This window comes from Diabrotica undecimpunctata, chromosome 6 (assembly GCF_040954645.1).
Source record: "Diabrotica undecimpunctata isolate CICGRU chromosome 6, icDiaUnde3, whole genome shotgun sequence".
In the NCBI taxonomy this organism is placed as follows: domain Eukaryota; kingdom Metazoa; phylum Arthropoda; class Insecta; order Coleoptera; family Chrysomelidae; genus Diabrotica; species Diabrotica undecimpunctata.
Window position 1 is genome coordinate 6,449,821 of NC_092808.1, and position 72,089 is coordinate 6,521,909.

At 33.4% G+C, this 72,089-nt stretch overlaps 2 protein-coding genes across 2 annotated transcripts; one reads left to right on the plus strand and one right to left on the minus strand.

Moving 5' to 3' along the window:
• Positions 1–1,069: 1,069 nt before the first annotated feature.
• On the minus strand, positions 1,070–28,114 carry LOC140444721 (calcitonin gene-related peptide type 1 receptor-like). Its single transcript, XM_072536484.1, has 8 exons — positions 27,951–28,114; positions 22,249–22,410; positions 20,594–20,756; positions 20,421–20,543; positions 11,392–11,880; positions 8,711–8,915; positions 5,678–5,861; positions 1,070–1,292 (listed from the first exon to the last, which is right to left on the minus strand). Exons 1-8 carry the CDS (start codon positions 28,002–28,004, stop codon positions 1,164–1,166), a joined length of 1,509 nt encoding a protein of 502 aa, XP_072392585.1. The 5' UTR covers positions 28,005–28,114; the 3' UTR covers positions 1,070–1,163.
• Positions 28,115–35,972: 7,858 nt separating this feature from the next.
• Positions 35,973–61,629, plus strand: LOC140443052 (phospholipase B1, membrane-associated-like). The gene is made up of 7 exons (XM_072534098.1): positions 35,973–36,134; positions 45,659–45,887; positions 46,485–46,704; positions 48,200–48,426; positions 54,262–54,424; positions 57,714–58,022; positions 61,426–61,629. Exons 2-7 carry the CDS (start codon positions 45,684–45,686, stop codon positions 61,557–61,559), a joined length of 1,257 nt encoding a protein of 418 aa, XP_072390199.1. The 5' UTR covers positions 35,973–36,134; positions 45,659–45,683; the 3' UTR covers positions 61,560–61,629.
• The last annotated feature ends 10,460 nt before the right edge of the window (positions 61,630–72,089 follow it).

A 72,089-nucleotide genomic window follows, 5' to 3' on the forward strand; every position in this document is an offset into this window, starting at 1 on the left:
ATATTATGACCAATGAACATAAAACTCTCGAAAACGCGCCAGGTGCTTTGGTGGCACATGAGGCAAATTTCCGACAACGCGCGAGGTGCGTTGGCGGCAACGAATGTGTTAATAGTACTGTCACTGAAGGTTTCCACCTCCGATTTCGTCCATCACTTTTTATTAAACTTGGTAAGTAGTTAGAAGATACCTCAAGAAACAAAAGTGATATGGTGCCAACTTGCGTTTTTACCTTGGGGTGGATGTCACTTCTTCTCGGGGGTGGAAACTATTTTATTAAAAATAAGCCCAGAAATCGATAGAGGTACTATTTTTATTGGGAATAAGCCACAATTTAAGTTTAAAATAAGTTTATTTTTGATGTTTCAATTTTCACTTCGGAAATCGTTCTCAAAATATAAACATTAATAAATTAAACAAATTTGGTTTTTTGTTACTTGGTGAAAAATTCTTTGAATAATTCAATTATACCTGAATCTTTCATATTGACAATTTAGACGTATATTATACATTTTAAAGTAGACGACTTAAAAATGATATTGCCAATATTGCTGAGTTGTTTTCCTGGGACGACTTTATTGTGAGATAGTTCATTTGATTACATGAAATTCTTCTGTTAGTGATTCCATAGTAAATCATGAGGAAAAAACCTCATAATACTATTCCGACATGGTAAGTATTTGGCCTTACATTAAGTTTACTCTCTAGTTGTATTTTCTAGTTGTTCTAGTTGCCAATGTATCATCATTCTCTAATTTTGTTTTGATTATATTTAAAGTCTTGTAGCAAATTTGTAAATAAACTATTAATGTCAAAACTTACTAAAATATTATTTAAATTAAATTCAATATTTGATAATTTATTTAAACAATGTTGTGTATATTTTATAAATGTGTCATTTTTATTTGCAAATGGTTGTATAATATTTAATAACAAATTTGACAGTATTGTACATAAATACAAGAGGTAAAAGTAAATATTTCTTATACATTATTCATTATAATCTTCCAGTTCATACTGTTTTATAGAATTGCGTATTAAAAATTTAAAGGAAATAAAAAAAACAACATTAAACACTACAAAAGTATAATGAAGTTATTAAACAACTATTTTCAAATACAAATTTAATACAAAATAATAGAAGTTACACTTTAAACCTAATTTTAATTTCCTTGGACGTACGTAGCAGTTGTAGCTCTCCTTTTGTCATAGTTTTCACCCAAGTGCCAATCAAACCTTTGATTTAAATATATAGATAGTTTTCTGCACATATTTTTAATTTCTCCTTGAACCTAAAATTTAAACAAAATATTTATGATTAAATTATAAATCTCTTTCTGATCGATACAATGTATGTAGTAGACAAATACTTACACCTTCAATAGATACATCAAAAATAATACTACCATAAGATCGACTGTATTATAAAAACTCTTGTAACTAAAATTTATGTAAATCGTACAAGTTGTTTTCGAGATAATTGAGTGAAAATTGATCATTAATAATAATAGTCTGCTTTTATACCGCTATGGCTTTGGAATTGTAGCAGGGTAGTTGCTGTCTCTTAGATAGGGTAGAATGGTCCACAATGAGACATGGGCCACTATGAGACAGTTAAAGTATTTAAATTTATCGAGGTTTGACAGGTACTGCACTGTCTGACGAATTCTATGAATTTCATTTTTACCCATAACTCCACATTACAAATGGCTGATATCACTATACTCCAGATTCTTTCTACTGGTATTATACCTCAAGAGTGGCTGTTGTCTACATTCGTTACACTGCCAAAGAAATCCAATGCAAAAGAATGTTCAGAACATCGAACAATATCTTTAATGAGCCATCTACTAAAGATATTTCTAAAAGTCATCCACAACCGAGTTTATCAAAAGTTGGATTCAGATATTAGTGATACACAGATGGGGTTCAGAAAGAGATTAGGTACTCGAGAAGCTCTCTTCGGTTTTAATGTTCTTACACAAAGATGCCTAGACGTTAATCAGGAAGTACGTACATGTTTTATCGATTTTGAAAAAGCATTTGACAGAGTACGCCATGATAAGCTAAAAGACATTCTTGAAAGAAAGGACATATGTAGAGAATAAAGAGTTGCGAATAATTCTCAATCTATATTGGAATCAGAAAGCTAACATCAAAATAGAAAAATGAGATATCACAAGCAATAGAAATACGTAGAGGAGTACGACAGGGATGCATTTTGTCACCGCTGCTATTTAATCTTTATAGTGAAAGCATCTGCCAGGAAACCCTTTTGCAAGCAAACGAAGAAATCGTAATCAATGGAGAGGTTGTAAATAATATTCAATACGCAGACGACACTGTACTAGTTTCAAGAAGAGTAGAAGAATTACGATTACTTACAAATATAAATATTGCCTGCAACAATTATGGCATAAGTATCAATATCAAAAAAACTAAGTATATGATCTTTAGTAAGAACATGACTCAACCAACACATATTAGTATAAACGGCATTCAAATTGAAAAAGTATCAAGTTAAAAAATACTTGGGTACTTCAATAAACGAAACTGGAGACCAAAACAATGAAGATAAGTTGGGTTGAAAGAGTTACAAATTTTAAAGTAATGCGCAGGATAGGAAAAGACCCAGAAATTTTGTCAACGATCAAACGAAGAAAACTCGAATATTTGGGTCACGTGATGAGAGGACATAAATACGCATTACTTCAAAATATAATGCAAGGAAAAATAGAAGGAAAACCGAATCCAGGCCATAGAAGAATGTCATGGTTGAGAGAGTGGTTTGGCTGTACCACTAATGAACTCTTTAGGTCAGCTGTAAACAAGGTCAGGATAGACTTGATGATTTCCAATCTCCGATAGGAGTGGTACAAGAAGAAGAAGAAGAAGACAGATTCTTTGACTTTCGTAGTTTTTCGACAACAGAAGCTATTTCATCACTCTATTTCATAACAAAATATTACTCAGGTAAGCAAATGTTCTGTTACTTTTTACAACTAACACATAACACCTGTTTAAATAGCTCTATTTGATGATATTTACGTTTTCAGTTTCATGTTTAAAACCGCTTATAGTAACAAAAGAGTAAAACACTGTGCATTGCTCCACAATAAGACAGACGCATTGGGCCAGAAAGTGGAAATCGGATAAGGGGCTGATGGATACCCTCGAATTAGAAGTGGACTGTATGTTTGCTTTGCTTGAAGTATGGTGGTTTTACAGCCATTGATTAGATGAATAATGAGCCAGAAACTAGAAAACTAGAAAAACTACATGTTGACTTTAGAACGGATATTTCTAGACTGTTACCGGACGGCGCGAGCAAGCTGCGTCGACGGTTAAACCTACAGGGTGGGCCTTGCCCAAAATATAAACATAATTATATTCATTTAAAAGAATGAAACTTGAACAGGGGCAATTTTCTTCTGAAAGCATGAAGCAGGCAGTGGATGCAGTTCTAGTCGGAATTAGGGCTACACGCCTGTCTTTGGGTCAAGCGACAGAAGAATTTGGTACAAAATTTCAAACTTTACAAAGGTATGTTGCTAAATAGAAAGCTTATCCTGATAGAGATATTCGTCTGGCTCCTAACTACAGGTGTAGAAACAACAAAAGATGTTTGTGAGCTGGCATTTGAGATAGCTCAAGCCAATAATATACAAGTTCCTGAGAGCTGGACTATAAATAAAAAAGCAGACATTGGCTGGATGCAGGGTTTTGTAAAGCGCCATCCACAGTTGCGAATACATCAACCAGAAGCATGAAGTTTATTAAGGGCTAGATCTTTCAACAAACATAATATTGGTACTTTCTTCTACAACTTAAAATCTGTTTATAGCCGTTCAGACTGTTTTTTTATGAAATGCGCATCTACAATTAAGATGAGACTGCAACAACAACTGTTCATAAGCCAAAGAAAGCACTGGCACCTAAGAGTAGTAGGCAGGTAAGCAAATGTAGCAGTGGAAGAAGAGGAATGCTCGTTACCACATGCTGAAGAGTAAGCGTCTCTGGAAATAGTTTACCTACGGCAATGATTTTCCGAAGGAAAAATTTTAAAGAAATGCCCCTCCAGGGACTCTGGGATTGGTCACCAGCACTGGCTGGATGAATGAAGAGGTATTTGTTATGGAGCACTTTATAAAATACAGTGGATCCTCAAACGAGAACGCTACGTGTGTTATATTTGATAGTCATTAAAGTCATTTGACTGTTCCAACATTAAAGCTTGCCAAACAAAATAAAGTGACTATTATTACATTAGCTCCTCACTGCAGTTATAAACTTCAACCACTTGATGTGTCTGTATATCAGTCATTTACAATGCTGCTGTTGATTCATGGCCTTCACACTACAGGCACGCCATTATCAATTTACCAGGTTGCACAGAGTATTGGAGCTACTCATAAAAAAAGCGCTTACACCGGATAATATGAAATCTGGTTTTAAAAATTTTTAAATTTTCCATATGGTAGTGAAATTTTCACAGCAGATGACTTCCTTATAAGCTACGTAAGTAACAGAGATGTTACCAATAACCCACTCAGAATTATTCATGAAGAAGAAGAATGATGATTCATCAATATCCAAAGGTCCTGTTGTCAGCTGCACACATTTATCTGGCGCTGTTCAAAAAAATGCTGATAAATCGCAAATTAACACTCAACCTATTCCAAGCCCTATATGCTGCTAAACAACTCGAAAATTTGTCAGTTTCACATTTTGAAGGATTTAGCAAACACAGGCGATAGAAAAGGTGCGGGAAAAGCACATTATAAGCTTTCAAGCAGTATCATCACTGACACCCCTCAAAAAACCAAAACGGAGAAAAGACTTAAAAAACACAGTTTTTATAAAAATTGTGAGACAAAGAGACATGCCAAAGTTCTGTTCTCGAAGTGGAAAAAAGGCAGTAAGACATATAATACGTTTCAAGTGAGAGATGCGATGAATTTGAAATTTCTGCTTTCAGCAAGAGTGAAGAGGAGTTTTTAGACACTGACAATGACCAGAAAGAAAGAGTTGATCCTTCAAAATTTAAACCCTTGAAGAAGACCCAAATTATGAAGATTTTGTCCTTGTTAAGTTTAAGAATAAAGACGGGAGAGATGTTTATTACATAGGCAAAGAAATCTTAACAAAGGACACAAATGGGGATGTAGAAGTAATTTTTTTATAGATAACTGTGTTTTTTCGTAGATGTATAATAAATTGCTCATAAAACACTTTTTAGTTTTGTTACCAAGTTTCACTGTTGCTCATAAGGTGTCTTACTATGGCCCTATTTTCTGGAATTTTACATAGACCATCAATTTCATTGTAAAATGTACAGAAAACGTCAAAGTTTCTAAAATACTGTATTTGAAAGGAGTCTGTCCACTGACAATAAATAAACAATTAATAAATTGTAATAAATTAATAACGGTCCTTCCTCCCCTGTATGGTAACCAAGGAAGGTAACAGGGCCAGTGCTACGCTTCAACCGCCAATTATCCAAGGTACTCATTTTATTCAGGTTCAGTCGACCTGGGGCCTGCAGATATTGGAAAATATTTGTATGTTTTTGCCAGCGGAGATCGATTCCCGATCTTCTACATGGAAGTCAGTATTTCATTCCATACTGAAAACTCACTTTGTATATATATTTTGATGTGTAAAATATTATTCTTACCTCTTTATTAGCATAACAGAAAATAATGGATACTACGATCCCTTGAAGCCCCTCCATAGTATACCGAGCGTATTCATATAAATCTTCTGCTGTGCAGGATTTGTCGTATACGATTTTATTCGCCGTGAGAATGATATGAAGTCCAAACAGTGGAATGAGAATTATTGTGGCTCTAAAAGCTGCCCTGAAATGACAAGTTTCATATAAATTTATAGAATTATGACTTATCAATAATATGTATGAGAAGATTGTAGTACCTTTTTCATTCTTTATTTACTTATAAATCCCATACACCTATCTGGCTATTGATAGAAATATGCTGTACAGTCTCTCTTAGTAAAGATCAATTACATTTAAAAAAAAAACTTACAATGAAGCAAAAATTTCTGATTTTAATTTAATTTTAATTAGAGAATTGCCTTCATTTTATGTATCCTATATAACTTTTTATCTGTGGGTTTTGATCAAAGAATATGTCTTCCCCATTCATTGTTTTACTTACTTCCAGTTTTATTTTTCGCAGTTCTCTATTTTCTGTATTGAACCCATAATAACTCTTTGTAACATCTCCATTTAAAATATTTCAACCTCTTCATTTCTACAGTTTGTAATATATAGAAAAATAAAGAAATGTTGATATTCCTAGAGAAGTGTGAACAGCTTTATGAGAGACAGGAACAATTTGTCTTATAAGTTTATTTAATACAGTTCTTACTACAGCTCTTGCTACGCCCTTGATCAAACCTTCGAGGCGTTCGGAGAAGTGCTAGTTTGTCCAGTAAATATATTTAAAAGGTGAAATAATTAGATGTTACACATTCATCGTGTTCTAGTGTTAGGGACGTTAAATAAATTAAAATAAACATTACATTGGTGTCATCAGTTAAATATTTAAATAAATTCTGTGAAAAATAGCTACGGAATTCCGTGACTTAAAGATGACCGTTTTACGACGGGAATTAGAAGATATAGAATTAAATTCTGCCAAGAAAAAGAGTGAATTAGTAAAAGTCCTGAAAAACGCCTTAGAAGAAGAGGGTTTGATCCGGAAACGTATGTATTTGAGAGTTGTTCTCCCAAGTTGCAGCAGTTTTGGGAAAGTCCGTACCTTATTAGGGAGAATTTTAGCGATGTCATCTACCGAATAAGCAAGATTCCAAGAGGAAAACCGATGATGGTACACCACAACCGTAGCAAGTCAAAAAAAAATACATAGTATATAAAAAAGGGATATAAAACGTAACTTAAATATATTACAAACAAGAACACATATTAAACAGAAAAAAATTTATGGCAAAGTTACGGTAAGCAGTTCAGTGGATGTTCTGTAATGAATCATATAGTCCTCTGAGCAGTAAAAAAAATTTTCAGAATATATTTTTTTATAATTTTTTCGAAACTATTACAGCTTAGGTGTTTAATACTTTTTGGTAAAATATTGTAATAGTTATATATAATTAAGGCAATTTTTATCTGAGCGACGTAATCTACAGCGATTTGTTCGTAGGTAGTGACAGTTTCGCGTATTGTGAACGTGATACCAGATTGCTTTGAAACTACTTACTAGTACTTGAAATATCAACAAAGTAGGTAAACTCCGCTTATTCTGAATGTGATCAAGAAAAGTCGAGAGTGTTCTAGATAACTAACCCCTGCTAAAATCCTGATATACTCTATTCGCTTAGCTCGGGCATATTTTGACAGATTCATTGTCGGAAACCTACAACACAACAATTCCTACTTCTCAGTATTAATAGCTCAAGTATACTACTAAGTATTGCAGACTTCTTTCTTTGAAAAAAGAAGAATTATTCTAAATAGTGGAAGTGTATACTAAACGCATAACATTTTGGGTAGTATATATTTAAAAGATATATTTTAGTTGTTATAATTTAACATAACTATTTATTATATGGTGCAAATAAATAAATATTGATTGTCGGTAATTTGTAAAGTTCTATTTTATATACTATTTAGTTTGTTTACTATTAATATTGGCTATAAGTACGTGTGCTTGGTTGTATAGTAATTTCCAGCCACTTCGAGTATGTCAAAAATAACTAACCTCGCAAAAAATAATTACTAAATTCACTAGACAGTTCGGACTGGAGATAGCGAACCGAGTATAGCTTTCTTTTGCATTCTAAAAATTTGAATTGCATTTGTTGAATTGCCCCATATTATTAATCCGTAGTTTAGGTGAGAGTGGAATAAAGAAAAATATGTCATTTTTAATGTAAATTTGAGAGATGACCTTTAGATACTACCGCCTGGTGTCTGCCACATAGATAAGAAGATATAAGGGGTTCCTCTGATTCTATAGTAATTTAATTTGTGCAGCAAAATATCGTGTGAAACGCAGTCAAACGCTTTCGACAAGTCGTAAAGAGAAATTGGTATACGATTGCCTAGTTAAAGCCCCTCAATCACCTCCTCGCTCACATTATTAAATACCCGTAGTAGAACGAGCACTTCCTAATCCATATTGTGAGTTGATATAGTAATTATTTGACTCAAAATAAGAATAAAATTGTTGTTTGATAACCTTTTCTCACTTGCCCAAAAGTAGAAACAATTATGGGTCTGTAATTGTCAGATTTTGAGGAATCATCTTTGTTGTAGATAGGTAGTATTTTTGAGTATTTTCGTACTTGTGGAAATACTCCAGATGATAAAATTAAATTAATAAGATGAGTGAAATATGTTAAAATTATTTGGTAAGTTTCTTTTAAAATTTTGCTATTAATTTCATGAACGCCCCTACAATTAGAATTACTGAGAGACTTTATTATTTGAAAGACCTCTTCCTCCACAACGGGACGAAAAAAAAGGACTTTCTCGGAGAAGGATAAGTTCTCTAATTGAAGAGAACATCGACACAAAGAAGTGGAAATAAACCAATCACCTTATCTTTAAGCAGTACTACAATACTTGAAAATAAAAACTGTAATTCTAACGTTAAACGGTTAATAAATTTTTTGGTATATATTTTTAAGGATTTATAATTTTACATTGATTCAATTATATACTTACATCGTCTGTTCTGTAGTACTTCCGTGCTTTATCTTAAGCACCATCACTCTTATAATATCACCTAATAAAACAGAATTAATAAATAAAATAGCTATTCTGTAACCATCCATTATCCACTGCAGGTTGTTAGTAGACAACCAACACAATTTTGCGTTGATAGAAGCCATTGATGCTGCCCAGGCGATGCTAAATGTGAAAGTCAAAGCTGAAAATCAGACAGTGGCTATACGTTATTTTGATTAGGAAATGGTAAAAAAAAACTACATCTTTATATATAAAAATCTCGTGTCATGGTGTTTGTCCAAGCTGATATTCAACAACCACTGAACCGATTCCAATAAGATTGTGCGAAAAGTGTATCTATTGGTCAAACTTAGGAGATAGGATATTTTTTTAACTCGATGAATGACCCTTATTTTTTTAAATTGTAAATTCAAGATGTTTCATACGACTTCACCTCTACAGATTTAATTTATTTGATCCATTAGTTAAAACGTTAATATTTTATAACTACATATAAAATATCATAAAAAAACGTTTAACAAAATTTTTTTTGAAGAATATTAGTTAAACAGTTACATTATAAACTTTTACAAATTGTTGTATACGACCGTACCTCTACTACAGTGGTAGTTAATTTAAAAAGAGAGTGTTAAAACATCTAATTGAGTATATTAAATCCATCAAATTTTCCATACCTATCTTTATCGTATGTATGAAGAAAGGAAACTTCTATTTTCTATAAAAAAGTATATTTTATAAAAAAAGTTATAATTTACAGTCCCTGAGTTGCGCCAAATGTAGGAAATTCTCAGTATTAGAAATCTGTTCCATTAAAAATATACACATACCTTTGATATCGATGCAGTTTACTGGTGTGTAAAGTGAATCCTCAGCTGTATTTCAGCTGTATATACGGACCAATTTGTGTTATTCATAGTCCATCTAGATAGTGGGGACGTAATTGCGTCATTATGATAATAGTTATTAAGCGTAATAATGATTAGATAATGATCTGGATGCAGGCGATCGCCATAGGTCCTGATGGGCATTAAAATCGCCTTCTATTATGCATTCATATTTTATTTGACTAAATAAATTTATGTAGTCTCGGGATTTCACTCAAACATTGGAGGGTTTATATAGACTTACTATAGTCAGTTTATTGTTACCAAAAATGATATTGATTCCACAAACTTCAATTTTTGGATTAAAATTATGATTCAATTTACTGACCTATATGATTTCGTATATAATTTTCTGTGAAATAAAAATTTACTACTCCCCCATAATCTTTATCTCTATTAACTGCAATGACGTTAAAGTTATTAAACGTAATGTTACCAACAGGTTTATACCATGCTTCAGAAAGTATTGAAATATCAAACTGTTTCTACATAAAATTTGGTAACAATAATTTTTATTAGCTTTAAGAAATCTAGCGTCCCACTGAATAATCTTAAGATTCTGTTTAAAAGACATTAAGGTTAAGGTTGTTTTTGTTAGGTTTTAAATATATTATCAATAATGTTTTTAATTTTATTTTCAAACTCTAAATCTTTGAAATTTAAACTACTACTTAATAATAAATTATGTGAAAATTCCTGAAAAAAAAACTTAGTAATTAATTGATATTTATGTGTAGAAAAATCATTTGCCGGCTCTTTTCCAAACTGAAACACTGATCCTGCATAAAAGCTGGTAGTATATTCTCGTCCAATGAACGGGAAATTTGGAGAAGAATCACTAGTTTTTCTTTTCTTTTTTGGCAAGGGCTTAAGAAAGTTTAAGGTTGATCATCGGTTGACGTAACGGGTTTAATGGAGCTAGAAGAGTCAATAATTTTTTCTAGTTTGCTGGTTAAATTCTGGACATTCCTTATAAGGAATATTCTGCCCACAATCCCTACACCTTTTCTTTCTCCTACACGTTGAGGCGGACTGACCGTATCGGAGATATAAAAAACATTACATAACAGGACATCTGGCATCTTTATAGAAGAGCCTCCTCGTTATAGGATTTTCATCTAACCGAACTAAACCACGTTTTTCTATAAGGGGACCGGGAATATAAGCAAGTAAATATATTTTTTTTAAGAATAGATTTTCAATCCTATTTTCCAACGCTACTAATTTCCATAATATTTTCATCTTATTGGACCGGTTATATAATTTTATCAAAACATATATTGTGCAGACATAAATTCTGACCATGTACCAGTCGTAGGTAATTTCAAAGTCAGAATAACGAAGGTTAGAACTAAATCGATGAAGAAGTATGATGTTAGAAAACTGAAAGATCAACTGAAGGAATCATAGTAGTATGAGTAGAGTATTTGCCCGATTCCAAGTTTTTGTCAAATGTATCATCGGCACCAGATATTTCATGTAATTATTATTTTTATTATTTATACATGAACTCATATTAATATCTTTATGCATAATGAGATCCTTAACAAAAACATTGGCTCGAGGATCTACGTTCTAAAAATAGGCAAACCGGCAGGTGAAACGAAAAAGTATACTAGTCTACAATAGTCAATGGACAGGAAATAGAGAAATAAAAAAATAGTAATTCTTGGAGATCTTAAAACTAAGTAATAAAAGCATAAACAATGTAAAACAGGCATAAAAGAATATAAATTAATAAAATAATGCAACTTCTATTATTACTACGCTTACCTACCAATACTGTGTAGATATATTTCATTTTGACTTCTTTGGCAAACGCCCGAACAATCACTTTATGTAAATAAAAGGCGTCTAGAAGCATGCAACCATAAATACCATTAACAGCAGAGCTTTCCAGAAAAGTTAAAGCTCTACATACAACTCCGTTGTCTTCCATTATATGACAAGTTTCTTCCGTGGGCTTAAGAGCATCAAGGTATATCAGTTCCTTGGAGATAATCGTTAAGATACAGCGGATACAGATTGCTATCAGTAAGTTCCTGTGGAGTACGACTCTAATTGTTTTTCTTAGTTTTTCAAAGCTTAGAAAGATAACGATGGCCGGCAGACAAAAAACAATACAGACGCTTAAAGATATAACGTGAAAGTTATATCGTCTTCTGAAAACTGGAATTGTCGAGCAAGTTGAATAATCTGTGTCTTGAATCCATTCTGCTTTTTGAGTTGCGTTGTTCCAGATGCATGTCTTTTGACTTTCCACTGCAAAAATAACAATCAATAAATAAATAGTTTTATTTGAGTTTAGAGAATACATTATCATATTTAAAACAGATGTATATAGAGGATAACAAATGACGCTAAAACTAGAAATAACCACAAACGAAGAAATTTATAAACATGCAGAATATTTAAAAAGCACTTGCACAAATGCCAAAGGATGAAACTGTTGGGAAGTAAAAATGGCGGGACAACTAACAGCATGAATTAACTACATTGGATATGTAGTGTATACAGGGTGTCCAGAGAAACGAAGAGTGATGATTCCTTAGGAATTTTTAAAACAATTAAACCCAATTGATTTAGTCCGAAAATGCTTCCTAAGGGAAGGGAACAAGAGCTCTTTGAAGATGGCGCCTTGTAATTAGTTAATACCTCCAGAACTCTTTTATTTATAAAAATTAAATCTGGTATGATTCTTTATTTTTTAGAGTTAAATCGATTCCATTAGCTGCAAATTTCTAGTATTTTACCTGTTATAGCTCAACGGGTATTTTAACGCATACATTTTTTGTCTTTAACATTAAAGCATTTCTGATACTAGATTAATGAATTTTCAGATATTCTAGTACTAAAAGGTACTCCTACTATAAGTCTGTGATACACTGTTTTCTAGAAAACTGTTTTCTGTTTTTTAGTCATGAAAGTTAAATTTATACACAACTCATAAGACAAGTTTGGTAAAAGAAGCAAAAAATCAAATTGAAAGAAAATATTATATATAGGTTTTAAAAAAAAGTATTTATTACGATGGAACGAAACTACACAAAAGAACAAGTATCAAAGGTAGATAGTTACATTTATTTTTATTTGTTGTATGGTAATTATGTCATCGAATGCACTAGTCTGTGGACTAGTACGCATTTCGATGCGCATCGCCCCGCTTCGAATTTTCCCATTGGCTCTTGACCTGGAAATCCCTATTTATCGCTCGAACAGCGCATATAAATATTGGCGAACTTGGTGTTTTTATTTCGACGAAGAAATTGTCATGTAAGAAATATCTTGCCTTTTTCAAGGCAAGACACCGAAGATAAATATGTTCCAAGTCCATAACTCGAAAATGGACTTTTACTCTCGACGTTTACTCCGAAGCCCTCTACAGAGCACCCGGGGATATCAGAAGGTGGTTAGACCCTTATTTGTTCCTCTGAGGTGACAATCACAACACATTTAGAACAAAATTACAAACACTGCTAATGGGTATATGACAAATTTTAAATAGTTATAAACAAACATCAAGTGTATTAATATAATCAATTGACAAGTTGCAAACAGGAAGTCTTCAGAGCTACCATTGTAGGATCTTGAGGGACACTCTTCAATAATGTGGTCGATGGTTTGGTTCTCCCCACAGTCACATTGAGGAGACGGGTTCTTTCCCCATTTATGTAGCATGTATGCACATTTACCATGTCTGGTTCGGATCCTATTTAGAGTGGACCATGTTTTGCGTGAAAGATCAAAACCTGGTGGCTTGTGGGTAATGCAGGACATGTTATTTTGCCATGCGTTCCATTCTTGGGACCATGCATTCGTGACGTTGAACTCCTCATGTATCATTCTTGCCATTTTCATTAGTGGTTTTCTAGAACGGAGACGGGTATTTCGTGCATCCTCGGTATCTTGGTGGATCTGCAGGTTTATGTTGTTCATGATCTTTTTGTATTCACGTGTAAGTGTGTCAACTCGTCGTAAATGTGGAAATGGGATGTGACTTAATACTGGAAGCCATTGGGTGGGAGTTGATTTAATTGTACCAGCTATCATTCTCATAGTGCTGTGCATGTGCATAGTATGATACCTAGATATGATAACTAGATAGTTACAAAAGATGCTCGATGTGATGACCATTAGTCTCTATGCATAAATTTGCCCTTTTGTGTCCAAATGGAATAAACCAATGGTTTTCGGTATCCCCAAACACAATAATCGCAAGGATTCAAATCCGGCGACCTTGCTGGGCAAGCAACTGGACCACCTCTTTCAATCCAGTGGTCTTCGTAGCTATTATCAAGAAAGTCTCGTACATTCTTGACATGATAAGTAAAACTTATGGTTTTTATATTACAGCCATCATGTAGAAACCATAAGTTTTACCAAATATTTAAAGCCACATCATCTAACAAATCAGGTAAAACATTTTGCAGGAAATGTAAATGTAAGTATTGAGCACCATTTAAACAACTAGGCAGTTCCACAGACCCAAGTAGATAATCGTCAAATACTCCCATCTAGAGGTTTATGCTAAACCTATGCTGATGCTTAAGTTCTTGAACAACATGGAATTTTCAAAAACGTATGAATAATAATGAGCATTACCTATGTATATTAAAAATTTTATTTGTCGTAAAACAAAATGTATCTGAAAAATCTTCATTTTGATTTTTCTGATTTTGTAACGATCTAGCAAATTTTTCACAAGCAGAAAAATCTACGTGTAGCAGTGCTTGTACAGCTGGTTCCTAAAAAAACTGATACTGCTCTTAAAGCGGATTTTGTAGAAAATTGAGCAGTGTATTTTGAAGGATAAATACTTACTATTTACATACTGTCACTGCCAAGTCTTAAAATTTTTTAGATAACTTATTCTGTTCAACCTCAAAAAATGGCTCCACATGCTAGCAAAGATTGGTCACTATCAGCCGTAACAAATCATTTTAACGTAAGCAAAACAACAGTTATTAATATTATTAAAAGATGGAGACAACAAGAAATTCTCGAAAGAAAGCAACGTTCTGGAACACCCAAAATATCTACCGCTCATAAAGATCGTATACTTTTGGAGATATTAGAAGAGAATCCTTTTGAAGATGCGAAAACTGCAAGAATTATGTCACAGTTTCCGGAAAGAAAGACAACAACTTGACGCAGAATTAAAGCATCGCGTCTTAGGTACCCAACTGCAGCAAAAAACAAGCTCTTACACCACAACAGAAGCATTCAAGATTTATATTTGCTTTAAACCATCAGCTACAAAATTAAGATTTTTGGGACAGAGTAATATTAACAGATGAGAAAATTTTTCAATCTTTTAAAAAGGGCAAAATTGGGGTGTATAGACCAGATAATAATAGATTTAATCCTGTATATGTTAATAGATATCGAGCAGCTGGTCATTTTAGCGCCAATGTATGGGGATGGATTTCATCTAGAGGAATGGGAATTCGATGGCAGGTTTGTTGGGCAGACTTATCTGACTGTTCTAGAAAACATCCGTGTTTTCCAATGTAGAACAGTTATATCCAGAAAATAAATGTATCCTCTAACAAGAGAATTGTCTTGTTCACTCCTGCTTCGACTCTAAATTTCCTTCACACTGCAAATATAATAAACCAGTGGCTCCGGAATAACAACATCGAAACCTTACCATGGCCCAGCTACAGTTCAGATTTAAACCCAATTGAGAATGTGTGGGGGGTTTTTATAAAACGGTTGAATCGGCGTAATTTTATACCTTAAAATACTGAAGAGCTGTGCCACGGTATACAACAGGTTTGGGAAGAGGGGAAGGAAGAATACTCTCTGAAGAAAATAATTTCATAGTGACTTTCACACAGATATACCGAAGACTACAAGCTGTTATTAATGCTGATGGAGATATTAAAAAATATTAATTTTATTTTTACATACCTAAATTGAGTATAGTTTTGGTCTTCCAGACCCTTGCTTTCTTTCGGGATTTTCTTGTTCTCTCCATTTTTTATTAGAAAACCTGTAGTTCTGCTTTATGTTAAAATGTTTGGCTGCCTGTGATAGTGGCCAGTTATCTTTTAATTTGGTTACAATTCTTGCTTTACTATATTGTTGAGTTAAGTCGTTTGTTAAAATTTAGACCTTAATAATTATTACAATTTATGAATTAACATATGTAATCAATTGTTTTTTGTTTGTTTGTTTATTTTATTATTTTTCTGTCATAATAAATATACAGTGGAACCTCGATTAACCGTCTCTCTATTAACCGTCACCTCTGTTAACCGTCAGGGTCCATACATAAGAAAAATTTAGTCATCAATTCATTTTGTTTGAGCATTGCGATAAGCCAAACGAAATTCGTTGAAATGTAAACGTGTAATTATGCCACCACCGCATTTTTTTATGTACCTAAATAATTTTTGTTCTTATTCAGGGCTCTGGATTAAATTTCAATTTAAATAGGTAATGATAAATGATACCCTGCTTTTAGAGTTCTATTTTTAGAATCGAAAGCCGAAAATAAAAACGCACAGCACAAGAATTATTACAGTCGTGTGTTACCATAATTCAGTTTGATTCAAATTTGAACATTGATTGTGTCACTTAGTCGTTTGATCAATTAAGTTTTGAAAAAAGGAACCTTTCGCATCTGGAGTATCAAAAAGAAAACGTGTTATTTTGTCAGGCCACAAAAAAGCCACCAATGAATCACTCGACACGGCTCTGTATTTGTGATTCGTTCAAAAAAGAAACGAAGGTGTTCTTTTGTCTGGAAAAATTGTTGTCGAAAAAGCGTTGTTTTTCAACATGTACTTGAATGGCGATCCTTCATTTAAAGGAATCAGCGGTTGGTTGGAAAAGTTCAAAAATCGCCACGGTATACGGCAACTGAAAATCGAAGGTGAAAAATTGAGCGCCGCAAGTATTGAAGTCGTTGACGAATATAAAAGAAAGTTTCAAGCTATGATCGATGAATATGGTTTGACACGCGATCAACGAAAACACTCGCTGCACTGTCTGAATATGCACCCGGATTTAAAACGCAAAAGGAACGAATTGCAGCAATGATGTGTTCAAATGCAAGTAGTGACCATCGCCTTCCTTTTATTATCGAAAAGTACAGCAAAAAAACCACGTTGTTTCAAGGGCATAAATATGAACGCGCTTTCCCACAACATAATGCATGGATGTCCTAGGAAATATTCGCTGACTGGTTCAAAAAGGTACGTACTGCAAACCAAAAGTTGTTTATCTATTTTTCTAACGTCTTGTTGATGATGCTATTGCAACTCACAAAGATTTGCGAAAAGAAGCTAGAGAAGCTGCATCAATTTATGGAGTGGTATCCTCAGCAAGAAGAAGCAAATAAGGTAGATTTGATTATTTTCGTCGATAAAGAAATTCAGCAATTGCAAAATGTGAAGTAACAATAAAACCAACAAAGATTTCGGAATATTTTAAATCAAATTGATTCGACTGTACTAACATAAATCCCTCTTCTATTGTCAAATAAAACATACAAATAAAATTTGAGAGTTATAATATATATTTTAATTTTTTTTAATGTTCTCTTAACCTCTTTTAGATTATCCGTCATACCCTTGGTCCGGTGCCCTGACGGATAATCGAGGTTCCACTGTAATATAATGTCAAATCAATAAAATACACTGCTCAAAATAATCAAATCTTACTATGAGTCGTATTAGTTTTCTTAGGAACCAGCTATACCTTTGTAAAATTAAAAGGAAATAAATTTTTGTTGTGTAAGATATTTCCTACGGAAGCTTTTGAAATTGTAGGATATATGGCAGATATTCTTCGAACGCTCATTTCTGGATTTTCCTCAACTTCCATTAAAATAACATCTTTATGTCCTACTGTTACATCATTATATCGTCCTGTTACATTATTTTTTTGGGATACTGAACCTGTTTGTATTAATCGTTTATAAAGAGCTGTAAATTTTGAGTTAGTGGGATTCTCACGATTAGGAAAAGTTTTAGCGTAACGACGTTGTGCTACGCGAGGATTACACCTCATTTCACCACAAACTACATGCATATTAGCGTATTCCTCATTGGTAAAAACCATTTTTGTTGAATTAAAATGGTTGTGTTTGAATGCCACAAAGGTAAAAACCAACAGATACATTTCGCGAACTGACAACAATTTTTTTGTATAACACCTGTGCGGTGTTTGTATACTGCTATTTGGTTACAAATGACCAATTATCAGTTATTTTCTGACCTAACTTAATAAACAGCAAATACCTAAATCTAAGGGCTTACCCTATGACTTAGTCTTATTTTATCTATCAACTAATACACTACAACTAACATGCAATAACTTCACAGCACTATACTCTGCTTTTTACACTAAACTGTTCCACATTTACACTAACCCAAATGGGTTTGTCCTTATGAGTTTAGTGTTGTCAAGAAACTGGATCCCCTCGACATTCACATGATTATGCAGCCTCTGCTTGTGACTTGCTGCTGTTCTCTTGAGATTCTTGAAATCTCTTGATAATATGTAGATTACTAGCTTTAGCACAGCCCCAGAGTTGGCACCCATATACCCATACTGGCCTCAGTACTTGCTTGTAGATGGATAATTTATTATGAATTGATAATGTTGAATTTTTTCCAATCAGATAATACAATTTCTTATATCTAATATCAAGCTCCCCTCTTTTCTTTTTGACATGGACTTTCCAGCGCAGCTTCGCGTCTAGGGTGATGCCCAAGTATTTTGCTGATGTTGCATAAGGAATTTGGATATCATTTATTCTAACTGGGGAAATTTTCTATTTATTTATTTGTAAAGTTAATGGATGCAGATTTAGTCTCATTTAATTTTATTCGCCATTTTCCAGTTATGTATTTTATTTACTGATAGTTGCAACTTATCAGTCGCTTCTTCACTAGTGCCTCCTATCGCTAGTATGGCTGTATCATCCGCGAAGGTGGCAATAGTGTTTTGTTCTAGCTCTGGAATGTCACACGTATACAATAGGTACAGGATCGGACCTAAGACACTCCCTTGTGGCATGCCAGCTTTGATCTTCCTTAAGTCGGTGTACACTTCTTCTTGTTTTACTTTGAAATATCTATTCGCAATGTATGATTTCAAGATTTCTAAATACTGTTTAGGCATGAACGTTCTTAGTTTATAGTTTAAACCGTCATGTCAGACTTCTATAGATTGCAGAGCAGACCTTCTTTTCTTCTAACGGTTTTTCTATTATATTCGTTATTCTGTGAACTTGATCTATAGTGGAATGTTGATTTGTGAAACCAAATTAATGATTTGGTATAAGATTTTTCTTTCTATTATTGGTTTTAATCTTTTCAATAGAAGTTTTTCAAATAGTTTTGACATCATTGGAAGGAGTGATATTGGTCGATAGGATGTCACTTCATTAGGAGATTTACCTGGTTTGGCGATCATAATCACTTTGGCTACTTTCCAGAGTCTGGGAACATATCTCGATCTAAAAGCAGCATTTATTAGGTGTGTCAGCTTAACTATGGCTTTTCTTGGTAGATCTTTTAATAGTTCTCCTGTTATGAGATCATATCCTGGAGCTTTCTTAGGATTTATATTCTCTTTTATCTCTGCTGATACTTCTCTAAATGATGTCAACGTTATTCTTTCTTCAGTTTGGAATGGTTCTTCCCATCTCAGTTCTTCACCATTATTGTCGTTGGGTTTGAACGTGCTTTCTAAATTATCTGCAAATCGTTCTGCTTTCTGTTCGTTACTTCTAGCCCAGTTGCCGTTTTCCAACTTGATAGGAGGAGAATGAATAATTGGTCTCTTCATTCTTTTTGTTGCCTTCCATAAAGAATAATCTGTGTTCTGGTCAGCTGTTAAATTACTTAAAAAAGAATTAATTGTTGAATTTTTTATATTATGTATCTCCCTTTTTAGTTTTTGTGTAGCATTATTTAGACTAGTTTTGTCTCGTGGAGCTCTGTATTGCTGCCATTTTTTTTTTAACTTCCTTTTTTCTACTATGAGTTCTCTGTTTTTTTTGGATAGTTATTCCCTTTTGTTCTAGAAGTTATTGTGGGAGTATTTTCCCAAGCCACCTGTTGGATATTTTTTATAAAAACTTTTAATTTGTCATAAAGCTGCCTCGTGTTTCTCAATGGCACAGCAAGATTAATTTTGTATTCAAGGTTTATTTTGAAGCTCTTCAAGTCAGCTTTTTTATTAGTCAATATTGGATTGAACTCTTTTTTAGTCACTGTATCACTCATAGTTAAAATTATCGGTGAGTGATCAGAGTTCATATCCCAGCCGTTATTGATATCCAGATAGTTAGCTGAGATATTTTTGTAAATAAAGAAATCCATCAGGTCTGGAATTTGAAAATTTGAACAGACAACAATTTTAAAATGAAAAACGTAGGTTATACTTTTGTTGGAATTTCAAAACCAACCAGAAAATTGAATTTTCTTTTGTAAAAAAAAATTTCTTTTATAAAAAATTTTTCTCTCTTATGCCATTTTATAAATCGATAGGTGAGTATTGATTCTATTTTTAAAAAAATTAGTAAGGGCTATTGGTGAAACGTCGTGAACATGAAAAATTTTACCATGAAAAATTTGCTTCGATTTTCCGAAAAACGCATCCTGTTTCAACTCTAAATTGCCTTTTTTTAATATTAGGATAGTCTTGATAATATCCAATCTCTAATAGGAGAGGAACCCAAAGAAGAAAAGTCATGTAACAAGAGATGAAGAAAAATATTACTCATCTTTTCAGGTCACACAACACCATATGATATGATTTTTATATATAAAAAATGTACTTACGAATACATATATCACTGTCAGCTCCATAATATTGACTACTACAAGGCATTTTAGCAATAGTGTTAACTTTCGTCTGTGGAAAACATGTCCAAGAATCCCAAATGACTGGGCAGTATGATTCACCTAAAACATTGCTTAAAGTTTTCTTAAAACGAACTTATTGATATTCTTACTAGGGCGAGTATTATCTTCATTCATTTTATTTTGGCAGCAGTTCACAGAATCTTGATTACATTCTAAATACAACTGAAAAGCTGCGTCAGATGGAAACTGGTTTTTGATATAAGCCATTGATGTTTCATTTTCAAAGTCTAGTAGAACTGGTGTTCCGTTAACCTTTAAAAAAAATTATTTTTTTCTAGTTTTTGAAAAGTACTACCTGAATTGTAAAATTGAATGGCTGGCTATCAAAATAGAATTAGATACTGACGAATTTAAAGAGGTATTTTTATATGGGTAATAAAAACAGTTTTTTTTTGCTACGATATATTGAAGATACATTCCTCATTTGGCACCATGGCACAGAGACACTTTGGTCTCTTTTTAAATCCGTCTGAATGGTATACAACGTAGTATCCAGTTCACGATGGAAATGGAAACTGATTCATCCTTATCGATCCTCGACGTTCTTATAAAGAATCAATTCCAAAGTTTTCATTACCCGAAAACCCAGCCTGGTGCAAAATAGTTTCGACAAAAATCATACCAATAGAAGCATCGAGTGGCATCTATTTTCCGTTCAATTTCAATCTAAAGACTTAGATCCTTATGATAAGAAATTTTGTATGTTGTGAATTGGTGATAAAGAAATGAAACTTTTCATAAAACACCAAACAAAAACATAGTTAATTACCTAATTCTTTTATGCATGTTAAAAAAGTCATATTTTTCTCAAATTCTTCCAGTTTTTGTCACTGTTCATGCAACATTCTCCCTTTAGCTTGTTCTATTAGAAGACTACTTAGAAAAAATTTCGGACTACACGGAGAAATGGAAAATAAAAATCAATTTATTATCTTAAGATTAGATTAAAGATAAAATTTCACCAGGACACACACGAAGTCAAAAAAAGCATTTACGACAAAAAGATTAATTTAAGCTTTTATTTTTAGGACCAGACCATATTAGGCCTACGTTAGAGCTTTGATGTATGCAAGACAGCAGAATTCAACTAGAAGAACCTAGAAAGAACAGAAACGACGTGTTACAGATTTATAGAGGAATCGACATGTCAAGACCAAATTTCAAATGCAACCATCCAAGAAACACTTCAGTACACACCACTGAGGGAGGTGGCCAAGAACAGAACAACATTTCTCTTCAACCAGGCCACAAGAAGACTCCTTAAGACCAGAGACATCCTCAATATAAATTACATATCGAGGATGTGCCTACCGAGCAAAACACAGACTAATTGACAATCTAATCAGGGTCTAGCCAGATTGTTGCTGAAGACAACCAAGCAGGGAAGTAGGTATGGTGCCAAAAAGGTACCTACAGAACAAGACGTCCAGGAATCCACAAACGTGCAGTTACGGAACCTTGGCACAAGAAGAAAGAAGACCAAAATATTTCACTTTTCTTTTTTATCTTTTTTATTTTATAGCTTTGGATATTGCTACAAAATCACGCCTCTGACAGCATGTCTCAGTATCTTATACTGTTATTGACGTCAAAGTTGTGAAGCCTTTTTTATATTAAAGCTACTTAGGTGTTAGTGAGAGTAAGCTGTACCAATCTGACTAGTTTTTTGGTATATCAATAAGAACCAGGGTATACAAAACATTTTAAACTATTTTAAATTTGCTAAAATCATTATTATACTTACATCCAAAGCATACATGTAATAGGATTGATTATTAAAATCAATTTGCGTAACTGTATAGTCATATCTCCATACTAAGTCACTGGTGTAGTAGTAACACCAAAAACCTGCATCATAATTCCATAGTTCTTCATCAATAAGATCTTCGATGATAAGGCACTGTTTCTATAAAATAAAAATTAAGTGAAATATAAGTATTGCAACCAAAATTACAACTTAAAAAATCTAGTTAATACCTAATAACTGTTGAAATTACAATAAAAGCTCGCTAAAAATATTAAAACATGATGATTTAGACAACATTCGACGGCAGAATTAAACAATTCATGTTTTACCAGTTTTAACGACGTGCACAAAAAAAATTAATCTCGGCATGACTACATCTTGAAACATTTCCGTTTTTTAATAAAATTAAATCATCTTTATGTCTCTGACCATGGCAAATATGAAGAGACATGTTTAATAAAAAACCTAATTCACTGAAACTATAAAATAATATAAATTTAAATATTTTTTGTATGAGTAATTAACACGATGCATGTGTTTCAAATTAAATAAATTTAAATAAAATTTGTAGTAGGTATTTAGTAGTATTACCATTGTTTGTATTACTCCAGTCAATATAGACATTATATACACCATTATAAGTTTCACTCCCATTAGTGAAAGACTTAGATATATTAGACTGAAAGTAAAATGGTACAATATCTCAATTATATCCTCACATGCTCAGACAGAAGATAATTACGAACATATTAAAGATTACTTCTATGAACAACTCGAAAGAACGCTTGAGAAAATCCCCAAACAAGACATGCAGATAATCTGTGGAGACTTCAACGCAAAAATTGGCAAAGAACCTAACCTAAGACCGACAATAGGACAACACAGTCTCCACGATATTTGACTATGGACAAAGGCTCTTAGAGCTAGCATCGGCTAACAATATGCTTGTAAAGTCTAATATGTTCCAATATAAAAACATTCATAAAAAGACTTGCGTCTCTAATGACCACTCCACGCGGAACCAAATTGACCACGTAATTATCGATGCTAGACATGGAAGTAATGTGCTGGATGGAAGAAGCCTCAGGGGAGCAGATGGAGATACAGACCATCACCTAGTAAGAGCAAAAATCAGGTTGAGAATATCTTCAAAGAAACCTAAGGTCAACGAAGCATTGGGACAGTGGAACATCGAGAAAATGCAAAATGAGGAAATCCGAGAAAATTACAAATAATAAATTAAACAGCCTTTAAATACAGTAGACCAGAGCAATGATATCGAAAGAATGTTGCAACAAATGGAAAAAAATCAATTACGGAGTTAGCAGAACTAATAATAGGAAAAAGCAGAAAGAGAACAAGGAAATGGTTTGATAGAGAATGTCAAGAAAAACTACACGACAGACAGATAAAGCGAAACATTATGCTTCAACAAGGTACAGCAGAAAGTAAAGAAAACTATGTAACTTCACGCCGAGAAACAAGAAAATTAATTAGAGACAAAAAAGGAAGTTCGAACAACAGAAATTTGAAGAAATGGAAATGAATAGGCAACAGTCAAATAGTCGAGCATTTTACAAATCAGTGTCAAACGAAAAGAAAGTCTTCAGACCTAGATGCGTGTCTGTACTCAGAAAAAATGATGAATTAGTAATAAATGAAAACGAACTGCTCCAAACATGGCAAGAATATTTTAAGACTTTACTAAACATACATCAAGAGGAAGAACATGGAGAAAATATATATTTTGAGGTAGACCTACCGGTAGAGGACCCCAAAATAGATAAATCATTGCAAGCAATTAACAAATTGAAGAACGGAAAAGCTCCAGGCTCTGACAATATACTGGCTGAATTCCTTAAGTATGGAGGAGAAACTCTACATAGACAAATACACAAACTAATAACACTTATATGTAACTAAGAGAAAATACCAACAAAATGACACGAAAGTGTAATAATCCCCATCCATAAAAAGGGAGACAAAACCAAGCGCTCTAATTATAGAGGCATCTCTCTATTTAATACGGCATATAAAATTTTATCGAACGTCCTATTAAGCAGGCTGACACCGTTTGTAGAAAATTTCATGGGGGAATACCAAGCCGGCTTCAGGAAACATAGATCGACCATAGATCAAATGTTTACTCTAAAACAGCTGCTTGAAAAAGAATCGGAATTCAATAGAACTATCCATAATCTCTTCCTAGATTTCCGGCAAGCTTACGACAGCATAACTTATCCAGCTTGTTAAATTATGTGTAAATAGCTGTAGATCCAGAGTACGGATAGGTAACGAACTCTCAGAATCTTTCGAAATAAGCAGTGGCCTGAAACAAGGAGATGCGCTGTCACCTCTCCTCTTTAATATTATCCTGGAAAAAGTAGTAAGAGCAGCACAACTTACTTTACAGTAAATGGACCAAACAGAATTACTGACAGTAAATGGACCAAAATTACTACTAGCATACGCAGATGACATTGATATTGTGGGAAACACAGTCACTAATGTGAAGGAGACTTTTAATAAATTGGAGGTAAAGGCAAAGAAAACTGGTTTAAGACGAAGAGAAAACCAAGTACATGTGCATCAACAGACAAAAGGGACAAGATAGAATAGGGCAAAATGTTACAATAGACCCATATAACTTTGAAAGAGTGGAGAGTTTTAAATATTTTGGAGCAACAATCACTGCAGATAACAATATCGCGGAAGAGATTAAAGGAACAATTCAGGCAGCAAACAGATGTATGTCCAGCCTCCACAATACTATTAAATCTAAAAGCCTAACACGAACATCAAAGATTAGAATATATAAAACGATGATAAGACCGGTGCTTATGTATGGGTGTGAGACGTGGACCCTGACCAAAGAAACTTAAAGAAAACTTAGATGTTTTGAGAGGAAAATCCTCAGAAGAATCTTTGGGCCTTATCACGACATTAATAGCAACCGATACCGAATGAGAACAAATGCTGAGGTCAAGCAGATGTATAGAGCGAGCGATATATTTCAATGGATTAAATCCCAACGTCTAAGATATGCTGGCCATGTCCATAGACTCTCTAATAATCGCCTTGCCAAGTTAATATGGGAGGAAGCCCCCACAGGAAGAAGGCTCTTAGGACGTCCACGAATGCGATGGAGAGACAATATATAGTCAGATCTAAGAACAATGGGGCTACCCACTGACCCAACTATTATGGACGTCCGTTTAAGATAGAAGCAAGTTGTGCAGTCAGCCAAAACGCACCCCAGGTTGTAGTGCTACGAGAAGAAGAATAAGAGGAATATAGACATTTAAAATACCAAATATTTCCGAAAAGCCAAATATTGGTCGAGAGCTGGGGTTTACCATTACAAATAAAGTTTTAAAAATCCCCATCGATCTTATGTGTGCTACAAAAGTTTTCGAGGTCAAAGGTCAAAATTTGGGGTTTTTTAGATTTTTCTCGAAAAATTTCAGATATTAAAATTCTCTACCAAAACTTCAAAAATAACATCTACCAAAACAACATTTATCTACCAAAACAACAAAATGGAAGTCAGAATAGATGGACAACTTACAGTACCTATAGAAATAGGCAGCGGAATTAGACAAGGGTATTCATTGAGCCCCATGCTTTTCAATTTGATCATCTATAAAATCATCAAAAGCTTTAACAAAGGAAGATGATACAGAATGGGAAACAGATAAATAAAAATACTCTGTTACGTAGACGACGAAATATTGATAGCCCAAGATGAAGATAGTCTGCAAAGACTGGTCCATAGATTCAACATAACAGGAAAAAAAAATTAATACGACAATGTCATCTCGAAAAATTAAAAGAATAGTAGTCAGCAAAGAACCAACCAGATGTAAAATAGAAATTGATGGCATCAGTATTGAATAAGTCTTCTTCTTCTTCTATGCCATCCCCATTAACGGAGGTTGGCGACCACATTTCTAAAAGTTTCTATGTCTTTTGCAACGTGGAATAATTCGTCTAGTCATGTTTGTCCAGTCTCGAATATTTCGCAGTCATGACTTCCTCTTTGGGCTAGTCTTGGATTTCTTTATTTATCAAGGTGCAAACACTTGGCCTGATGCTGCTCTTGACAAATCCTTGGGCATTGGCGGCTCTGTCGTGAAAAAATTGTCGGCGAATTTGTGTCCAGGAACAACAATTTACTTTGATAGATATTTCACCTCCATTAATTTACTCGATTATTTATTAGAAAAAGGATTACTTGGTATTGGTACCATTCAGAATAATCGAATTCCACGAGTACTTAGGGGCAAAATAAAAGAAGATTCTGTTTTACTAAAAGAAGGCCGAGGGTCCCATGAAGAATGGGTACGCGGTGATAGTAAAGTATCTTTTTTGAAATGGATGGACAATAGATCAGTGACAATGGCTTCTACATCTGCAGCTTCTTTGCCATTGACTGACGTACGAAGACGGGATAAAAAAAATTCAAAGTACATTCTGGTGCCTTGCCCAAATACAATTGTTAAATACAACCAGTCAATGGGAGGTGTGGATTTGTGTGACAGATTTATTTCATATTATAGAATCTGTATGTACACTAAACAATGGCCTGTTCGTGTCTTTTGGCACTTTATTGATCTTGCATTGACCAATTCGTGGATACAGTATCGTCAGGATCGTGCAGCGTTTGGCGATAAGAGATCAAAGGTAATGGATTTACTGGAATTTAAGCTGTATGTTGGAAGGTCACTAGCTCTAGGTGGTAAGCCTACAAGCGGGAGACAAGTTAGTGCGTCTATTCCAAGAGAACCGGAGTCATCTGAAGATGAAGAGCCCATAATTCCTGTAAAAAGATCTAAAGTTGTCCAGTTACCGCATATAGATGTAAGAAAAACCAGTAATGACCATTTGCCAATATGCTCTGTCAGCAATAAAAATTCTTATATGCGTTTGCCGAAACCCTGGATGCACTAAGAAGACGAGATTCTTTGGTACAAAATGCAAAAGGTACTTGTGTAGCATTTCATACTTAAATTAGATGAAAGTTAGTCCTGATGTCCAGTATGCTAGACCTGTCATATTATGTCTGTCAAATATTTTTTTTTTAGTTTTTATAAATTTTCGTTTATTTTTTTCACAAATGAAGAGAGAAAATATAAAATATTGTTAAAATAATAAAAACTGTTTTCTTGGAACTGGGGAGGATAAACGATCAAGGGCAGTGGCGCAAAAGATTTAACTTCGAATTATTCCAACGGCAGGAACGGCAGGAACACCTATAGGAAGAGGAAGCAGAGGCCGGCCGCTAGAGCAGGCCATGATCCACAGAGAATTGTTGAGCCAAAGATGATGATAAAATAAATTCTCCCTGTCTATTGAATCATATGCCTCTCTGAAATTAACAATAAGCAATTGCAGTCTTAGACTGTTTTCGTAACTATTGTCCATAAATAATAAATATACTGCAGATCAGTTAAACATTTTGAACCCTTTTTGTTTTAGAATATTATTGTCCTTATTCTCAGATTCCAATTGAATATAATTTATTTGTAAGTAATGTTATTTGCAGATTATTGCTTTATTTGTATTTACCAGACAGTCCTACAACTTAAACCTATCGTAAATCATAAAATATGGCTCATATTAAACCTAAATCTATAATAGAAAAAAAACTATAACCTCCTATTAAACCATAAACCAAATAAACAGAACATAAATCTTACCGAAACTATTGGTTGTACAAACACAAATATCACAATTAAAGTTAGAGATAACATCGCTGCAGTTGCCCCATTTGGAGTACACTGCTCTAATAAGGAATATTTACGGATAAATACAACAATATCTACGATATGCGATAGGCAAATAATACTCTCTGGTTTAATATACTAAATAATTTGTTGGTAATAAAATAATTTTTTTTTTTTTTTTTTATTGAAAATTAACGTGCTCGGCAACAAAGGCCACTTACACGAAAACGGTTACAAATGTAAAACTGTTACAATAAATTACAAGAATATGTTATAGAGTACATATTGTTAGAATACAATCAAAATTATATTTTATAATATAACTGAACGTCTCTGAGGAATTTTAGACTTGAGGTTATTTGATCCAAGTTATTGAGTATGTCTTTTAAATCACTTTTAAGGCAATAAAATAGTCTTTTTGCTGAATATTGATGACATTCGGTGAGAATATGGTTAACTGTTAGATGTGATTGACAGGTCTCACAAGTGGGTTGGTTGCTGGATGACATCAGGTATCCGTGTGTTAATCTTGTATGTCCTATTCGAAGTCTTCGTGTTACAATAGCATCTCGTCTGGACATACTGGCAGAGATCAAATCAAGGGGGCTATCGACTAACTGTTGGATTTGATGTAATGCTGAGTTATTGGTGTCCCAGTGTTGTTGCCATCGGGTTCTTGCTCGTTTCTTAATGTGAGATTTTAAATCTTTACTAATTTGTATATTAACCGTATTATCAGATGATGTTGAGGCAAGTTTTGCATGGCTGTCTGCAAGTTCGTTGCCTGTGATACCAATATGGGATGGTAGCCAGATTAATGTAACTGTTATTTTTTGGGAAGCGATTAGTTGGTAACAATCAAGGATCTTTTGGACAATAGGATGATCAGTGAATATATTTTGGATAGATTGTATTGAGGCTAGTGAGTCTGTGCATATTGCAACTTGTTTATCAGGTGAAGAAATGGATTTGAAAGCCTGAAATATGCTAAATAGTTCGCCAGTGAAAACGCTACAAAACGAGGGGATACAAGATGATGTGATAAGGTTATCTGACGTGGTAACAGAACAGCCTACTCCTGTATCATTCTTTGAGGCATCAGTGTAAAGTACTATGTCGTATTTATTTGTAAATATAATTTCTTTAAAAGACTTTTTAATGAGTTCCCTGGGTGTTGTAAGTTTATCGAATCTTGTAAGAGATGTGTTAAACTGAGGGGTGATTATAGACCAGGGAGGATATGGAGGTAGGGGTCGTGGGATTGTTTGTGATAGAGAGATGTTATTAAGTAATTGTGTTAAAATTAGTGGAATGGGTTTTATTGATGGTGATTTAGAATAGTAATGCTGGTTGTTAGTTGATGAAGTAAGAAGAAGATAAACTGGATTGGAGGTATTGGATGAAACGGAGGCAGCATAGGAAAGTAATAATTGTTCACGTCTAATCCAAAGTGGGGGCTCATTGGCTTCGCAATATAGACTTTCTACGGGGCTAGATCGAAAGGCTCCTAAACAAATTCGTAAGGCTGTGTGATGTATCGAATTTAAAAGGTTAAGGTGTGTTTTAGAGGCAGAGATATATATGTAACAACCATAATCCAGTTTGGAACGAATGATAGACCTATATATCTTAAGCAGGGAGTTCTCATCTGCGCCCCAATGATAGTTTGAAAGAGTTTTGATAATGTTAAGTCTCTTGTTTGCTTCACCTTTTATTTCTAGAATATGTTGTTTCCAGGTGAGTCGTGAATCAAACGTTACACCGAGAATTTTGCATTCCTTGACTACTGGAAGATTCGCTCTCTCAATCATAATATTAGGGGATTGGAAGGGTGATAGTCTACTAAATTTTATTATTTTTGATTTTGTATATGATAAAGACAGGCCTATGGAGCTTGTTTTTTTAACTAGTGTATCTACTGCGGATTGAATAAGCTTGGAAGTTGTAGAGATAGATCGTCCGTGGCAGTAAATTATCAGGTCATCTGCGTATAGGACATGCCTAATAGGGGATATTATATCAGAGCACAAGTCGCTTATTGCTAGGTTAAACAGAGTGGGGCTTAATATTGAACCTTGTGGTACGCCGTCAGTTTGATGGTGTAGTGATGTAAAAATGCCATTGACAGAGACTCTAAATGTTCGTGAAGTTAAGAAATTTTGTATAAAATTAAATATGTTACCCTTAATGTTATAATGAGAAAGTTTCTTCAGTATAGATTGCCTGCTAATTGTATCAAATGCACCTTCAATATCAAACACTGCTGCAATGACTTCTTGTCTCCTGTTGAAGGCATCGGAAATATGACTTTGGAGAAGTATTAGATTGTCTTGAGTAGAGCGATTACGTCGAAACCCTGACTGTTCTTTTGGAATTATATTATATTTGTTAAAAAACCACGTAAGACGTTTATTGATCATTTTTTCAAAGATTTTGCACATGGTACATGTTAGAGATATTGGTCGATAAGCGCTGGGTGATGATCGTGATATGTTAGGCTTTTTAATGGGTATTACAATTGAGGTTTGCCACTGATTAGGAAACTTGTTAGATGACCAGATTAAGTTAAACATTTCAAGAAGTTTAAGATGACCCAAACTAGATAGTTTTTTTATAAAAATGTAAGGAATATCGTCGGGGCCGGAAGCAGTGTTCTTAAGAGTTTTAATAACCGAAGTAAGTTCTATGTAAGAGAATTGGGAATTTAAGTAATCGATATCTTTGACAGTTGCTGAAGAACTTGGAAAGGAAGCATCGACTACTGGCTCGATTTGAGAGCAATTTATTTTGCTTTTAAATTTTTTGTCGAAGTGACTGGCTAGGGTCTCACCAATTTCTTGATTGTCACTAATTACATTATCATTTAAAATTAGACTAGATATTTTAGTATTTGTATTGATTCCTTGAATTTGTCGTATTTTTTTCCAAAGATTAGTAGGACTGGTATTTTCATTGATAGAAGATACATAGTTTCTCCATGACGATTTTTTACTTTGTTTTATAATAAATCGCGACCTGGCTCTAGCTTTTTTTAATTCTGTGAGGTTTTCTGGTGTTTTATTTTTCCGATAATCTCTAAGTGCCTCCTTATGTTGTTCTACGGAGATTTTGCAAGAATTATTCCACCACGGAACCCTTTTATGTTTGTGTGAAACAGAATTTTTGCCAATATGCAAATTGGCAGCTGAGAGTATCGTGTTTGTGACTAATGATAAATTGTAGTCAATATTGTTGGATAGTGTGAGAAAAGGTAAGGTGGTATCTGTTTTGGTAGTGTAGCTTAGCCAGTCGGCATTTTTGAGTTGCCAGTAGCTTCTGGATATAGTTTGTTTAGAGTTGGGGATATCAGTGGATATAAATATGGGGTAATGATTGCTATCGTAAAGATCATCAGCAACTTTCCAATTTAGTAAAGGTGCGGATTTTGGATCACTAAAGCTAAGATCTATAGAAGAAAATGTGCCTGATGAGAAATTCAAGTGTGTACTAGAGCCTGTATTTAGTAGACAGGAATCTGTACAATTAATTACGTTTTCAATAGTTTTACCTTTGTTTGACGTGCTATTGGAACCCCACATAGGGTTGTGAGCGTTGAAATCGCCTACAAGAATGTAGGGAGAAGGGAGCTGATAAATGAGGTCAAGAAGTTCTATTTCCTTTAGAGAGTGATTGGGTGGAATGTATACGCTACAAATAGTAATCTTATTAGGACACCAAGTGGTTATGGCGATAGCCTCAAGTTCGGTGGTGAGAGGAAGGTGCGAAGAAAATAGTTCACTGGAAATAAAAATTGAAGTTCCACCACTGGCTCTGTTGCAGTCAGCTCGAATATAATGATATCCTTCAAAATTGTTTAGTTTAGGAAATTTAGTAATTTTTGAGTTAGTTTCTTGTAAGCATATGATTTCAGGTTGTTCTTCGGAAGTTAATTGCTGGATTCTTTCTATGCGAGGAAAGAAACCATCGCAATTCCATTGAATTATTTTGAATGTAATGTTTAAATGTGATAATTGTGGGACTACTGTAAGGATTGTTGAGAGCATTGAGAAATAGGAGCGTTAGTTTCATCGTCAGATAGGTAATCGGATGATGCACTTAAATTGTCGGAGTCTTCAGGATTAAGCTCTCTTTTAATTTTTTTTTGCAATCTTGTTATTCGGTTTTTAAAGGATCTCTCTTTTGATTGCGAATGAAGAAGAGATAAATCATTAAGCAATCCCTGGATATTGGAAGTGAAATTCAGAGCTTCTCTAAGTGGGTCCGGTATGCCGTAGGTAATTTCTAGGAAAGCTATAAATTGGTTTTCAGTAAGAGTTAGTTCGGATAAATTATTTTTATAAATGGCTTGGACTGCATTATAAGAAATGGGTGTCAATTTATGTTCTTTTGTTTCAATTGTTTTACTTTTTTTCTTTTGCGGCTGGCTAAAAGAATTAGTGGTAGATTTTACAGATAAGGGGGGAGGCATTTGATTGATAGTTGGTTCTGGAGTAGGAACTGGAGAAAGTTGAGAAGGGGTGCCAGCATTACTGTCACTGGATATAGCCCGTTTCTGTCTCTGTACGGGAGGTGATGCTAACTGTGTAACTAAGGAGATGCTTTTTGCCACATTAGTTGTAGTTTCGGGGTAAGATGTGGATGGTGCATTGATTTGATTGGGAGTGCATTCGGGTATCGTTGTATTTGTGGGCATGGATACGGAGGTAGTGGGAGAGGGAAGTTCGGATTGGGCTACAGAAATTGGTTCATTGGTACAAGTTTCAGCAGTATGACCATCTTGTTTACATAAAAAACATTGTAATTTGTCAGTAGACACAAATATTCGATATGATGTATAGTCATGAGTTATTAAAAGAGAGGTCTGGACTGAAAAGTTTTCTTTATCCGGAATAACGTACGCCACTCTTCGGAAGCTCATTATATGTGCATATTCATCACCTAGCGAGCCACATTTCACGAATGATACAGGAGAGACTATCTGTAAACCGATATCTTTTAAACCTTCTTCGATAGTGCTGTGAGGTATCGTGGGAGATACATTTGATATAAGAATACGCTTAGCAGGTGTTATAAGTCTTCGGATAGGAACAACTGTTGAGTTAATAATGATACTTTGGTGGGCACTGAGAAGATCGTCTATTAGTTTAACAGAGTTTAAATAAATACAAATGCGGTTATTTGAGATTCGAGACGCAAAGATGATATTTTTTGGGGTAACGATGTCTCCTATAGCTTTTATGTACTCAAATAGAACGACATTAGGAAGGGCATGTAAGATAATGGCTTGATTTTTATGAGGAAACGTAGGAGGTGGAGGTTTAGATAAAGTGGCAGCAACATAAGACTTGGTATTATTGATCGTGTTATTTTGTGAGGTCATTTGAGTAGTAGTTGAGGTCATTTTAGTGAGCGGTTCTGGATACCAAAACCACTACACATAAATTTTTATTATCAATGCAACAGATGTCCTAGTGGGACTCTGTGGATAAAAGGATTAAAAATAACAGTTACCTTAATTTTTTTTTTACGCCACTGGAAAGTCAAATTTACCAATGCACTTTTGAACCATTAAAGTTGAAATGTTTCGGTGAAATTGTCACATATCGGTCTTTACTCGTCGTCTGCTTAAATTGGAATGGAATAGGATTTTTATTTTACCACTATTCACTATTTACTCGTTCAGAAATAAAATAATTGAAACCAACCTGTTTATCTGTTTATATTTCCCGGTATATTGATTCTTTTCTGATATCTTTTAATTAGATAAAATGTAATGAATGGGATTTTTATTAGATAGAGATTTTTATTATATTTGCCGAATTGTGCAACAAAATAGATTCAAGCGTACAAAGACAACGCGAAAGGTTTTCTGTCTATCTCTTAGATTTCCACGTCTATATCCTAGATGGAATAGTTCTGAAGTTAATTATTTGAAGAATGTTTTAATTAGCTTTATCTTTCAAATGAGAATAAGGAGTAATTAAAGGAGAAATCAAAGAGTCTTGTACATCCCTGATATCCAGAAAATCTCCGGAACCATGCAATGTCTCCCTTGAACTTTTAAAATATGAGAGAGGTGCTGTTTAAAAATTTAGCGGATATTCTTCAGAAGCGCATAAATGATATGACAATTCTAACTATAATCCGGTCAATTGCTAAATATAAAGCTAAATATTGGTGGAGAGCTGTGGTTTACCATTACAAATAAAGTTTTAGAATCCAATTCAGTCGATTATCAAATTGATTATCGAATTCAATCGATTATCCAATCGACTATCAAATAAATTATCGGAACGATTATCGAATCGATTAATAAATCAATTATCAAATCGAATGGATTATCGAATCGATTATCGAATCGATTATCGATTTGATTATCGAATCAATTAGCAAATGTAATCGAATCGAAATACAATAAAATAGAAGCAACTAAAATAAAATACAATCGAATTGATTATCAAATAAAACCGATTATCGAGTCGATTATCGATACAAATCGATTATCGAATCGAATCAAATCGAACCAAACATCCAATCAAATCAAAGAGAAGACGTAGATAACAAAAATAACAAGAAAAAAATGCACGGAAGACGTAATCGAAGTGGTGATAGATCAACAAAAAATAAAACAAACAAACATATATAGGTAAATATCTGAGAACATAATAGATAGGTAATGGATTGCATAAAAACGAGAGGGAAAGTAACAACTAGGAACAGCATACTTGGAAAGCTAACGGGAAGTAAATGGGGTCCTGGCGTTTTAAGAACAACGGCACAGGCACTATATTTCTCAACTGCTGAATATGCGTGCCCCGTTTGGGGCAGATCTGCCCACACCAAACAAGTTGATACTGCGCTAAATGAGACATGCAAGATAGTAACGGGGTGCATCAAACCAATATATATATATATATAATGGCTATACACCCCAGTGTGGGGTTAAACCGCAAATGCTTTCTAGATCCGATTTCTTAAGTGGATCAGTCTTTTTTGTTTATCTTATCTTCTTGACAATATCTCTCCATTTTTTCCTGTCTCTAGTTCTTTCTCTCCATTCTCTGACTCCTGCCCTTTGGAGGTCTTCTTCAACTTCTTGCAGCCACTTTGATCTAGGTCTTCCCCTTCTCTTTTTTCCTCCTGGATTCCATTCCATCATTGCGTATGTCACTGCCTCATCGCCTGCTCGCCAAATGTGACCTAACCATCTAACTCTGCATTGCTTTATTTTAGTTACGATGTCTTCCTTAAGTTCTTCCTTAATTTCTGCATTTGTTCTGCTTCTATATTCATTTTGCTCTGTTCTGATTGGTCCTAGTATGGTTCTCATAATCTTTCTCTCTGCTATTCTTAAGTCTTCTTCATCTTTTTTAACCATCGTCATTGTTTCTCCTGCATATAATAATATTGGCCTAATTATGGTGTTATAAATGCTCATCTTACTTTTTTTAGTCAGTGTTTTGCTTTTAAGTAATGTTTTGTTTGCAAAATAGCTTTATTCGCTGCTAATATTTTTTCTTTTATTTCGGATTTCCTTTCTCCGGATTTACTTATTGTAACTCCTAGGTATTTCAAGTATTCTACTTCTTCAAACTCAGAACTTCCTATTTTGATTTTTTCTTTCATTGGTTTTTTCCCTAATCTTAATATTTTTGTCTTTTCTTGATTTAATCTTAGCCCCATATCTTAGCTTGTAATGTATTGTCCTCTTTGTATATAAACAAAACTTAACTGTGATTAGCCATACGCTAAATAAAATAAACCAGTGGAAGTTTTCAAAGTATCTCCGTGTATATAGCATTTTTTCATCTTAAGTATATGTATGTACTGATTATATATACCATTTAAAGTAGTATTTCAGGTTTTAGCTAATTCGCGAAACAAAAAAAAAACGACGTAGTTTGATCATAATTAACAAAATCTTCATATTCACCAGGAAGAGGACACTACCGATTGACCTTGTCACAATCCCCTATTTAATAATGAACTTGTCTTGATAAAAAGATACAGTCTGAGTTCCCAACATATTTTAGGTAGTGTTTGTTTAGACTGTTTAAATAAATTAAAAGTAATTACTCGTTTTATTACTGGTATCTTGGATGTATGGTGCTTAAATGTATTTGTGAGCAAACTTGTCTAATCTTTAGAATTAAATAAGTAAGTACTTTTATTCTGCAATAATGCTGCAAATTATTTAAGTTAATATCTTTCAACAGATGAATTTCCTATTTACTTAATAATTAATATTTTTCAAAAGGCATCACCTTAAACATCTTCAGATTTCTTCTTTTATGTTATAAAGAGGTATATTAAAGTTAAAGTTAAACATTTTCTCAGATTCTTTAACCAGGATATTCTTAGCTGTCTTGAAATTTTCTGTCCTATTTGTCCTCACATAGTCATCTTCACCTAGGTTTATCTAGTACTTGCCAGTGTTTTCAACATTTCCTGTTATTCTACTGGAAAATTGTCATTCCATCTGTTTGTAGATACACCAATTATTCTTCTTTTAATTGACGACTTCTCTCGGATCATTCTAACTGTTCTATTTTCTGTCATTCTAATAATGTCTTCTTCTCCTGCTTCTTCTTCTTCTTTCTTCTTGTATATAGGTTTTAATGCCTATTTCTTCTTCAATATTAGCCTACCAAATTGTTTAAATTATCGCACCATCTTTTTCTTGGTCTGCCAATACTTCTTCACCTATTTGGTGACTTATCTCGTATTATTCGTACTATCCTATCCTCTGCCATTCTACTAATGTGTTCGTTCCACTCCTGTTTATGTTTTGTCACCCATCCATTTATGTCTTCTATATTGCATGCTCTTCTCATGTTTTCGGTTCTCTCCCTATCCAACAGACTTTTCCTGATATTCGTCGGAGTATTCTCATCTCTGTTGTTTCTAGTTGTCGTCTCGTTTTAGATATGTTAATATAGGTCTAATTGCTGCTTTATTTATTCTTGGTTTTGTTTTTTGTCTTATGTGATTGTTCTTCCACATTGTGTCATTAAGAGATAGCGCCGCTTTTCTTGCTTTTAAGCTTTGTTGTCGTACTTTCATCTTCAACATCTTCGTAACTAATTATATCTATTCCTAGATATCTTAACCTTGCTTCCTGCTTTATTATTTTTCCATCGATTTCGATTTTAGATCGTAGTGGGTATTTAGATGTTGTCATACATTTAGTTTTTTCTGCTGATATGATCATATTGTATTTCTTGACTGTTGTATTGAAGAAGTGTGTTAATCTTTGGAGCTCGTCTTCTGTCTCGGTAATTAATGCGGCGTCGTCTGCATAACATAATATTTAGATTTCTTTGTTCTCCATTCTGTAACCATGACCTTTACGTACATTCTACTAATGACTATTAGAATTATTATTTTCGAAATTGCACACATTCATTTATAGGAGTCAAGGAGTCAACTGTTGACAGTCAACAGTTGACTCCTATAAATACTTGGGACATGAGATCAGAATAAGTCAGAGACAACCAAATAATCGAGCTGAAAAGAAGAATAAACCTCGCTTGGGCTGCATTTGGAAAGATGAAGGATATTTTTAGATGACCTACGGCTCAGAAACTCTAACACTCACACGAACAACAGTGAGTAAACTACAAGTAGCGGAAAGGGCAATGGAGAGAATAATGTTAGGGATTTCTCTTCGTGATAGAATACCCAATGCTACTGTACGCAAAAGATCAAGAGTAGCAGACGTTATTGAAAGGATAACAACACTAAAGTGGAACTGGAGAGGTCATGTAGCAAGATCAGTTGATGACCGGTGGACAAAAAGAATTTTGGAATGGAGGCCCCGAATACAAGCTAACAGAAATAGAGGTCGACCCCCAACGAGATGGACAGATGACATAAAAAGAGTGACTACAAATTGGATTCAGATGGCGCAAAAACGGACTAAGTGGAAATGCATGCGAGAGGCCTATGTTCAGCAGTTCACGTTAGAGACTAGTTGATGATGATGATGACAACACATTCATTTATTTTTTTCCTACGTTTTTATCCTGTTTCTGCTGTGATATTCCGCCAGTTTTATTCCTGTATTCTTCATACAATTTTCATTTTATTTATTTCTAGGTTCTTCTTGTTGTGCTAGTTTCTTATGTACATTTAGCAGTTATAGGACAAACTACATATTTATATGTTTCTGGAATTTACTGGAACAACAAGATCAATGGCCTTGTCGCTATTGGAGGAAAACCATCAACTGATATTATTGTTATATTACTATTATCTTTACAAATTCTATCAGTTAAACACAAGACTGAATATTTATAATATAATGTTAGAATTAACACTCAGTAACTATTTTTTAATAGTGTTGAGATTGCAGAACATGTTCTGACCCGTTGTGATTCTTATCATCTGGCACTTATTATTGGTATTTCTCTGGACACTTTTGATTGCATATCCGGAAATAAAGAAAAATATGATCTTCTACTTGCAGATTATGAAAGGTTTTTTTTTATTATTTACAAACAATAGTTGCTTAAACCATCTAGGTTATTAGCGACATTAGTTATTACATTTTATTAAATAATAAGAATTATCTTGAAGACAGCTAATAAAGTTTTTGGTACTTAAATGTCCACCTAATACTATTTTTAAAACATTGAAGATATTGTTATTTTGCCTGTTCACTATATATTTTCCACATTTGAGGATCACTTTTCATCATAATTTAAGACAGCCTTTGTTAAGCTCATACACAAATCTAGTGATAAATCATTGATTTGTAATGATTATTCCATTGCACTTCTTTCTGCTATTGCTAAACTTTTTGAGGCTTTAGTGACTGATTTTTGGATTCCACAAGGAAACTAAGTTTCTGTAGCTGGCTGTATACCATGTATCACAAAAAATAATTTGTTACCTTTACAAAAAGTATATAAATTAAAAAACCCCAATCGGGCTATGTCATGAAGACAAAATGTTTTCGGAATCTATATTCCATCATCAGTGTCTAGGTGTACATGTTTTGAGCCACTAAATATCTGGGTAAAAATCCGTTAAAAAAATTTAGTTTACATTATTTAGTCTTATATATTAGGATGTTAAAGTTACCAATGGATTTGATAACATGGCAACGTACGACTTCACTTGAAGTTGCTGGTCCTGAGACGAAGTGTCTACGAGGACTTGATGATAGCAACTGAAGATTTTTAGATAGTTAATCTGAAAGATCAGCTTCATAGTTGTCAGCATGGCTTCCTGCATGGTGTTTCAACTTCTACCAATCTACTAATTTACTCGATAAATGCATTGAAAATAGTTCTCAGGTGGATTTCATTTATATTATATACTACACACATGTCCAAAAGTTTGAAATACGTACAAATAATATATCTACGCCTATGGTGGTTTTGATCATGTTTTGGTCATATTCAACTAATTAGCGTATTTACACATTATTTCAGTCTTTGTTTGAATTTGAATTAAGAGGTTTAAAAATGCCTAAAAACGTGATATCTCATTTTGACAGATCCAAAGTAATTACTTTGTTACAACGGGGCTTTAGTCCAAGTTATATCGCAAATATTGTTGATGGTGATCAGAGTACTGTATCGTAAATTAAAAAAAATCCAAAATACAAGTGACGTCAAGGATAGTCCCAAAAATGGTAGAAGTCGATGTACAACAGAAGCACAAGACCGGCAAATAACATTGATAGCTCGTAGAATTCGTCTGGAATCTACAAGTGGTATATCCAAAGAAATTTCTAGGCTTCAAAGACTGAATATTTCACGGCAAACAATAACACGTAGACTAAATGCGGTAAATTTGTATCGTAGAAGACCGCTACGTGTTCCTAAACTAACCTACCAACACAAACTAGTAAGGTTGTAATGGGCTAGAGAAATGGTGCATTATGGTGCTAGATGGAATAAAGTGATGTTCCCTGATGAGTCAAAAATTGACTTGATATCTGATTCGCGAAGAACACTGGTTTGGAGGGCCCCAGGAGGACACGCCGGTGTAGAAACAACCCAACGCGTGTCCCATTTGAAGGTGGCAGTATTATGGTCTGGGGTGGTATTATGAGTGGTACACAAACGCCACTGCTGGTTCTGGAGAGAAGAGTCACTGGTGTGTACATCTAGGAAGTTTTAAATCCTGTCGTACGTCTATTCCGAGGGGCAGTAGGTGATGAATTTGTGTTTATGCATGAGAACGCACCTCCTCATCGAACAGCAGCAGTACAAAATTTTCTGAATGAACATGAACATTATTGAACATGCTTGGGAAATTCTCAAAACACGCATCACGAAGCGAAACAATCCCCCTATTACACTTCGAGAACTAAAAGATACTGCTCGTGAAGAATGGGAGAGAATTCCGCAAGCCCAGCTCGACCAGTTAATCGGCAGTAAGCCAAATCGCCTACAGACACGCATACAGGCCAATGGAGGAAATATTAATTATAAGTTTTATTGAAATTTTTTTATACTAATTTATTTTTAAATGTAAGTTGTACATTGTAAGCTTTTCACTCCAAGAGAATAAATAATTTTTTAACATATCGTTTATCTGGTTTTGAGATTTATTTAGTATTGTTGAGAATTGAAACAAAATGATGTTTACCTATTTAGAAGAGTTTATATATAAAAATTAATAAAAAGATTAAACATTCTAATATTCCAAACTTTTGGACATATGTGTATTTAGCCCTATTTTTTGAACATAATTAATAGCTACTGTAACGAACGGCACTCCTTTAGCAGAACATTTTGTCACAAGCCTGACAAGACCTTAAATGGAAGTAGACGTAAAGTGACACTGAATAAATTTTCAATGGGGTTGACGTCAGGCGAATCGGGTGGGCCAATCTAAAACATTAATCTTTTTGAAAAATTTCATTATTTGCTTTGACTTGTGACAGGAAGCAGAGTCCTGTTGAAGAATCGCTCCTCCTAGGGGCTAAAATTTTTGGAGTTCTGTGTCCAAACGCTGTTCTATCATAGATTTGTATTTTTGGTTGTTTATTATGCCTTCGATTGGTACTAAAGATCCAACACCCATGTATGAAAAACATCCCCAAAACATTTTTTTTACTAGATGTTTTACTGATTGATCAATATGAGATGGTGTAAAGTTTTTATTGTCAGAGTTCCTGACGAATTTTGATTGTTGTCCATGAACTATAAAGTGAGTTTCATATGTAAATAGGACTTTTCTCCGGTCGTCTTCAGTCTAGTTATCGTATTTTTGGCCCACAATAGCCTTTGTTTCTTCATTCGTTCAGTTAACAACTATTTTTTCTGTGAACGCATTTCCCTTTTACCATTCTTCAGAAGTATTTTCCGAACAGTTGAGTCATGAATCACTATACCTGATGCTGCTAGATCTTGTTGGAACTCTTGGCATGTTTTGGCTTGTTCTTGGGTCCAATTTGCTCTTTTGAAGTAAAAATATGTTATCTACTGGTATTGTTTTGCTCTTTATTTCGCATTCTTCTAACCTTTTCACATCCATTGATCCATTTTCTCATTTACGCTTCGAAATCTTGTTTAGTATCTCCTGACTCACTCCACACTTTTTTGTGATTTCTGTTTGTGACATAAAAGTGTCTTCACTTAACGTGATAATATTTTCACGCTTCCTAGGCGTAATATCTATGATGGAATTAAACTAAACAAACTCACTACCTACCGAAAACAACATAATATATTACAAAACAACATAAACTTTTAGGAAATGTCCTAAAACAGCCTTAAATAAAAGGCAGAGAAAAGTAAGGTTATGTTTTCAATGCTTGGACAGTTGTGAATATATGAACAGTGTTGCCAACGTGAATATTAAAAAATGTCACAACGATTCTATTAATTCGCACCATACTGTACATAAAACTCTTATATTTATTTATCTACCTTATCTGTGGGTGCATACACCTGAATATAATTAACGAGCTCCAGAATAAAGGACAAAATTCATCACTGATCAGCTAATTCTATTATTTATTACTATCCCAACACTATGAGTTCAGTGGCGCACCCAGGGGGGATTTGGGGGTTAAACCCCCCCCCTCAGGACCCTATTTCGACACTGTTACTCGTACACACATTTTAAGGAATCAAAATAAAGGTAACATCATAAAAAAAAATTCGGTGACTAACCTAACCGCCCCCCCCCCCCGAGGCAAATTCTAGGTGCGCTACTGTATCAGTTCATTGTCGCCTGAATAATTAGTAAGTTTTGCTAATCGTGGTACGAGTCTGACTAGCCTAAAATATCGCACTCTTTTTTTGATATCTCTTAATTTCATTTCAATAGTCATGTTTCATGTTTCATACTGTTAATAGTAATATTAGTTTTTTAATATTGAAATTAATAGTTTTATTATACGATTTTCTTGGCATTTCCCCAAAAATATTTTAAAAAGATTAACCATTAGTGATATAAACATAATTAAATGAGTTAACAGCCACATAACAAATTTAAGTAGGTAATAAAAACATGTGTATCTCTGAATAAAAGTGGTCTTGAACTTTGCACAATCTTTACAAAAATGTAGCTACAAAAACTATACATAATTATTGGTGTCTGTTATTTATTGATTGAAATATTTACCTCTTTATAATATAAACTAGTATCATATTTCCGTGTTAAATTACACTATTAAAAAAATTGGAAATTTCAAGATGTTTTCAGAAGTGTTTTCGTTTTGAAAACTGCTTCTGATCTGGAAGGCATATCGTCGAATAAAGAGATTATTTTATAATTTTTGGTGTATTTTCAAAAAAAAACATGTTTGATAAATGCCATGATTTATTCCGTAAAACCGTAAAGGAATACTCCGGAGCAGACGTTAACTTGGACCATAACCCTGTGATGGCATGACATTACTACTGATGCAAGTAATGCAAGAAAACTGAAAAAAAATTCAAAAATTCATTTTTTAAAATATTTTCAAACTATTTTGGGTTTTTGCCCTTTTATTTGATTACTACTTAGAGCAAAAATAACAAAAAAAATATACAATGAAAACTCTCGCTTTTTTCAATATCATATATCTATGATATTGGGTCTAAAGGTTGACTAAAGCCATTGCAAATTCGTCTCTATCTGCCGTTTGTCTTACAAGCGTCTCTGTGTTTAACCTGGTCCAGTCACGAATGTTTTTTAGTCAGGATGTTTGTCGTCTAGCAGGACCCCTTTTTCTTTGATTTTACCCTTTATAATCGGCTGCAACAACTCCTACTTCTCATTTTTATGTATGTGCCCCAAATATGCTGTCTTTCTCCTTTTAATGGTGGTCAAAAGTTGTGAATCCGTTCAATGATAACTTATAACAAAGTTTGTAAATGAACCAATGACAGGGCGGAGAAGCATTTTAAAAGTAATTGGTCAATCTTAAAGTTTTTGGTCTACAATACAAGACAGTCAAAACAGATGAAATGTATAAATTTGTAGTCCTCTATTTTTTAACCAGATTGGTTAAATGTCTACAGTTTTCAGACTATTGAAGTTCAGATATTTTACTCAGTGGCCACCAGATTTTATAAGACAGTTATGATCGAAATCGATTTTTGCAAATTTTAAAGTTTATTAGATTTTCTCCTGATGAATTAAAAAAATGGGAAGCTATTCTTAGCATATTAGAAGTTTTTATGACCCTATTAAGAAAAAATTGTCAAAATCTACTTGATCCATGACCAGGAGTTGCGGTAGATGACGAATTGATACTGTATAAAGATCGTGTATATTTTCATCAGTAGGTATATTAAAACGAAAACAAGTCGTTTCGGTATAAAAATTTTAGCCCTGTGTCCTAGCGCGCCCGAAATTCTTGGTTATACATAGAATTTTTGTGTGTATATTGTTAAAGACATTTATGATTCGGAATTCTTGGTTGTACATGGAACTTTTGTGTGTATATTCGTGAAGGCATTTACGACATCATATACCCGGAACAGACAGGCTTAGTTTTTCTAAGAAAATAGTCATGCATCTTGCCCAAAACCTTCTAAATAAGAACTGTGAAATTATTGTGGACAACTTTTATACCTCCGTTAACACATATCTCACAGGAACTATTAGAGTAATAGAGGTGTACCTAAACAGTTAATAGAGGTTCAATTGGATGTACACGTCTTGTTTTGGTCGCAAAGGCATGCTTCTTTTAGTGCGTTACAAAAACCCGACATTTGGCGGGTTTTTGTAACAAACAGCGATATTTAGTTGGATGAACTGTAACCACATACAAAGCGTTGCTTTGTGCCCTCCAATTTTTAAAAACTGGCAGGACCCTGGTCTACCTGGCCTTTCGGCATACGACCGTTAGCACCTCCACTGCCCCTACGAGTCCGACACCAAAATGATGATGGTGGCGAGATGCATGCGCATCGCGGGGCTCCACCTCCCGCGTAGTACCTGTGTTGCGATTACCTCACCTATCCGTAATCCCCTCCAACGGTCGGACAGGTGACGCAGGCAGAGGAATTTCCACCTCGCACGTAGACAGGTCGCCGCCGAGGATCTCTCCTCTACCACTCTTAAATCTCCAGGCGGGTACGTGCCGAGACACCGACACCCTTATTGGTGGAGTAAGGCCAAAATAGGTGTGTACGGGCCCAGCTCGTTCAACCTCGCCTGGTTCTCTTGGAATGAGAGTAGAATGGTCCCACGAGACTCTCATCTCGGATACTAGGAGTGTAGACCGGTGACCGTGACGCCTAAGCGCCTCGAGTGCGTTTCTACAAACCCGACACCTCAAGCGACGACTCTTCACCTCTCGATTCCTACCCATTAGTCGCCTCTTAGTACAGGCAGGTCCTTCTGACCTCGGCCGTATTCTTATCTCGGCGAGCCGAACGGAGGTAACTGCATACAATAAGCCAAGGCACGTGGAATTGTATGACCACAGCATGGGTTCAGTTAATGCAATGGATCAAGACACAGAAACATGCAGCCCTCTGCGAAAATCTTAGGCGTGGTCTAGCAAGGTTGGTTTACACTTAATTAATCAAATGCTGTTGAAATCGAAGGTACTATATAGCAGGCGCCGGCAGAAGTATGGCGCCGGCTATAGAAAAATGGCAGAAAACATCAACTTTCAAAACTTTGCATGTTATATTTGATTTCTCAAAAGAAGCAGGAAAGACTGGATTGAGAAAGATCTGCGCTATTTGTAAAAGGCGAGGTGTGCGAAAATTGACAAGGAAAGGTTGCATGAACTATCTCGATCAACCCGGACTGTGTTCAGCGGCCCACTTTCAAGCATATCACAATTATATCTACTCTCTTTTACTTTGGTGTTTTTAAAATTTCTTTATTTTTTGTACTTTTTGATAATATTGTTTCGTTATTTCTATGTAGTTATTTGGGTATTGCGTTATATGTAGATATTCTGGTATATCTATATATGTATATCCAGACGTAGAAATGTTGGTAAACTAATACAAATACCAAGTATTTATTTCTTATAATGAAAAGTGAGTTAAGTATTAGTTTTAGTATATATTATTTATAAAAAAAAATTCTTCAAAGATTTTAGGGCTGGTATAGAACAGTCGACTTATAAAATAAGGCTGAAGCAGAAAGAGTGATTTATTTTTAGGTTTTTGTACTTTCGGGTGTATTCTTAAAGAGATATTTAGGGCAGTCAAAACCAGTTATAGCTATTATGACTGTGATAATACTAAATAATTCTACTTTTATAGAAACTACTGGATTTTCTTAAGAAATATGAACAACAAAATATACATATTTAGGTCAATATTATGGTTAATACTTCTGTTATCAATATCTACTACATACAGTAGAGAAGAAAGAACATTTTTAGATCCGGCGTTTAAGAATTTAGTGCGAAGACTCAAAATCCGATTAGGAGCTCCGAGTCAACATGCTGTAAGAACTGAGAAAAATAGAAAACTGCTGATAAAAAGCGATGTAAGTATTTTTTATTTTATCACCACGCTTAAAACCGTTGTTAAAAAATTGCACTTAAAATATTTGAAAAGATGGAAAAAGGAAAGTATTTTTATTTGGAAAGTTTGGAGTTCTAACTTTCATACCATAACCAAATTTTCTAATGTGTTTTTATGAAGTCTAACTTATAGTCCTTTTTATATTTTTTCAATGATAACGAAAAAATAAATAGAACCAGCTTTTTCTGTAATTTTGTTACCAAAAGATCTCTCCGAGTAGTGATACTTAAATATTTGACCATAGCTCCGAATATGGCTTCCTAAGCCGAAAGCGCTCACCTAGAAACTAAAATCTTTTACAAAGTTAAAAAGTACTTCCCTATTCCATCTTTTGATTTGTTATAAGTGTGTACAAAAACATATCAGTTTTTTTATTACTTAAAATTATATTCTATTGTAAGATGCTGTGTGGGACACCCAGGAAAATCCCAAGTTTTTACCATATCTATCTTCTCTTATATCGTTTTTACCGAGTTTCCAGGAATTCTCTTTTTTAGAGAGAATATGCAAATTTGCAGCATATTAATATTTGTTATATTTTATGTAATTTATTTTTTAGACATTGGCAGAAAAACCACCTTTTGCAGATTTTCCGTGCGACCGAAGCCACACAAAAATAAGAAGTGACACTGTGCCAACAAATGTTAATCAGGTACGCCCTGGGGATATCGACATCATAGCTGCTATGGGTGACAGCTTAAGTGCCGGTACTGGAATATCTTCTGCAACTATGCAACAAGAATTGTTCTCGGAGGAGAGAGGAAGATCGTGGTCGATAGGTAATTATACAAAATTATTAAAGGAGAATGAATAACTAAAAAATTTTTATGTTGATGATATAATCACCCACGTCATAAAATACAAGTAAAAGTCATAAATTCAGTAAAACTCGGGGCAAATGCGCCCCTAGTAAAACTGGAAAATATGGCGAAAAAAAATTGGTTACGCAAAACAAACATAAATTAAAATATATACGGAATGAATGAATCTTCATCAATAATTTTGGGTTCAGGAAAATTACAGTATATGGAAAGTTCTGGAAATTGACCAAACGCAAATAAATGCTAAAAATCAAGTCCAAATGCAAAATGTCTCAAGGATTAGGCAATGGAAAAGGTAAAGAATAAGCAAAGAAAAACCTTGGATAGGTCAAAATAAGCTTAGAACAGGAACTTGAAGTATAAGAAGTACATTCAAAAAAATATTACTGAAACAACAACTGCCAAAATAATTTAGTAAATATGGAGTTCACATATGATACAAAAAACCAAATCAGAAAGGGAATCTCATGAAATAGAAGTCAAGAGTCTTTTCTTCGGTAGCGAATTAGGTAAGCTGCAAATCCATGATGAGTAGAAGCTATTGGAGGATATTAGGAATAACCTTTGTATTCCAACAATACATCTATAGTTTACCCTTGAGAAACACTACCTTTTGCACTTTTTATGAAGGGAAAAGACAATGAACTGAAATTAAACGATTCTATCTCCTTTCAATTCGAACTCCACCATTGTTCTATACGTGAATTGTTCAATTCTCATGAGGAACACTTGTGATAGTTAAAACTGAAATAAAATACAATTAATTTAGCCGTTATAGTTACATAACTATATGCTCTATATGAAGCAACCAGAAGTCAGAAGACTTTTCTTCGATAGCGAATTAGGTGCACCGCAAATCCAACCTTTATCCCTTCTTTTACTTTTATTTTAACGTCTTTTCTCTACATAAAAAGTGTAAAACATATTATTTATTAAGGATAAACGAGATAAAAAGATTATTTCTAACATCGTCCAATAGCTTGAAGCAAGCTTGGATTTGCGAAAAGGAGTCTCCTGACTTTTTGTTGTTTTATATAGCTGGTGCGAACAATGAACAACATTTGTAAATAACTTTTTTCGATATTTCTAACGCGGAGCAAAATATCGAAAATTTACCCTGTTTGTGGAATCGAATTTACAATTTAGTTGAGTATCTTACAAAATGTGAACCTTCAACCTATATAACTGTGTAAAACTTTAAATCTGTGTTTATTTTGATAGCCGAAATCTAGGTCTGTCTTCATCTTAAATGCGACAATATATATATATATATATATATATATATATATATATATATATATATATATATATATATATATATATATACATATATGTATACATATATATATATATATATATATATATATATACATATATATATATATATATATAATATTCTTATTTCTTATATCTCGTTGTATTTGTTAATCTTTAAGTCATTATCATTTTCTAGGTGGAGAGGCGGATTGGAAAAGATTCCTTACATTAGCAAACATTTTAAAAGAATTCAATCCAAAACTATTCGGTTATTCCTTAAACACATCACAAAGTTTTCAGTGGGATTCACAATTCAACGTAGCGGAGAATGGCGCCATTTCACAAAACTTACCATTTATGGCCAAAGAGTTGGTTAAACGTATTAAGAATGATAAGAGGACGGATCTAAAAAATCACTGGAAGGTAGCTAGTTTATTTATAATATTTTTTATCATTAGTTTTGACTTTATTTCCATCTTCTACTGCTATTATTTTGACAGTGGACCATCATCTTACATTTGAGAAATGACAACACAAAATATTTAATTATACTTTCTTAAATTTGGCTCTTAAGGCATTGTTCTTCTCTTTGGGTTGCCTTTTCTTATATCAAAGCAAACAGACGGCAAAAATAAAAGACGATATCAGATAGATTTATGTAAGATTTTAGGTAGATATGACAGCACTCCTGTAAGTACTTGTAAGCCTCACCGACCAATTACGCCAATATCGCAAAAGAAAGTTATTAGAATATAGAACATTTTCGTAAATGGCTAATGTCCATATTTCAGCCAAATCGGACTTAAAATATTGTTTTGACCGTGCGTGATTCGCCAATTTAAAAAAAATGGAACGAGTGGTGACAATCTAAAATGAGTTTCAACGTGGTCACAGGACGGTTTTTAATAAACCTCGCTCAGGTGCCCCGAAAACGACTACCACGGAAAATATGACGTGACAAGAATCGATGATTTTGGGGCAGACCGCTGATTGAACATACACAAGATAGCTAAAACAGTATGCATCATAAAGAACCGCGTGTGCTAGATCTTGTATGTAATTTTGGGCATAAGAAAGTTGTCAAAGCGATGAGTGCCACATTTGATCACTCCTGACAACAAGCGTAACTTTAAAACTACTTCAAAGCAATGTTTGGCCATGGTTCGTGACCCATTTACGAAAAATGGACCCACTCGTACACACCAGACACCTAGAAATAGTCTATGAAGTTAACTGCATCCGACAAAAGTGCCCAAAAAGACTATTTTATCGGTCGCAATGGTGATTCACATCGTTTTCTGAGATTCACAAGGCGTGGTCTATATCGACTACCTAGAAAAGGGTAAAACTGTCACACGAGTCTTTTATGCCGAATTATTGGGCCAATTTGATGTCGAATTGCTAAAAACTAGGCCCCATTTAGTGAAGAAAGAAGTGCTCGTCCAACATGACAACGCACCTACACATTCGCCATTGTCCCGGCTTAATTGGTCCAATTGGGGTACGACCTGCTGTGCCATCCACCTATTCTCAAGATTTGGTCCCATGTGGTTTTTTTTGTTTCCAGCCATAAAAAAGTCACTCGCTGGGCAGAAAGTATTGAATGAGGCAGAGAGTATATGAATGTTATTACCCCTACGAATGCCTATTTTGCAGAAATCGAGAAAACGCATTTTTCAAACGGAATAAAGAAGTTGCAGAATTGCTGGTCAGTGTATCGATATAAAAGAAGACTATGTTGAGAAATAAATGACCACTTTTCGAAAATTTTCGTTTTTGTAAAGGTAAAGTACTTAATGGGCTACCTTGGTATGTAGAACCTTGCGAAACACGCAAAAATAATAATAATAAACGATGTACAAACACAAGAAATTCAACGGTAACAAATTATAATTAGTATCAAAAATTATTAGAGGAGCAAGTAGCAAAATGTAGTTTTAAAAATGTCTGGTGAACATACACAAATTTTTAAGTAAAATCAGCAAAATCACTTGTTAAAAGAAAGCAAAAATGATAAAGTGTGGATACGGTTGGATACTAACAAACAAATAGTAGAAAAAACTAAATTTAATTCCTTCGAACACAAATTTCAATTAGTCCGAGTAGGGTAGAAGAGCACTGGCTAGAAATAATATTCTGATTAAATTTTTTTGCAGAATATTTCTTAAAATAGTCCCCTTATAACAAAAGTGCATATTTTATTGCCAAGAGAAAATGATGGTCAACAATTGTTTAAACAATTTTTTTTTAATAAATTGTGAAATTTAATTTTTTTTGTCAGTAAGTTCAGATGTTCGTCAAGTCTGTATATCCCGAAACGCAACGGTATATCAATTAGTTGATGGATTTGCGCATTTTGAAATTACCTACTGGACTTGAGCTTTCATCTCATATTTTTGTTCTTAGAAATAAGTCTCTTTAAATCATAGCTGGTTTGTTTGTGACAATAAATACACCTAATAGGCTGCATTTGAAAGATCAAGGACTGAACTTTTAATGTAGAAAGTTTGAAAAAGGTTGGCTTTGGACGAAGTCGTCTACAAAGCTTCAAAATGAAGAGCTCCAATTCGTTCAACTTGAACTAGTGACGGAGGAAGACTGATATTTTATCCTATGTACTAATTAGTAAAAATGATGCAACAATTTTAAAAGATATAAAACAACTATCGAATAAATTTAAATCCTAATAAAGTGTATTGATAATTGCCTAACATGTAGAAAATAAGTTGCATTAGAAATAAAATTGTAATCCTAAAATGTTTATTTTTAATTGAAGGGTATAGATGGAAAAGTCACATTTTCCACTCTTTGTCAAAAATGCGTTTTTAGTTGGTTCGTATTCTCCACATTAAAATACACAATCTTTCGAAGTTTGAGAGAGCAGAATTAACAATCTCTTGTACAAATTAATATAAAAATCGCGTTGTTATCATAAAACTAATATTCTTCGGAGGCTTACGGTCACGTGCCACTTATTGTCGATTTTTTTCTCGATATTTAAAATAATGAAATACAAAAATAATGGATGTAAGTAAACAAAAGTATTGGTTAAACTGCTAGAAAACGAGTGACGGCACCGGAAAAATGGAAGAGAAGTAAGGTAAAGAAACGCAGGTATTTAACCTAACTTTAATCTTAACTCTGCATTGTTAAATTTAAGATGTCTTGCTCAACTTAAATGTTCAGATAAAAAATAAACGATAGCCAATCTAACCTATGTTTATCTTTCGTTTTTTTTAGATATACGACAAAAGGCTTTCCGAACTTGCAACCACCATAGTGGCCCACTATTATGCAGAACAATATCAGCTCAGGATATTAGACGCTTTCACTCAAAGTTTTATGCAACACAAGATAATATCTCGCAAGATATTTATCATAAAACATTTGACTATGCAGCAAATCCAAACAAGGCATGTTCTCCATGTCCTTCCAAGAAACAATGAAAAGAAAAATGTCCCAGTTTGCTATACTACATTTTTGAAAACCTTAAATGTATCCAGGTTTAGGGTGAATCGCTTAGCCCAAAGATACTTCACTACTGGTGAAATGCCAAAAGAGAAAAGAGAAGGGGACAGAACTTCTCATGAGTTTACAGCTAAAAAAGCTAGTGTTATGCGTTTTTTGAATAGCTTAAACAGTTGCGAAACACATTATTGTACCTATAAGATGGCTCAAAAGTATCTCTCAGTTGAACTTAATCATCGAGCAAAAAGACAAAAGAGGGAATGTAAAGGTAGTGGGGGCAAAAATATTGTTAGACAGGAAGTGTCATCTTGAGAGGCCAAATTAAACAAGGAAAGAGAGTCTTTCCTTGTTTAAGAAATCAAATTTAGTTGGGTTATGTTATTATTTGTCCCAACTGTCACATGAAATCTTATTTATATTGAAGTTTTTTAACAATTGTTTCACATTTTAGACTGTTATCGTTAATATTTAATTAAAATTTTCTCGTCTAAGACACATTCTGAAAACTATTTTATAGCTACTGTTAATAAGTGTCGGAAAATTTAAATTTGGCGCATTCGCATTTCCGGATATGTCCGCCATCAGAGGCCACTTTTTTGGTCGCCTTTTCATAACGATTAGATTCCCTCTTTTGTCTTTTTGCTCGATGAACTTAATGTACGTAAACTTTGGCGACTGTAACTATTCAAGACAAAACTGTTGAAGTAAAAGAGCAATATTTTAGATAAATTTTAACACAGAATATAACTCATAATTTGGTAGCCCCCGGGTGGATGTTTGTTTAACTTGCTTGTCACTTACCGAGCAAATAAAAGTATGCAAAGATGTACAGCAAAAAACTACTCTCGTAATAAGGAAACGAGTACATAAGTTAAAATATACAGCATATTATGACCTTAAGGAGGCCAAAGATGACTTGTAGATTTTAAGCTTTAATTGTCAAAAAAATCAGGCGCTACCGAAACTTCCAGATCAATCCACTTATTATAGTCGACAGTTATACTTTAATAATTGTTGTGTTGTAAAATGGTCTTCGAAATCCAAACTTACTAAGGAAAACATAACTTCCTACGTATGGACTGAGAACGAGTTTGGAAACGGTTCAGATCGCGTTTTTTGAAATATTATGAAGGAAATCAAAAAGCGCGCAAGATAATTGTTAGCTCTGAGGAATATATTCAAAAAATAGACAGGTTTGCTATTGTTAAAAAGCTTGGAGATGACGTAACAGTTGCAAACTGGAAATCGGTAAAAAAGGAAGTCATAAAAGCTCCTGGTTCTTTGCATTTTGACATACAGTCATGTAAACGACTTTACTTTATCCGAAAAAAGCTACAAAACGTCACCTGTGTTTTGGTTCAAGGTGAGAAAACTTATAAATGGAGAAGTGAAGTTGCGGATACTGCACGAAGAATCACTAAACGAGGACAAACTTTTGCGTAGCTTGGCACCCGAGTCTATTGCTAAAGGTAATTGTATAGCCAAACCCCAAAAGAAGAAGAAATATATTTTTACAAGCATGTATTAGACGATCCGGAAGAAGGAGTTGCAACTGAAGAAGATGAAGTATGCGTTGCTGTTAATGAGATACCTGTTTTCCAAATTAAATTTTTTTATTAGCAAGTTTTATAATTTAAAGTAAAATTTGAGCAAAATAAAACAAGTTTTTCAAAAAAAAACTGAATTTTTTTATACCTAAATTATATTCGTAAAATATTATGGAACTTTTTTATCTGAACATTCCCATTAAGCTTGGTTGGTTTCAAAACTAACTGTTTCCTCCTTGTTACAGTACAGACCCCACCAATAGCGCACCTAGAATTTTCCTGTGGGAGGGGAGGGATTGCTACCTCCATTTTGAAGCCTTAAAATTTGTGAGTAACAGTGTCGAAATTGTGCTCTGGGGGGGGGGGGAGGGTTTAACCCCCAAAACTCCCCCTGGGTGAGACACTGGACCTCATTCTCTAACTTTTGGTACCAAATGTAACATTGTCCAAATTAATAAGTAATTTTTTTTGTATTTAGCGGTCTATTCCCCACCATATCTTTATAAAATCGATTATTAAGTTACTTTCTACACGTAAACAAAAAATTCGTTATAGCTGACTTCATAATATTGTTTCTAGACGTTTTTCTCATTACCTCTAAAATTTTAAAAAGTGAAGAATGTGACTTTTGCATCTATACCCTTCAATTCAACTAATGTTTATTTATTTTCAATAAATATTGGTTTGACATAGGCTTCTGATTTATAACTTGTTTCTGATAAATTTTTCTTTCTTAAATATCTTAAAGTGAGTGACAAAAACAGTATAACGTTAATAATGAGTATATTAAGGAAAGTTTAAGGTTGGCTCCAATTGATCCAAAATGAGACAGCATAGTTTAAGATGGTTCGGCCATATTTAACGTCAGATTCAACGAGACTATAATCAGCCAATATGAATTATTGCTGATTTGCACGTTTCTGGGAGTAGTAAGAGAGGAAGAACTGGGAATGTGCTTAAGCAGGACATGTGAGTAAATAGGATTGATTGAACTTATGGAAAAATGTAATTATAGAAACCTATCCTGCGTAGGAACAGGCAAAAAGACAACGAAAATGATGATGATGAATATCTGTACCTCTCAAAAAAAGCTGCATTCTTGAATCTTGGATACTGTGTTTTAATGTGTGTTTTAATTTTTGATACTATTATTTAATTAACTTTATTCACTTAACATCTACTTTATAAATATTTCTAATTTAGTATAATTATATTTTCTAAATATTGTGTTTTGCATTTTAAGATGATAACCATAATGGCTGGGCATAACGACTTTTGTTCAGAAAACTGCTATTACAAGAATCCCAACGATATCCTTAAGTACCATAGAAGTGACGTTACAGAAATGTTGAGATATCTACGAGATAATCTACCTAGAACAATTGTTAACTTAGTTCCTCCTTTAAGTAAGTTTTGTATATCTGCTTTATTTTTATTGTTGTTGCATAGAATATCTGTTGTAAATGCTTTATTAATTTGTAGATTATGTTAAGGAGTGTTGTCAGTGATAATATTAGATCCTACAGGCAAATTGGAAATTATCACTGATCTTTCAATCATTTTTCGTAATTTTCTCCATTCATGTCATCACGATAATATATTGTCTTGGCACCTGATGCAAAAATCAAAAGGACATTTGGTATAAAACCCATTTGCCCAATACCGTGTTTGATAACCAAACTATTTCCTTTTGACATGTTTTTAAACAATTTACCACCACCGATTTGTCCAGCACCGTGTTTATAACCAAACTACTTTATTTTGACGAAACAATTTATCAACTACCACTTTCACCACTATCATCTGACCAGCATGTAGAGGACAGTCTTCAATGGCAGTAGGTTTCATCAACATATAAGTACCATTGGTTTTACTTCACTTCTGTTATAATTAATACTGTCTAAATACTTAAGACGTACTGTTCGAATGGCATTTTGTTCAATTAATCAATTTTATTTATCTTTCGTTTTCTTCCATCTAAATTTTAAATCTTTTAAGTCTTTTCTGCAAAAGCTTCAATTATACACACGACATGTACAAAGAATATCTAATCACAGAATCCCAAAGAAAGTATCAGAATGGTTTCCAAAAGGAAGGAGAAAATGAGGAAGACCACGGAAATGTTGAAGAGAAGGCGTATTATTGCTTAAACTTTGGCTATTTGGCATTTTTGATATTTATTGATAGAGTTTTGATCTTTTTTTATGTGAATCATCTCCAATATGCATGAAGGGTCCTAGTTTTGGTCTTTTTCCAAAATCTGTACATTTTCAAAATAAAAAAGTTGCTATTTTCTAGAGAATGCTTGTCTAACAAAGGCTATAGTGTCTAATTTGTTGGTTTGTATACTATGTTTATGTGCAATAACTCTTTTATGTAGATATTGGTGTGTTTGTCCAATATATGTTGAATTGCAGTCTTTATAATTTATTTTATAAATAACATTCAACTGATGATCTTTCTTTACTAACATTGGGTTGAATTTTTGAAAAAATGTTTTCCGTATATTTTTGACGATTTATGTACAATATTGATGTCATATTGATATATATATATATATATATATATATATATATATATATATATATATATATATATATATATATATCTAGTGTTTGTTTTATTTAGTGACATTACTATTATTATTGCTAGATATGATTTGGGTTTGTTTTGGATCGGTATCAGAATTAGATTGATTTCTGATAATGAGTCTTCTTTTTTTAATTAGATGGTTGTAAAATTTTGGTGGATAATTATTTTTTTCTTAGATATCTTTAACTTTTTTCTTACTGACTGTAAGTCTTACTGAACTACCGGAAAGCTGAAAAAAGTTAAAGATTTCTTAGAAAAAAATTATTATCCACCAGAATTTTACAACCATCTAATTAAAAAAAGAAATTGCATTATCAGAAATAAATCTAGAGTGAGACAGTATGTTTTCTATGTCGGCTACGAAATTACGTACAGAGTAATCCTTGAATGAGGGTTGTAATCCGAACTTTGGTCCGAGAGAAAGAAGTCCGAGAGGACGTTGTTGGGTATTTAGATGTCTGTGAGATTTTTTGTAAGAGATTAAACGGAGTGGTCCTTAGCTTGTTTAATTTGTTTTGGAGATAGAGATTAATGTAGAAAGAATGTGTATTTTTTGATTAGAGAAGCTTCACACTGATCCACAATAGTTGAGGGAATGAGATATTCAAGTTGGATGAATATGTTTGACATTTGTCGATGAACGAATGCTATACCAGAATGTACAGACGAAATGTGGAAGTTCAACAATCGTGCTCTCACCTGCATGTTGATAAAATCAGCTCTTCTTGTCAATTTATTGGACAAGGAACCCATAGTTGACTGCATGAGGTGGTCGGTGCGATCACTTATAAAACGTTGGTATCTCTTTGTCTTCCTGCATTGATTCAAAAAGATCTTTTGTGCTTCGGTTCTCTCCAATTTCTCGTTAAGTTTGCTTCATCTCTTAAGTAGTATCGTATAGTTTGGGTTCCCTTCTTTAATGTCAATTTTCGAAATATCATAGGTATATGAGATGTAAAGAACATACACCTTCATATATTGTGGTGGTAGGTGTGTCCTTAATTTTTTTATAAATACACATCTTATTTCTGAAGAATAAACAAAATACAAAAATATTTATACAAAAGACCTTTATATTTGTATTTCATTCCATTTAAAACTTGTCTCACAGAAGAATAATTTCCCTGGAACCAAAATGATGATGTGGATTTACGATTATGCATAGAAATGATAAAAAAAGACATAAATAAAGAAGAGGGACAGAAGGAGAACTCATTTACCCTGTATAGTCCAACTTTCCATATTATTCTGTCTTTAGTGAAGTCAATGTCCTTCCAAATTTTTGTACTTTTTACCGTTGTTGCCATTGGTCATTGACAGACCTATTTTATCTTCACACCCCCCATTGTTTATTATGATAAAGTCAAGGTAGTTGAACTGTACAACACATTTAACGTACCATTTTTAATCCAAAAACGTATGGTTAATGGTTTGTTTTTATACACAATAATAATACATTATAGGAGCAACAGTTATTATTGGCCATTGAATCACTCAACCTAAAACAACGGTTGTTTTATTAGATTTATGATCCTTAAAATAGTAGTGAAATATTTATTAAAAAAATTTGAAGGTAATGAATGATCTTCTATAAGCTTTGCAAACGACAAGAAAATGTTTAAAACAGCTTTTAGCATTATCATCATCATTGAGTTCCATGTCATTTATGCATTCTTTCCAATAATATACATAAATTGTAAAAGAGGTCCGGTCAACTATAGAACCGTTTTTAAGAGACCTTGAAAAGCTTTGAACATGTTGGAAACAGATTCATATATGTTTAAAGCTGTTTAAAGTTAATTTAGGTTTAGTATTACCCTGAATACGAGTTACTCTAGACAAAAAAAAATGTGTTAGCGCATCATTTTTCCTTTTTCCTACTGTTAATCTGTTTCGTTAATATTATTAATCATGCAAAAAGTCAGTCAGTAATTAATTTAAATTAACATTTTATATGTAAATTAAAGGTTTTTTAAATCGTTTTGTAAGTGGATTTTTACAAATATTCAAATATCGCTGACTAAATGATAAACTTAATTAACTTAGTTAACTTAAGTTGTGTTAACTTTCTATGTATTTTAATTAAATTTACGTAATTTTTAGAACTAGACATTCTTGCTGATCTTAAAAATCCACCAAAAAATCAATATTTAGCTCATAATCTATTTTGTCCGTGTATTGCGGGCTTACAATTCAGAAGCAGAAGGAAAGAGTTGACTCGCATCATGGAGGGATGGCAACAGATTGACCGGGAAGTCAGTAACATGCCGGAATTCGATTCGGACGAATTTACTGTGATATTACATAACTATACTAGCAATTATACGTTACCTACTAAGGAAGATGGTTCTGAGGATTATGGGTATCTAGCTCCAGATGTTTTTCATTTTTCTGAAAGGGGACAAGCTAGATGTAAGTAGTACTTTTTTACTTTAGTTTCTAAAAGAATTAAATAAATTATGATATACATACAGTAGACAAGCGAGAAGTGGCTGGTCATCTGCGTAAACAGAAAAGAAACTTTCATGAGGCTGATAGAATATGCTTGCAAATATAATATTTTTGACTGACTGACTTAAAAAAAAATTTATTTAACCACTTAGACTTATGCCATTGGTCGCGCTGTTAGATTTTGTTAACAAACGATTTTAATGAAACCAAGTATTATGTTTAAAAATCTTTTATTGCAAAAGAATTATAACATAAAACGTACCTACCCATAAACTAATAAAATAAATAAACAATATTTTTTTGACATTTTCAATAGTTTAATTTTTCTCATAGAATCACGTTTACTCTTAGTGAGTTTGTTTTATTAGACATTCTGTTCAGAATCAGAAGAACTTTTTCCTGGCTCAGATTTTGACGTATATATACCCAGTCCTCAAACTCCTCAAAGCAAAACTTGAAAAGGCAGATAACAAATGTAAACTGAGAAGTGATGCCCGAAATAATAAATGTCTATTCGAAGGCAACATACCCGAACAATGAAATACTTTTACAGCTAAAACAATACTAATACACAAAAAGGAAGACATTACAGACTTGGAAAATTAAAAATTATCGATCAATTTCACTTCTTTCACAACTTTACAAAACCTTTACAAAGATTATTACAAATAGTAGAATAAGCCGGATTTAGAAAAGGGTACAGCAGCTGTGACCATCTATATACTTTGAAAATCCTAATAGAAAAGACTAACGAATACAATCTCCCATTGTGTCTGGCTTTTATAGATTATGAAAAAGCTTTTGATAGCGTAGAACTGTGAGCAATAGAAGAAGCATTTATCAACAACCGAATCGACTCCAGGTACAGAATATTAATACATAATATTTACGAACAAGCTGAAATGATAGTGACATTGGGTAATGGAATCGAAACAAGACCAGTAAAAATCAACCGAGGCGTAAAACAAGGAGACACTATATCTCCAAAATTATTTACAGCTGCCCTAGAAGATATCTTTAAGTTAATAGACTGGGAAAATAAGAAAATCCTTATTAACGGAAGATACTTGAACCATCTTAGATACGCAGATGATGTAGTACTAATAGCTGACACATGGAATGCACTAATACGATGATTGAGGAGCAACACCCAAGGGACAGAGATAGAACACGTAGATGAATATACATATCTGGGTCAAGATGTCAATGTAAGCAAATATAATCAGACTACCGAAATAAGCAGACGTGTAAAAATGGTATGGCAGAAAACTCATAGAGCTATGGAACGATAGATGCTGGGTATCTCACTCAAAGACCATAAAACGAATGAAGACATTCATAATAGAACAAAAGTAAAAGAAACTGAAATGGAAATGGGCTGGACATAACGAACGCCTTAAGGATTTCCGATGGCATAAAGAAATCTGGAATTGGCGGCCATATAAAGCCAAAAGACCACGAGGAAGACCGCAAATGCGCTGAAGCGACGATATTAAAAGAACTGCAGGACCAATTTGGAAACGGCTTACAAACAACGGAGATGAATGGCGGGAATTAAGAGAGGCCTATATTCGCCAATCCGAATAGAGAGAAGGGCTTAAAAAAAGTACCCAGTCAGAGTCTAATGAAGGTTCAGATTTACAAGAACATTCTTCGGAAGAGAAAGGTTTTAAAAGAGATCTTGAAAGGATAGTTTCTGAAGAAGAAGAGGAGAAGTCAGATATTGATGGCGACCAGTCTGGTCTCGTAATGTGGAAACAACCATAAGCGAAGTTCAAACTGAAACATGATATTCCAAAACAAAGGCAAGAAGTAGTCACTTTAGATTTTGAATAAGGTTCGAGTGAGTTGGATGTGTTTATAAAGTTGTTTCCGAGGTTTCTATTTATACACATCGTTCTCTGTTCTAATCTAAGATTTGTACAATACCAAAATACTAAAAAAAAATTAAGAAACTGATCAATACGCAATAATGATCGTTCTTTGTTGAAACATGATTATGTGCTACAACAAATTACCGAGCAAGAAAGACTATTGATCAAATCACGAATTCCTTGGCAACCCAGAAAAAGGCTATAGCACGTCACCGATGTTGCTATTTGTTATCAAAAATATACTAAATGTACTATAATTATGCTAAAAAGCATAATAATTCACCTAAGACATATTACTTGGATGAAGTGGTTTGGAAAAGCCAGAGCAGAGAGTTCTCATTAGTCTGTTGATGACCAAATTCAAGGAAATGTCTTCCCTAAAACAGTATATTCCACTAAAACTAATAAAAGAGGAATAAAAATGTGGAAAGGTCTGACTCTTTTACCAGATACATATATGACCTTAATACTTACTCTGGTAAAGAGGTTGAAGCTGTGGCTGGTACTTTAGGTAAACGTGTGGTGAATAAACTAGCTAGTACAATATTTTCTTTTGGTGTATGCCCCTGTTTCGATAGATTTTTCACATCTGTAAAATTATTGAATGAATACACCAAAATTTAAAGTGAAAAAGATGTCAAGAAGTTAGTCTGATTGTTAAGTTTTGGATGCTGGGGTACTTTGTACGAGGTGGCAAGATACAAAAAGTTTATTACTAAAATCGTGCAACTTTGTTAGCATATTTCATAAGTAGTTATTGAACAAAATGGAATTTCACAAATGCTGTGATATAAATTATGAAAAATAGTAAATCCAAGTTCTATCGGTTCCCAACTTCTAAGCACAAATTATTGTAACGAGAAAAGTGGAGTTTTATCATAATAAAGCAGAAGTAAGTAGCATAACACAAATTTTGCATTCTTACGCCCGATTTCGTAATAAGTTTGATGTGAACATTAAATTAAAGTTCACTTTAAAGTGTAACTTTCAATAATATAAAGTTTACTTTAAAGTGTACATTTTAATAATAATCATGTTGGTTCAAGTTTGTTTCAAATTTAAAAAAATGCTAAATATTTCTTCAAGTTCGGATTACGCCACCCAAAAGTTGAGAGGAATAGAATTAATTATTTAAACCAATGTGATGTATGTTTCTTTGAAAGGTTTGAAATGACAAAAGATACAGTTATGAAATTTAGTCTAAAATAAACATGAGTTCTATCTACCTCTGTACCTACTTTGGGTTGTCATTATGAACTCGGGCGTTAATGTCGCTCCAAAATATTGATATGATATGCATTAATAATTGTATTTTGCAGTGGATATGATAGTTGGTTGAAAGGATATTTTATGACTTATTTTCTGGAATCCAGTATTTGTGGTAAAATCTCTATACTGGATCAGGCTATCAAAGACGATGACCATTGCATTTACTAATATAATATAATACTAGGGCAATTTTTATTAAACTTTTGTTGCATATGTTTTAGTTGCAAACGACCTATGGAATTCCCTTTTGGAACCGTATGGAAAGAAAACTAACGCTGGAAGGAAAGAATACTCAGTATTTCATTGTCCATCAGATGAACATCCTTATATTTATACAAGAACAAACAGCAAATAAGAATATTTAAAGAAGAAAGTGATAATATGTACATAAACTTAATTATTATTAAAAATAATTAATCTATTAATTGTGTTTCTTTTTAGAACACTGGTTCAAGCTATGAAGAAAATTATATTATTTACTTCTTCTTCTTCTTCTTATAGTGCCGTGCACCTATAGTGCGTTGGCGAATTATCTTAAGGCCAGACATCTGTCTTTTGCGGCATGCATTTACTGTTTACTACTATTTATAATATTAGTAACAATGGTTGAAGTTTAGTAATACATCTTGGTAATACATCCAATAAAATTAACAACACCCAAAGAACTTAAAGAAGAAATCTTAAGACTGAATATCAAAAAGTCACCAGGAATTGACCTAATAACATCAAAAATGCTAAAAGAATTACCAAAAAAGGGTATAGTAATCCTTACATATATATTTAACGCAATATTAAGATGTAATTATTGGCCTAACAATCTAAAAATTGCAGAAATACTATTATTCCCAAAACCAGGAAAGGATCCAAGTGAAGTCTCATCCTATCGACCTATCAGTCTATTATCAACAATCTCCAAATTACTAGAAAAACTTTTAATAAAAAGAATAGATCCAGACTTTACAGGCGCAGATTGGATACCAAATTATCAGTTTGGATTTCGACGAGAACACTCAACTATCCAGCAATGCCACCGAATAACCCATAAAATCAATTCCGCATTAGAAGAAAAGGAATATTGCCCAATGGTATCACTAGATGTACGTCAAGCTTTTGATAAGGTTTGGCATAAAGGACTTCTTTATAAAATTAAACAAATATTACCACCATTCTTTCGAATACTTACATCATATTTGGAAAACCGACAGTTTAGAACAAAAGTAAATGGAGAAATATCCAAAACGCATCCCATTAAGGCGGGAATCCCACAGGGAAGCGTCCTGGGACCTTTATTATATATATTATATACGTCTGATCTACCAACATCACATAACGTAACAATTGGCACATTTGCAGATGACACAGTAGCACTTACAAGTCACAAACACATTAACATAGCTACACAACAACTTCAAGACTATTTGTATGAGCTTGAAAACTGGCTAAAACAATGTAAAATAAAAATAAATGAAAACAAGTCAACCCACGTAACTTTTACTTTACGACGAGAAACACCACCACCAATATATATCAACAATGAGGAAATACCCAGGACTAAAACAACCAAATACCTAGGGCTACACCTGGACCAAACCCTGTGTTGGAAAGAACACATCACCAAAAAAAAGAAAACAAATACAACTAAGACAAAAAGAAATCAATTGGTTAATTGGAAAAAACTCCAAGCTGTCAATAAATAATAAAATTCTAATTTATAAAACAGTTATCAAACCAATATGGACATATAGCATAGAGCTATGGGGCTGTAGTAGTAAATCTAATATTGCTATTATGGAAAGATGCCGATCAAAAATCTTAAGAGCAATTGTTGATGCACCCTGGTACGTAACCAACCAAAGAATCTATGAGTATCTCAATATCTCAACAGTGAAAGAAGTATACCAGCAAAAGAAATTACAATACATTCAAAAAGTGAGCACACACTCCAATCCATTAATTTCCACAATACCTCAACATCGAGTTATCAGAAGACTAAAGCGACGTTGGCCAACAGACCAGTAACATGGACCCGTGATTCTCTCACTGGAGGGGGCCACATCACGCCAGAACCAAGGGACAGGACCTAAACTCATCACATTAACTTATAGAATACATTGTTTTATTCTGATTGTTAATTTATTAGTTATAATAAAAAAAAAAAAATCTTGGTGACAGTGTGATTTGTCAATGCTTACTCTGCGATAAAACTCTGATATTATAATAGCAACTGTTGCTACCTAAGGTCCGTTTAGAGACTACAGACCAGTAGCTCCCGCTGGGACTTTCTCTTTAGGAATCTCTAAAGGAATCTTTAAGATTTCTATCAAAATGGCCCGAATCCAAATTTCGGGCCAATGCTTTTTAAATACATTCATTTTTTTCGAATCCTGAGAAAATTAACAAATATTTTTGAAAAATTTAAACGCAGAATTAAAGATTATATTACTACCGAGGGCAAAAAGTCCCTTAGAATAACCAAAAAGTTTTTTTTTAATGAGATATTTGAAACTAAAAATCACACTAAATTTTCTTTTCGTTTGCGTTTAAATTTTTCATAAAGACTTATTAGTTTTCACAGGATTCGAAAAAAAACGAATGCATTTAAAAAACATTGGTCCGAAATTGTGCGCCTACGCTCTTAAGTTATAGTTAAGTTTTTGATTACTTACGTACAAAGGTGCATCCACTATCGATCTTAGCACTTTAGACTGACATCTTTGGATGATATTCACCGACGTTGGCTTTACACAGCCCTATATGTGTAGCCCGTAGTTTCAGATAGGTTTAAGTATGGCTTTGTATAGAAGAATTTTGTTTTGGCTGTTGAGTTTTTTCAGTTACGTCCAAGGATTCAATACATTTGCGGAATTTTAAGTCGAGTTGTCTTCTTTTGGTCTGGATATGTTTCTATCAAGTGAGACGTTGGTCACGATGAAAGCCAAAGGTATCTAGCGTATGTTACTGTTGGTATTCTTACATTGTCCATTCTTATAGGTAGGCATGTATCGTTTACTTGTTTACTTTTGTTCGCCATTTTGCATACCAATCACTGAGTATATCCAGATGATGTTGCAGGTTTTGTAAGGCTGGTATTGTATCTTCGTCTACAGCTAGTATTGCTACGTCGTCAGCAAAGGAAGCGATTGTAGTATTATTGGTCTCTCGTATATCGGCTGTGTAGAGTGAGAAAAGCAGCCGTTTGAGAGCACTACCCTGCAGGACTCCAGTTGATAGGACAGAGGTTAGATTGTTGGTCATAAAATTTTACAAATATTTATTTGATATGTAGGATTTGGGTAGGAGGAAATAATTACTGTGTAGTTCTATTTTTACTTTGTAAAGCAGATTTCTGTGCCAGACTTTGTCAAATGCTTGTGAGATAGCGTTGCAGCATTTCTTTTCTTCAAGATTTTTTAATATTTCATTTATTATTCAATGGACATGTTTGGTAGTGAAGGGATTTTTCTAAAAACCAAACAATTGGAGCTTTGAATCCTTTTTTCTTGTCAGTTTTAGATTCATTGTGACTTATCCTGTATAATTCTTTGTTTCTGTTGGTGTTTTAATGATATTATGATAGCCAATCTCTGTAGCTAGACGGCACTTTAAGAAAGATTATTAGGCTATCTCGTCTCGCTGATATTGGCGATGTTGATTTTATATGATATAACATAATATTTTTTTTTTTAGTTTGCAAGTTTCCGTGTCGTAAAAAGTGTTCGTATATTCCGTATCGTCTTACGAGTACCAAGCATGGAAAACTCAAAAATTTGCTTTATAAATATATAGACTAAATATCGTCTCTCTAAAAAAACACAAAATAAATCACATTCAGATTTTCGATCAAGAATTTCCGCTTCAATATTTAATAATAATATTCCTTGGGACATAATCTAATATCACCTTCTACTAAACTACTAATTGTTTTGATGATGTTAAATGTTAACGTCCCTCCCATGCAATTGTACATAAATTACTCTTAAACGCAGTAAAAAAATGTGGAGGACAAGGCAACAGCAGTCGTGACCCTGTGAATTCGGATGTAAGAGATGTAAAAGTCATCGATTTACCAACATATCGATTTGGAGATTGTGGTTTGTAGCCTCCTGGGAGCTAATAATGACGAATTTCTAAGAGGTCAAGTTTATTTACTAGTTAATTGAGTGAATATTGGAAAAGTTTGTTTACATAATTACATACCAGTGTTTTTCTATTAGTTTGTTTATTTTATTCATAGTGTTTTATATAAAAACTGTTTTTACAGAAGTTTCCATAAATATCTACAATAATATGGGGAACGAGGAAATAAAATTACTACTAAGTCCAATAATATCGATTATTTAGTTTTTATGTTTGTCAACGTAATAATGAGGTTCTAAAGTGTTAACAAGTTACTAATCAGCACTTTATGTCTTATATTACGATTAAATGTATGTAATTATTTAGAAAACCACGTAATTATAAGCATAAAACAAATATTTTTTCTAGCTAACATCGATCGTAAAATGACGAACATTTACATTGTTGACCGCCAAAGTCTTGATTTTAGCAAAGTATTTTTGAGTAAAGTATATATATATATATATATATATATATATATATATATATATACATGGTACAATGAACACAAGGTATGATACATACAGTCTGTCCCAAACCCTTCTTTCAGTGCGTCACTAATTTTGACATCATATAGGATTTTAAGAATGTCGAGAATTATTGCATGACATTTTAGTTAAATTTGACAGTTGCAGGATCGTAATCTCTCTTTTTCTAATTGAAAATAATTTAATAATTTTAATATTAGTCTTTGTTCTTTTTCGATATATTTCGGCAGATTTAAAATATTTGTATGACAATAAATACAAAATTAAATTTTCACTGTAAAATGTCTGATAATACTAACCTGGAATGACAATTATCATTTTATCAGTTGACATTGTGAAAGTACTGTCACGATCGAGATAATCTGCGTCATTTATGCGCATCGTTGATTGGATATTTATTTAGCGTATTCTAAACTCCAACCAATTATACATCCTTAAGTAGAATTAGCTTTACGATAAATAATTTTCTAAGTTCTATGTATAATAATGACAGACTCACATTTTTTTCTGTCACTTCTAGCTTAATGTGTTAGAGAGGATTCGATCAACTAGACGCACTGAAAGAAGGGTTTGGGACGAACTATAATGTTCCAAAATCGGTTCGCGTAGCGCATGACGTAGTCAAGACCGCTTCTTCACGCAACATTTCAATGTAGTTGTATAGGAAAGACTTTTAATTTTAAGTGTTTTTGTATAATTTGGCTGATTTAGTTATAGTAATTATAAAGAGATGATAAAATTATGTTATTATAATATTTAATCATAAATAAAATTTTGACGTTCATTTAAATTTATTAATTTTTGGTACTTTTGTTAACATAGATATCCTTTATAAAACAAGTTTTAATTATCTTTTATAACACGTAAGTACAGGTTAATCAACCTATACTCCAGAGTTTGATATTTTAGATGTTTAAAAAGATACAAAAAAGTGGTAATGAAGGTACACAAAATTTGTATGTATATACTGAACTAAACACAAAATCAAAATAAATAATGATAAAATCAACTTTATTTAGCTGGCCATCGAATATGAGTGTAGTAGTGAGGTCACACAATATTGCACAATATTTTAAATGACATCTTTTGCAATTTTCACACATAAAATTATCTTGGTATTGTTTTAATGATAACAGTATATATTTTGGAAAGAAAGAAAAATATGTTATTTTGGAAGATGCTAAATTGATTTCCTCCGAAACAGATCTTATTGCAAATTTCTTAGCAGGCTGAGGCTAGATTCTTACTTAATAAATCGATATGAAAAAACCATTTAAGGTTGCTGTTTAAAAAAAATAACAACAATTTTACAGTAGACATGTACAGACTAACATGTTAAAAAGCTTTAAACTGATATATTCGTATGAATTCTGGGTCTTCGTTAATCTACAAAATGAAAGATATTATAATGGAGTTTTTTCTAGTTGCATAACTATGCACATCACTCAGTTTATTCAAATGTTTTTAAAAGCACCTATTTTTACCACATAACAAACATTCAAAAATAGCGATGGTTCATGAAGATGTGGAATATTCACTTGCGAAGTGGATATTTGAATAAAGAGACATATGTAAGCATATATCTAAATTATTTTTCTATTATAAAATAGATGACTCAGTCAGTATTGAGTTACTTTAAAATATATGTATTATCTCATAACTTGCAATTTGCAGTGGTCACCATTGATAACCGATATTATTGTCGAACTTTGGTTTTTATACAAGCCTTCTGTCTTGCCGGTGTAAAGTCGTCTGAAGTCGATATTTATTGTGTTTTGCGTTTGAACTAATTTGTGCCTTATTTTCATATTATTGTATTGTTTGGTAAGTACATTTTGCATATAATAATCGGTGGATTATAGTAATGTGTATATTTTTTATTTTACTAAATTTAAAAATAAATAAATCTAAAATACCATACTGAATTATAAATCAGATTTTTCTTGTAGTTATTGTAATATATTTTGTTTTTATTTCAGTAAAACTGCTTGGAAATGAGTGACAGTGAATCAAAATACGCAAATCTATTACTATTTACCTATACAAAAATAGTGCGTATATTATTTGTATATGTATGAAAACAAAAATAAATATTTCGCCTGAACCCCCAGAAAGAGTAAAGGTTTTGCTACTGAAAATATATATTTTATTCAATTATAACCAAAACAAAACATTTAAAAAAAAATTCGATCATTTTTGACCATAATTTCAAAATTAATGTGTACGTTAAGCTGTAAGGCTTAACTCAGACGTACCACTTTCCACCAACAAAACAGTGGTCGTGTGGACGTGCTGTGGTCGAATGAACCACAAATCAACCACAAACCACAAACGAACCACACAAATCACACAGTACAGCGATGAATTTTGAAGAAGCATTGTTGTGGCTTTTAGTGCGCCAAAAAATGCGTCGTCGTAATATATTGTATTGGGTTCATCCTATCATTGAAAATAAAGAGGAAATTCAATTTCAACAACTTTATCATCATTTAAGGCTGTATGATGACAAATTTTTTAATTATTTTCGAATGAGCAAAAGTACTTTCGATTATTTGTTAACAGAGTTAAAGGATAATTTAAAACGAGAAGGTACATCCATGAGGAAAAGTATTCCTCGTGACGAACGCCTCGCAATCCCTCTAATGTCAGTAAAACCATTTTATTATTTAATGTTTATTGAAATATTTACACAATAAACATGATGTCAATCAAAAATTTGAGATAAAAGCGACTCCTGGAAAAGTGGTGAAAACTCCGGTTGACTTGGCGACAAAGCTTGTCCCGGATTCTCATGTGGCAAAAGCTCCGGTTCTGTTGGAGATAGTGATGCTTCAAAAATACTTCTTTGTGAACATTCCGGTTGAACTCTTGGCGATCGGATCTCGAAATGCCGGATCTCAGGACGGTCAGTTCGGATACCATAGAGGTCTTCGGGAAACAGCTGTGATCTCTCTTGATATGTATTAGTCGTATTGTAACCATACCCGTGGTAACCATTGAAACCTCTATCTTTAACATTGTAGGTCTGTATGAGTTCAGAAAAGATTATTTTTTAATAACATTTAAAATTTCTATTTAACAAATATTTAACAATCACCACCAGCACGACTTTATGCTTCACACATAGAAAAGTGAATGACGCTTTGGCCACAGTATATTGCTTATGTGCTTTGGCTAGAGAGTCGCTGTGCTGGTGGGGATGCCGTGCCTGTGGTCGGCTTGTGGTCGGTGAATTGCCCGTGTGAGCGCAGGACGGGCAGCATCTGCGATAGTTTTGTGGACGATATCACCCACAGACGACGACAGTTGTTGATACCGACCACAGTCTGTCGTCCGTCTGAGTGCTACCACGATATTTCATACAAATTGTATACTCTCAACACACAACCACTTTTTTGTGGTTCTAATATGGTCGGAAAGTGGTACGTCTGAGTTAAGCCTAAGAATGGGTTCGAGTTGTCCTCGATGGAGCGGTCTTGACTACGTCACACTCCTGGGCCAGCTGTCAAATATCATGCGCAATATCATACCTTGTATTCATTGTACCATTTTGTTCGTCGCCACTTATTTCTGTCCATCTGGTCTTCTTCACCTAAACCTTTCTCTCTTAAGTCCTCTACTACACAGTCCTTCTATCTTCTCCTCCTCTACCTCTTCTTCTATCAACTTCTAACAGCTCTATCCTTCGTCCCACATAAGTATCATCTCTACGTCTGACATGATGAACCATTGCAGTTTTTGTTCTTAAATTTTTTTGAGTCTATAGTAACCCCGGCTCATTCCCTAATTTTCTAAGACTTTTTGACCCTATCTCTTCTAGTCTTACCCAACATCCACGCTATAACATTTTCATTTCATCTATCCTGAGAAGGATATACACACAACATTCAATATTACTTTATCAAGTACAAATTTTACTATATTTTTCAATCAATCGTTTTTATAACTTCTTTGTTACCTTTTATTTCCCTATCAGCAATTATAACAACTCCGTTCCTAATGTTACTTCCACCCACATCCCACAATTTGTATCCTTTACTTTCGCCTTTTGAATACAAGCAATGTGTACTCTCTTTTTATTCCTTTAATGGACAAAATAGAAGGTACTTTCAAATATTGTATTTTTGTAATAACTTTTTTGGGCATATAATTTACGAAAAATTGATAATCACAGTATCATGTTGGAGGGAGTTTTGAAGAGGTACATATATGTACCACCAAGCGTTCATAAAAAAGATGTAAAAGTTAGGTGGTACATATTTATACCGTTTAAAAGATACCTTATTTTTGCGAAAAAAAATTAATTAAGAAGAAATGTATTATTACTATATTGTTTAAAGCAGTATAAACATTAAATATTAAGTATCTTTGCTGCTGTCGTGACCCTTTTCCATTTCTTCTTGTCCTTGCACTGAACTTTGCAATCTTTGCAGCATTCATTGTTCTTATATCATCTTCTACATTATTCAACTATCTTTTAGACCATCTTTTAAACCTGGGTCATAGTGGTGTCCAGTTAGTTATCCTTCTCAGCGTATCTGAATATGGTCGTCTTTGTATATGTCCTATCCATTCTAAGCGAAGAGATTTTATTTATCAGACATTGAATGTATTAAATATACAATAAACGTTTTTGCATGTGTTTAGTATGACAATGGTAGCATATTTTCCTAGTTTCTTTCGTGTATATATATTTCTTATATCTCGTAACTTTTTTGCGTTAAAAAGAGTGGACTTCCTTTTCCTTTCAACTGTTTCTAGTAAAAACTTATATTTAAAAAGTGACACAATAATAAAACATTTTCAAGTACCATCTTCTGATTTTCCAAGAAATGCTGCAATTTACTCCGTCCATATATTTACTATAATCTAAAATAGAGACCAATCAATCAATAATCTTTCGCCGAATTATACACCCCATCATCATGGACTATAATTTAGTAGATAAGCAACCCCATCAAGATTTTTTAACTTATAATGATGTTTGCGTTCCATTTGCAAAGGCTAAAAAGGTTCACGGAACTGAACTTTAAAATATTAAATACGTTTTATTTATTTGAAGCATTTACTACTAAGGTTACACTTAAAGTTAAATAAGTTCCTAAAGAGTTTTAAGACCTAACGTTTAGTGGTACATATACATACCACTTAATATTATATGACTAAATGGATACCGGTACGTATATGTACCACTTTTTCAAACCGAATAAAATCTTGGTCAATATCAATCAAGTTTCAAATATAATCATATCGTATTGAGAAAATACTTTCTTTCAAAATTACAAATTGGCTTGTACGAGAATAGTCCTTGATAACAATTATTAAGGTTAATAAACATCATTAATATACTGAAAATCTAACCTCTAATAGATATTTTCAACGATTTAACAACAAATTATTGCAAAGAAACCAGAAATCAGTAGGGCATCTTATAATTTTATAATAAAACATTGTAATATGTACTTACTTTTACTTCAATTTATCACTAATAGTTCATTAAAGGTATTGGAAAAAGTACACTAAAACCTACGATTGTAATAAACGCTCACTAATATTGATTTGTACCACTTTAAAACTTCATTTTAGATTTTTCATCAAAATATGACGTTACTCGAGAGCTACAATATTGCCGCTCATGCTATTCCGAAAGGGATTTTGCTCATGTTAACAAACTGCGAGTATAAAGTTGTAGAAAAGATCAAGTGGTACAAATATGTACCATTAACCTATAAACGGTTAAGCGCATCTACCAATTCCATACTCTTAACTGCAAGACTTTCGAAATTCCAAGACCATGTCTTGATTTTTCTATCACGAAATGGTGTTCGCCCTGAGATAGTCCTCACCTGGAAATCCCAGCAGAGATTCTGTTTACTTCCAGCAAAAAAGTACTGTTGTTAACAAATTCTCCAGTGTCGGTCCTCTTTTAATTTGAATTTTTATTTGTCATACTTTTCTTCTCTATAAACAAATACTAAGACCTGTATGGATTTATGGTAGCCATCTTGGGGAGAGTGCCAAGAAAGCTAGTATATAAATAATGTAGATAATCTAAAACTGTTCGAATAAAATGTTCTTTCTTAGTACATGAAAGACAGCGACATATATAAAGAAACTCAGAAAATATTGCTTTCTTTTCCTGACATTAAATAAAATTTCCACTTTTCCTAATCTCTTTATTGTTTTATAACTCGATTAATAAGGAAATTTTATTTTCAAAATATGTATTTAAGCACACATCTCACACATTTTTCGTTGGAAAACCTTTGACAGGAATTTAT

Coding starts and splice junctions, on each gene's coding strand:
- LOC140444721 (XM_072536484.1), bottom strand. CDS start 28,004: ATGTTATCTCTAACTTTAATTGTGATATTTGTGTTTGTACAACCAATA. Junction 20,544..20,593: donor TGAAGATAATACTCGCCCTA/GTAAGAATATCA, acceptor GCAATGTTTTAG/GTGAATCATACTGCCCAGTC. Junction 1,293..5,677: donor TCTGTTATGCTAATAAAGAG/GTAAGAATAATA, acceptor TTTAAATTTTAG/GTTCAAGGAGAAATTAAAAA.
- LOC140443052 (XM_072534098.1), top strand. CDS start 45,684: ATGAACAACAAAATATACATATTTAGGTCAATATTATGGTTAATACTT. Junction 46,705..48,199: donor AGGAAGATCGTGGTCGATAG/GTAATTATACAA, acceptor ATCATTTTCTAG/GTGGAGAGGCGGATTGGAAA. Junction 58,023..61,425: donor TGAAAGGGGACAAGCTAGAT/GTAAGTAGTACT, acceptor CATATGTTTTAG/TTGCAAACGACCTATGGAAT.